The 69,524-nt window shown below is 44.5% G+C and overlaps 3 protein-coding genes across 4 annotated transcripts; all 3 read right to left on the reverse strand.

Annotated features, from left to right (window-relative positions):
• Window positions 1-30,962: 30,962 nt before the first annotated feature.
• Window positions 30,963-33,768, reverse strand: LOC124680760 (chitin-inducible gibberellin-responsive protein 2-like). 2 transcript variants are annotated; one of them, XM_047215810.1, is made up of 3 exons: window positions 33,440-33,768; window positions 32,677-32,761; window positions 30,963-32,572 (listed from the first exon to the last, which is right to left on the reverse strand). In XM_047215810.1, exon 3 carries the CDS (start codon window positions 32,424-32,426, stop codon window positions 31,200-31,202), a length of 1,227 nt encoding a protein of 408 aa, XP_047071766.1. In that variant the 5' UTR covers window positions 32,427-32,572; window positions 32,677-32,761; window positions 33,440-33,768; the 3' UTR covers window positions 30,963-31,199. The 2 variants fall into 2 exon arrangements, with proteins under 2 accessions (XP_047071766.1, XP_047071767.1); XM_047215811.1 differs by lacking the exon at window positions 33,440-33,768 and having other exon boundaries at window positions 32,687-33,429.
• Window positions 33,769-38,395: 4,627 nt separating this feature from the next.
• LOC124680759 (disease resistance protein RGA5-like) lies at window positions 38,396-43,142 on the reverse strand. Its single transcript, XM_047215809.1, has 4 exons — window positions 42,962-43,142; window positions 41,653-42,657; window positions 38,939-40,913; window positions 38,396-38,749 (listed from the first exon to the last, which is right to left on the reverse strand). The coding sequence occupies exons 2-3, from the start codon at window positions 42,489-42,491 to the stop codon at window positions 38,954-38,956; spliced, it is 2,799 nt and encodes a 932-aa protein (XP_047071765.1). The 5' UTR covers window positions 42,492-42,657; window positions 42,962-43,142; the 3' UTR covers window positions 38,396-38,749; window positions 38,939-38,953.
• Window positions 43,143-54,940: 11,798 nt separating this feature from the next.
• LOC124680758 (pirin-like protein) lies at window positions 54,941-56,815 on the reverse strand. The gene is made up of 5 exons (XM_047215808.1): window positions 56,364-56,815; window positions 56,220-56,269; window positions 56,018-56,085; window positions 55,722-55,888; window positions 54,941-55,609 (listed from the first exon to the last, which is right to left on the reverse strand). Exons 1-5 carry the CDS (start codon window positions 56,696-56,698, stop codon window positions 55,123-55,125), a joined length of 1,107 nt encoding a protein of 368 aa, XP_047071764.1. The 5' UTR covers window positions 56,699-56,815; the 3' UTR covers window positions 54,941-55,122.
• Between the last annotated feature and the right edge of the window lie 12,709 nt (window positions 56,816-69,524).

Consider the following 69,524-nt stretch of genomic DNA (forward strand, 5'->3'; position numbering starts at 1 on the left):
TCTTGTCACCATATTTTTGTTCCAGCTACAGTATCCTCGAGATAACATCAGTGGCGCTCTAGAATAGTACTGAAAAGACATATATAGATGCATATAACGAGGTCATCAGCAGAATTGGATCCAAAAGTGTGAGCACATCAAAATGAGTAGGAACATACCGTGGATAAGTGGAGTCCACGCGTGGAGGGTCGGCGCCGTTGGGGCGGAGATGATGCGGACCGTCGCCGTGGAGTGGTGCCGATGAGGACCGGAGGGCGCCGCCGCTGGGCAGTAAGACTGGGAGGAAAGAAGAACAATTAATATGCAGTATTATGAATACACGCGCGCCCCTGCCAGCGCGCGTCGATCTTGAACGATGATTACAATCAATTTCCCACGTACGCTTGCTCGAAATCAGGGAAGCTAGATGATCGTTTGGAATCAAGCAGACTAGCTTGCTCGAAATCAAAGGAAGGGGAACATTGAAGTTAACTTGGCTCGAAATAAAGGGATATATATATATATATATATATATATATATATATAAATACACGTATAGGGTACAAAGCAACAAACGCACGAGAGCATAAATTATTCAAGTACAAGGTTTTTTTTCTGACAATTTTACCGGAGGGCACCAGGATTAATGGTTACGAAAATATAGCAGTTGACCGCTTCGCATCGCTCCTGCGCGTCGCTCCCGCGGGCTACGCCAGGGGCGAACCCTAGCTCGCGCGAGTCCCCGCCCTTCCTCCTCCCTCGTCCTCCGCCGCCGCCGGCGAGGGCCGCCGGGCAAAGCCCGCGCGGTGCCGGCGGCGGTGGGACCTTCTTTACCCGCTCGCAGGGGCCCTGCGTGAGGCAGGTGCGGTCGGCGGCGGCGCTCCTAGGGCCTTGTGGAGCTCGGTCCGGCGGCGACGACGAGGCTTGGTGGCGGCGGTTCTCGGCGGAGGTGTGGGCTGGCGCAGCATATGGCCGCGGGCGGCGGCGAAGGGTGGCAACAGAGGAGGCTGCTGGCGGCGCGGCCCGGGTTAGGGCCAGGCGGGCACCGATCTGGGCTAGGCGGGACGCGTCCAGGGCTAGGAGGGCCGTGGAGGTGGCCAGCGCCGGCGGGGCTCCTCCCAGGCTGCACCGCCGCTGGTGCCAGACCTGGGCCAGGTGGGCCCAGATTCGACGGCCCTCGGCAGTACGGCTGTGCGGTTCATCTTCTGTCCGGGAGGGCCAAGGTGAGGCTCTTGCTCGAGTTTGGTGGCGAGTTCTTCGATGCCGACAAAGTGTCCGGCTTGACCGGCGGCGGGGCGGCGGCGGCAACGGCGCGGCTTTGTCCCCGGGCGTAGCGGTGGGGGTGCTTCTTGGCGGCGGTGCGCGGTCTCGGCCAAGGCCGTTTTGCGAGGAGTGAGGTTGCGGCGATGCCGCTCATGGTGTCTGGCTAGCACATGGCAGTTCGATGGTGGCAAGGTTTGGTCTGGCACGATGCTGTAGGTGGATGGCGACGGTGACCTAGAAGTAGCAGTGTGGAGGCACGGCTAATGGGGCGTGATCGAGGCCTGGCAGGCGGCCGTGCCTGATTTAGGCCACATTGACCATGCTACTTCGTCCGGACGGCGGGCACCTCGGGTGTCGGAGGGCGGATCCCCTCCCTTGGGCTGCAGTGTGCTTTGATGGCTGCTGTCAATGGTGCCTTCCTACTGTAACACCCCAAATTTTAAAACAAAGAGAAAATGAATTTCCTTTTTCCAAAAATGAGAACCAACAAAAACTTTTCTTACATAGAGTGCTCATACCTAATACTTGTGTTTTGCCATGATGAGTGTTACTATGTTTGTGTGATAAACCCTAAAACCCTAAAGTAATCAAGTGAAGATCACATACCAAATAAAAGAGAAAGAAATCAAATAAGAAAAATCCTAAACCCTAACCTTCAGTTGTTCAAGTAGACCTATTTTGAGAAACCAAAATAAAGAAAAAGACATATGTGGGCATATAGCCCTAATAGGTAAAATCTTGAACCCTACCTTTCTTATTTTTGTTAAATAGTGGAGAACCCTGGTGAACCCCCACTAAACCCTAAACCTCATCTCTCTAGACACAAATCTTTGAAAAACAAAATAAAAAGAGGTGATCTTAAATAAGAAAAAAAAAGCATATGCAAGCCTATGGCTACTTTTTGCAAATGCTCCAACTTTGAGTGTTGACCTTGGTAGATGTTTTGAAATACATCAACACACTCAACAAAGTACTTACCAACCAATTCAAGTGAGAACTAAAATAAAATCAAACATATGCATAGAGGTATATGTGGCACTTAGCCAAAATCTCATATCTTGACATAGGCACCCCCATTGTCCTAAAAAGGTTTGAACCTTTTACCCAACTTATTCTAACACCAAATAAACCTCACCCTTGCCAAAATGAAGCAAAGAAAAATAAAAGAATAAAAGTTGGAAAATCACAAACCCTCACATATGGTTTATGCCATTTTTCCAAATCTTCGACCTAGACCAATTTGGCCTTCACCATTAGTTGTAATATGTTACTATATATTAATTACAACTTTTGGAATCAAAGAAACCCTTTTTAAATGGTTTTCAAATCCAAATTTGTGAACACATAGAATAATGGTCAAATCTGTCTTTTATAATCTGGTCACTACTTTGAGCCCCTGCAATTCAATATTTTCAAACTAAACTTTCTCAACTCTTTGCATGTCATCCAAGAGGACATCAAGATGAACAACTTTTGTAAAGACAACCATGCCAAATTCACTTGGGATAAAAATCTATGCTCATGCAAATTTAGGACTTTTTAATTTTTGGAACAATCTCACACTTAGCTTTTTTTGCCAATCTTTGAATTTGAAAGTTCCACCACCACCTCTCATTCTCTCTGATCTTTTGCAACTCAACTAAACACCCCATTTTCAAAATTGGTAGCCATTTGAACTCAATCAAATTTGGGCAAAAATTGATGAAATACAAAAAGGGGACAAACAACACTATTCGAAATAGTGTCCTACACCCAACCCTAATGCCCTAAACCACTCTACCATGTCCCCTTGTCCCCTCTCCTCTCTCCACCAGCAAAGCAACCCTAGGAGGGGAAGCTAGCAAGCAAGGACATGGCCATGTCGGCCATGTCGCCACCATGCCGTGCTCCCCCTCTCCTCATTCTTCCCCAACCATGGCCAAGGCACCACAGAGCGCCACCACACCTCCCTAGACCTCCATAGCCACGCCACTGTCGAGGAGGAGGCCGACAGCCGCCGGAACGCGCGCGCCCAAGGACGGCCACGCCATGCCGATGACGTCGCCGCAATACACGTACGGGCACCACTGGCCACGCGCCGCACGGCCACCTCGTACAGCCCCTGGTCCCTCCCTCGATGCCTTGAACATCACCGTGCCACCGCGGATGCGCCAGACACGCTCTCGACCGCGACCCGTGACCGCCACCGCCGGAGACGACGACACGATCCCGCCGCAACCGCACCAGTACGTGCCCTTGCCCAACCGTCGTACACCTCGCCGTACCGCGCCATTAAGGCTCAAAGTACTGCCATGACGTCACCTACCTCCTGCGTCCCTTCCTCGCTCCTTCGCCGCTGTGGACCGACGACCTCGCCGTTGACCTCGCCCGCGCCTCACAGCACCCCTGGCATCTATAAAAGGAGGCCCCCTCCCACTGATTTCTTCACACCATCATCGTTGCCTCACTTCCCTCGCCCTCCTCGACCACTGATACGCCTCCGACGTATCGATAATTTCTTATGTTCCATGCTACATTATTGATGATATCTACATGTTTTATACACATTATATGTCGTATTTATGCATTTCCCGGCACTAACCTATTAACGAGATGCCGAAGAGCCAGTTGCTGTTTTCTGCTGTTTTTTGGTTTCAGAAATCCTAGTAAAGAAATATTCTCGGAATTGGACGAAATCAACGCCCAGGGTCCTATTTTTCCACGAAGCTTCCAGAAGACCGAGGGAGAGTCGAAGTGGGGCCACGAGGTGGCGACACACCAGGGCGGCGCGGCCCGGGCCCCGGCCGCGCCGGCCTGTGGTGTGGGCCCCTCGTGCCGCCTCTTTACCTGCCCTTCCGCCTACTTAAAGCCTCCGTCGCGAAACCCCCGGTCATCGGGAGCCACGATACGGAAAACCTTCCAGAGACGCCGCCGCCGCCAATCCCATCTCGGGGGATTCCGGAGATCTCCTCCGGCACCCTGCCGGAGAGGGGAATCATCTCCCGGAGGACTCTTCACCGCCATGGTCGCCTCCGGAGTGATGAGTGAGTAGTTCACCCCTGGACTATGGGTCCATAGCAGTAGCTAGATGGTTGTATTCTCCTCATTGTGCTTCATTGTCGGATCTTGTGAGCTGCCTAACATGATCAAGATCATCTATCTGTAATACTATATGTTGTGTTTGTCGGGATCCGATGGATAGAGAATACTATGTTATGTTAATTATCAAGTTATTACCTATGTGTTGTTTATGATCTTGCATGCTCTCCGTTATTAGTAGAGGCTCGGCCAAGTTTTTGCTCTTAACTCCAAGAGGGAGTATTTATGCTCGATAGTGGGTTCATGCCTCCATTAAATCTGGGACAGTGACAGAAATTTCTAAGGTTGTGGATGTGCTGTTGCCACTAGGGATAAAACATTGATGCTATGTCTAAGGATGTAGTTATTGATTAAATTACGCACCATACTTAATGCAATTGTCTGTTGTTTTGCAACTTAATACTGGAAGGGGTTCGGATGATAACCTGAAGGTGGACTTTTTAGGCATAGATGCATGCTTGGATAGCGGTCTATGTACTTTGTCGTAATGCCCAATTAAATCTCACTATATTTATCATATCATGTATGTGCATTGTTATGCCCTCTCTATTTGTCAATTGCCCGACTGTAATTTGTTCACCCAACATGCTTTTATCTTATGGGAGAGACACCTCTAGTGAACTGTGGACCCCGGTCCTATTCTTTACATCTGAAATACAATATACTTGCAATACTTGTTCTTTACTCGTTCTCTCGCAAACAATCATCTTCCACACAATACGGTTAATCCTTTGTTACGAGCAAGCCGGTGAGATTGACAACCTCACTGTTTCGTTGGGGCAAAGTACTTTGGTTGTGTTGTGCAGGTTCCACGTTGGCGCCGGAATCCCTGGTGTTGCGCCGCATTACATTCCGCCACCATCAACCTTCAACGTGCTTCTTGGCTCCTCCTGGTTCGATAAACCTTGGTTTCTTTCTGAGGGAAAACTTGTTACTGTCTGCATCACACCTTCCTCTTGGAGTTCCCAACGGACGTGTGTCAACTGCACGCATCAAGACTGTTTTCTGGCGCCGTTGCCGGGGAGATCAGGACACGCTGCAAGGGGAGTCTCCACTTCCCAATCTCTTTACTTTGTTTTTGTCTTGCTTTATTTTATTTACTACTTTGTTTGCTGCATTATATCAAAACACAAAAAAATTAGTTGCTAGCTTTACTTTATTTACTGTCTTGCTTTCTATATCAAACACACAAAAAAATTAGTTACTTGCATTTACTTTATCTAGTTTGCTTTATTTACTACTGCTAAAAATTGCCCAACCCATGGACTGACTACTTGGATGATCATCCAAACCTTTTATGCAGGACTAAATTTTTCTTCGCGGAATTTATTGGATTCAGCTGCTGGAGGTACCTTTATGTCCATCACTTTGGGGGCGGCTACAAAGCTTCTTGATGATATGATGATAAATTACTCCGAATGGCACACGGAAAGAGCTCCACAAGGTAAGAAGGTAAATTCTGTTGAAGAATCCTCTTCCTTGAATGATAAGATTGATGCTATTATGTCTATGCTTGTGAATGATAGGACTAATGTTGATCCTAATAATGTTCCGTTACCTTCATTGGTTGCCCAAGAAGAACATGTTGATGTAAACTTCATTAAACATAATAATTTCAACAACAATGCTTATCGGAACAATTCTAGTAATAACTATAGGCCATATCCTTATAATAATGGTAACGGTATGCTAATTCTTATGGGAATTCTTACAATAATAATAGGAACACACCCCCTGGACTTGAAGCCATGCTTAAAGAATTTGTTAGTACACAAACTGCCTTTAACAAATCTGTTGAGGAAAAACTCAATAAAATTGATATTCTCGCTTCTAAGGTTGATAGTCTTGCCTCTGATGTTGATCTTTTGAAATCGAAAGTTATGCCTAATAGGGATATTGAAAATAAAATTGTTACTACAGCAAATGCCATCCAAGTTAGAATTAATGAGAATATAAGATTAATGGCTGAATTGCGTGCTAGGTGGGATAGAGAAGAAAATGAAAAACTAGCTGAAGAGAATAATGTAGCTAAAGTTTGGACTATTACCACCACTAGTAATGCTAATGCTCCACATGTTGCTGCACCTCCTACTATCAATGGTAAAATAATTGGTGTTGGCAATGTTTCTGCTCCTAGTGCAAAGCGTACAAAACTGCTCGAAATTGCTAAAACTGCTGAAATTGCTTGTGATAAAACTGCTGAAATTTTTTCCAACCTTGGGGACAATGATCCCATTGCTGTAGCTCATAATGATTTAGATTTTGATGATTGCCACATCTCTGAAGTTATAAAGTTCTTACAAAAACTTGCTAAGAGTCCCAATGCTAGCGCTGTAAACTTGGCTTTCACAAAACATATTACAAATGCTCTCATAAAAGCTAGAGAAGAGAAACTAAAACTTGAAACTTCTATTCCTAGAAAGCTACAAGATGGTTGGGAGCCCATCATTAAAATGAGGGTCAGTGATTTTGATTGTAATGCTTTATGTGATCTTGGTGCAAGTATTTCTGTTATGCCTAAGAAAGTCTATGATATGCTTGACTTGCCACCATTGAAAAATTGTTATTTGGATATTAATCTCGCTGATAATGCTAAAAAGAAACCTTTGGGGAGAGTTGATAATGTTCATATTATGGTTAACAATAACCTTGTCCCCGTTGATTATGTTGTCTTGGAGATTGAATGCAATGCATCTTGCCCCATTATATTGGGAAGACCTTTTCTTCGAACCGTTGGTGCTACTATTGATATGAAGGAAGGTAATATCAAATATCAATTTCCTCTCAAGAAAGGTATGGAACACTTCCCTAGAAAAAGAATGAAGTTACCTTTTGATTCTATTATTAGAACAAATTATGATGTTGATGCTTCGTCTCTTGATGTTACTTGATATACACTTTCTCCGCCTAGCTGAAAGGCGTTAAAGAAAAGCGCTTATGGGAGACAACCCATGTTTTTACTACAATATCCCGATGTCTACGGGTGCTTCTATTCTTGTAGACAGTGTTGGGCCTCCAAGAGCAGAGGTTTGTAGAACAGCAGCAAGTTTCCCTTAAGTAGATCACCCAAGGTTTATCGAACTCAGGGAGGAAGAGGTCAAAGATATCCCTCTCATGCAACCCTGCAACCACAAAGCAAGAAGTCTCTTGTGTCCCCAACACACCTAATAGGTGCACTAGTTCGGCGAAGAGATAGTGAAATACAGGTGGTATGAATAAGTATGAGCGAGTAGTAACGCAGCGAGTAGTAACGCGAGTAAAACAAGTAAACAAGCAAGCTGACAGCGAGTATTTAGGAACAAGGCCTAGGGATTACACTTTCACTAGTGGACACTCTCAACATTGATCGCATAATAAATAACTCTTTCTCATATGTGCTACATACACTCTTTTGTTGGAAGATGAACACATTGCGTAGGATTACACGAACCCTCAATGCCGGAGTTAACAAGCTCCACAATTCAATGTTCATATTTAAATAACCTTAGAGCATAATAGATCATTGCAAAATAAACCAAGAACTAACATAGTGCACACACTGTCCACATTACACTATGAAGGAGGAATAGATCACATCAATACTATCATAATGATAATTAACTCCACAATCTACAAGAGATCATGATCATAGCCTACGACAAGAACCACACGGTGCACACACTAGTCACCTTTACACCATGCAGGAGGAATAGACTACTTTAATAACATCACATGAGTAGCACACAACTAGTAGCGATACAAAGCTCATCATATGGATCACAATCATGTAAAGCAGCTCATGAGATCATTGTATTGAAGTACATAGGAGAGAGATTAACCACATAGCTACCGGTACAGCCCCGAGCCTCGATGGAGAACTACTCCCTCCTCATGGGAGACAGCAGCGTTGATGAAGATGGCGGTGGTGTCGATGGAGAAGCCTTCCGGGGGCACTTCCCCGTCCCGGCGGCGTGCCGGAACAGAGACTCCTGTCCCCCAGATCTTGGCTTCGCGATGGCGGCGGCTCTGGAAGGTTTCTCGTACCGTGGCTCTTCCGTATCGAGGTTTTAGGTCGAGGGGCTTCTTATAGGCGAAGAGGCGGCGACACCATAGGGTGGCGCGGGCCACCCCCAGGCCGCGCCGGCCTATGGTCACGTGGGCCTGTGCCCCCTCTCTGGTCCTTCCCGGGTGTTCTGGAAGCTTCGTGGAAAAATAGGATGCTGGTCCGATTCCGAGAATATTTCCTTACTAGGATTTCTGGAACCAAAAACAGCAGAAAACAGGAACTGGCCCTTCGGCATCTCATTAATAGGCTAGTTCCGGAAAACGCATAAATATGACATATAATGTGTATAAAACATGTAGATATCATCAATAATGTGGCATGGAACATAAGAAATTATCGATACGTCGGAGACGTATCAGCATCCCCAAGCTTAGTTCCTGCTCGTCCCGAGCAGGTAAACGATAAACACAGATAATTTCTGGAGTGACATGCCATCATAAACTTGATCATATTGTAAACATATGTAATGAATGCAGCGATCAAAACAATGGTAATGACATGAGTAAACAAATGAATCATAAAGCAATGACTTTTCATGAATAGCACTTTCAAGACAGGCATCAATAAGTCTTGCATAAGAGTTAACTCATAAAGCAATAATTTAAAGTAAAGACATTGAAGCAACACAATGGAAGATTAAGTTTCAGCGGTTGCTTTCAACTTGTAACATGTATATCTCATGGATAGTTGTCAACATAGAGTAATATAACAAGTGCAATATGCAAGTATGTAGGAATCAATGCACAGTTCACACAAGTGTTTGCTTCTTGAGATGGAGAGAAATAGGTGAACTGACTCAACATAAAAGTAAAAGAATGGTCCTTCAAAGAGGAAAGCATCGATTGCTATATTTGTGCTAGAGCTTTGGTTTTGAAAACATGAAACAATTTTGTCAACGGTAGTAATAAAGCATGTGTATCATGTAAATTATATCTTACAAGTTGCAAGCCTCATGCATAGTATACTAATAGTGCCCGCACCTTGTCCTAATTAGCTTGGACTACCGGATCATTGCAATACACATGTTTTAACCAAGTGTCACAATGGGGTACCTCCATGCCACCTGTACAAAGGTCTAAGGAGAAAGCTCGCATTTTGGATTTCTCGCTTTTGATTATTCTCAACTTAGACATCCATACCGGGACAACATGGACAACGAGATAATGGACTCCTCTTTAATGCATAAGCATGTGGCAACAATTAGTGTTCTCATATGAGATTGAGGATATATGTCCAAAACTGAAACTTCCACCATGATTCATGGCTTTAGTTAGCGGCCCAATGTTCTTCTCTAACAATATGCATGCTCTAACCATTAAAGTGGTAGATCTCCCTTACTTCGGACAAGACGGACATGCATAGCAACTCACATGATATTCAACAAAGAGTAGTTGATGGCGTCCCCGAAACATGGTTATCGCACAACAAGCAACTTAATAAGAGATAAAGTGCATAAGTACATATTCAATACCACAATAGTTTTTAAGCTATTTGTCCCATGAGCTATATATTGCAAAGGCGAATGATGGAAATTTTAAAGGTAGCACTCAAGCAATTTACTTTGGAATGGCGGAGAAATACCATGTAGTAGGTAGATATGGTGGACACAAATGGCATAGTGGTTGGCTCAAGGATTTTGGATGCATGAGAAGTATTCCCTCTCGATACAAGGTTTAGGCTAGCAAGGTTATTTGAAACAAACACAAGGATGAACCGGTGCAGCAAACCTCACATAAAATACATATTGTAAACATTATAAGACTCTACACCGTCTTCCTTGTTGTTCAAAACTCAATACTAGAAATTATCTAGACTTTAGAGAGACCAAATATGCAAACCAAATTTTAGCAAGCTCTATGTATTTCTTCATTAATAGGTGCAAAGTATATGATGCAAGAGCTTAAACATGAGCACAATAATTGCCAAGTATCAAATTATCCAAGACATTTTATCAATTACTACATGTAGCATTTCCCGTTTCCAACCATATAACAATTAACGAAGCAGTTTCAACCTTCGCCATGAACATTAAAAGCTAGCGGAGCGTGTCTCTCTCCCACACAAGCATGTATTTATTCAGAGAATGAAAATAACAAAACAAAAACAAAAATAAAAGCACAAAGACGCTCCAAGTAAAGTACATAAGATGTGACCGAATAAAAATATAGTTTCAATAGAAGAAACCTGATAAGTTGATGAAGAAGGGGATGCCTTGGGCATCCCCAAGCTTAGATGCTTGAGTCTTCTTGAAATATGCAGGGGTGAACCACCGGGGCATCCCCAAGCTTAGAGCTTTCACTCTTCTTGATCATAGTATATCATCCTCCTCTCTTGACTCTTGAAAACTTCCTCCACACCAAACTCGAAACAAACTCATTAGAGGGTTAGTGCATAATCAAAATTCACATGTTCAGAGGTGACACAATCATTCTTAACACTTCTGGACATTGCCCAAAGCTACTGGAAGTCAATGGAACAAAGAAATCCATCCAACATAGGAAAAGAAGCAATGCGAAATAAAAGGCAGAATCTGTCAAAACAGAACAGTCCGTAAAGACGAATTTTAAAATGGCACCAGACTTGCTCAGATGAAAATTCCCAAATTGAATGAAAGTTGCGTAAATATCTGAGGATCACTCACGTAATTGGCATAATTTTCTGAGTTACCTACAGAGAATTAGGCCCAGATTCGTGACAGCAAGAAATCTGTTTCACGCAGTAATCCAAATCTAGTATGAACCTTACTATCAAAGACTTTACTTGGCACAACAATGCAATAAAAATAAGATAAGGAGAGGTTGCTACAGTAGTAACAACTTGCAAGACTCAAATACAAAATAAAAGTACTGTAGCAAAATAAACACATGGGTTATCTCCCAAGAAGTTCTTTCTTTATAGCCATTAAGATGGGCTCAGCAGTTTTAATGATGCACTCGCAAGAAATAGTATTTGAAGCAAAAGAGAGCATCAAGAGGCAAATTCAAAACACATTTAAGTCTAACATGCTTCCTATGCATAGGAATCTTGTAAATAAACAAGTTCATGAAGAGCAAAGTAACAAGCATAGGAAGATAGAACAAGTGTAGCTTCAAAAATTTCAGCACATAGAGAGGTGTTTTAGTAACATGAAAATTTCTACAACCATATTTTCCTCTCTCATAATAACTTTCAGTAGCAACATGAGCAAACTCAACAATATAACTATCACATAAAGCATTCTTATCATGAGTCTCATGCATAAAATTATTACTCTCCACATAGGCATAATCAATTTTATTAGTTGTAGTGGGAGCAAATTCAACAAAGTAGCTATCATTATTATTCTCATCATCAAGTATAGGAGGCATATTGTAATCATAATCAAATTTATCCTCCATAACAGGCGGTACTAAGAGACTACTATCATTATAATCATCATAAATAGGAGGCAAAGTATCATCAAAGAAAATTTTCTCCTCAATGCTTGGGGGACTAAAAATATCATGCTCATTAAAGCCAGCTTCCCCAAGCTTAGAATTTTCCATATCATTAGCAACAATGGTGTTCAAAGCGTTCATACTAATATGTTCCATAGGTTTTTTAATTTTCGCATCAAACCATCCATGTCTTAAATCAGGAAATAGAATAAGAAGCTCATTATTGTCCATTATGTCAAAGTAGTGTAAACAAGAAACAACAAGATGCAATTGCAGGATCTAAAGGAAATAGCTTCGAGTACTTACAACGGCGAAAATAGCTTAGTAGCCGAGATCCGGAGTGTGAGTACCTTTTACCTTTCCTCCCCGGCAACGGCGCCAGAAAATAGCTTGCTGTCCACAACTGGCGCGTGGTTGACGAGGGAGGAAATGGTGTAGCTTTCCTTCGTTCCCCGGCAACGGCGCCAGAAAGTAGCTTGATGTCTACGGGTGCTTCTATTCTTGTAGACAGTGTTGGGCCTCCAAGAGCAGAGGTTTGTAGAACAGCAGCAAGTTTCCCTTAAGTAGATCACCCAAGGTTTATCGAACTCAGGGAGGAAGAGGTCAAAGATATCCCTCTCATGCAACCCTGCAACCACAAAGCAAGAAGTCTCTTGTGTCCCCAACACACCTATAGGTGCACTAGTTCGGCGAAGAGATAGTGAAATACAGGTGGTATGAATAAGTATGAGCAGTAGTAACGCAGCAGTAGTAACGCAGTAAAACAGTAAACAAGCAGACGACAGCGATATTTAGGAACAAGGCCTAGGGATTACACTTTCACTAGTGGACACTCTCAACATTGATCGCATAATAAATAACTCTTTCTCATATGTGCTACATACACTCTTTTGTTGGATGATGAACACATTGCGTAGGATTACACGAACCCTCAATGCCGGAGTTAACAAGCTCCACAATTCAATGTTCATATTTAAATAACCTTAGAGCATAATAGATCATTGCAAAATAAACCAAGAACTAACATAGTGCACACACTTGTCCACATTACACTATGAAGGAGGAATAGATCACATCAATACTATCATAATGATAATTAACTCCACAATCTACAAGAGATCATGATCATAGCCTACGACAAGAACCACACGGTGCACACACTAGTCACCTTTACACCATGCGGGAGGAATAGACTACTTTAATAACATCACATGAGTAGCACACAACTAGTAGCGATACAAAGCTCATCATATGGATCACAATCATGTAAAGCAGCTCATGAGATCATTGTATTGAAGTACATAGGAGAGAGATTAACCACATAGCTACCGGTACAGCCCCGAGCCTCGATGGAGAACTACTCCCTCCTCATGGGAGACAGCAGCGTTGATGAAGATGGCGGTGGTGTCGATGGAGAAGCCTTCCGGGGGCACTTCCCCGTCCCGGCGGCGTGCCGGAACAGAGACTCCTGTCCCCCAGATCTTAGCTTCGCGATGGCGGCGGCTCTGGAAGGTTTCTCGTACCGTGGGTCTTCCGTATCGAGGTTTTAGGTCGAGGGGCTTCTTATAGGCGAAGAGGCGGCGTCAGAGGGTCGAAGAGGCGGCGACACCATAGGGTGGCGCGGGCCACCCCCAGGCCGCGCCGGCCTATGGTCCCGTGGGCCTGTGCCCCCTCTCTGGTCCTTCCCGGGTGTTTTGGAAGCTTCGTGGAAAAATAGGATGCTGGGTCTTGATTTCGTCCGATTCCGAGAATATTTCCTTACTAGGATTTCTGGAACCAAAAACAGCAGAAAACAGGAACTTGCCCTTCGGCATCTCGTTAATAGGTTAGTTCCGGAAAACGCATAAATATGACATATAATGTGTATAAAACATGTAGATATCATCAATAATGTGGCATGGAACATAAGAAATTATCGATACGTCGGAGACGTATCACATCCCCTTCTTCATCGGCAACATTATCAGGTTCCTCCCCTGAAACTATATTTTTATTTAGTCACATCTTATGTACTTTGCTTGGAGCGTCTGTTTGTTTTTGTTTTTGTTTTTGTTTGAATAAAATGGATCCTAGCATTCACTGTATGGGAGAGAGACACGCTCCGTTGTTGCATATGGACAAATATGTCCTTAGGCTTTACTCATAGTATTCATGGCGAAGGTTGAATCTTCTTCGTTAAATTGTTATATGGTTGGAATCGGGAAATGCTACATGTAGTAGTTCTAAAATGTCTTGAATAATTTGATACTTGGCAATTGTTGTGCTCATGTTTAAGCTCTTGCATCATATACTTTGCACCCATTAATGAAGAAACACATAGAGCTTGCTAATTTGGTTTGCATATTTGGTCTCTCTAAAGTCTAGATAATATCTAGTATTGCGTTTTGAACAACAAGGAAGACGGTGTAGAGTCTTATAATGTTTACAATATGTCTTTTATGTGAGTTTTGCTGCACCGTTCATCCTTGTGTTTGTTTCAAATAAACCTTGCTAGCCTAAACCTTGTATCGAGAGGGAATACTTCTCATGCATCCAAAATCCTTGAGCCAACCACTATGCCATTTGTGTCCACCATACCTACCTACTACATGGTATTTCTCCGCCATTCCAAAGTAAATTGCTTGAGTGCTACCTTTAAAATTCCATCATTCGCCTTTACAATATATAGCTCAGGGGACAAATAGCTTAAAAACTATTGTGGTATTGAATATGTACTTATGCACTTTATCTCTTATTAAGTTGCTTGTTGTGCGATAACCATGTTTACGGGGACGCCATCAACTATTCTTTGTTGAATATCATGTGAGTTGCTATGCATGTCCGTCTTGTCCGAAGTAAGAGAGATCTACCACCTTAATGGTTGGAGCATACATATTGTTAGAGAAGAACATTGGGCCGCTAACTAAAGCCATGAATCATGGTGGAAGTTTCAGTTTTGGACATATATCCTCAATCTCATCTGAGAACACTAATTGTTGCCACATGCTTATGCATTAAAGAGGAGTCCATTATCTATTGTCCATGTTGTCCCGGTATGGATGTCTAAGTTGAGAATAATCAAAAGCGAGAAATCCAAAATGCGAGCTTTCTCCTTAGACCTTTGTACGAGCGGCATGGAGGTACCCCATTGTGACACTTGGTTAAAACATGTGTATTGTGATGATCCGGTAGTCCAAGCTAATTAGGACAAGGTGCGGGCACTATTAGTATACTATGCATGAGGCTTGCAACTTGTAAGATATAATTTACATAACTCATATGCTTTATTACTACCGTTGACAAAATTGTTTCATGTTTTCAAAATAAAAGCTCTAGCACAAATATAGCAATCGATGCTTTCCTCTTTGAAGGACCATTCTTTTTTACTTTTATGTTGAGTCAGTTCACCTATTTCTCTCCACCTCAAGAAGCAAACACTTGTGTGAACTGTGCATTGATTCCTACATACTTGCATATTGCACTTGTTATATTACTTTACATTGACAATATCCATGAGATATACATGTTACAAGTTGAAAGCAACCGCTGAAACTTAATCTTCTTTTGTGTTGCTTCAATACCTTTACTTTAATTTATTGCTTTATGAGTTAACTCTTATGCAAGACTTATTGATGCTTGTCTTTAAGTGCTATTCATGAAAAGTCTTTGCTTTATGATTCAGTTGTTTACTCATGTCATTACCATTGTTTTGATCGCTGCATTCATTACATATGCTTACAATAGTATGATCAAGGTTATGATGGCATGTCACTTCAGAAATTATCTTTGTTATCGTTTACCTGCTCGGGACGAGCAGAACTAAGCTTGGGGATGCTGATACGCCTCCGACGTATCGATAATTTCTTATGTTCCATGCTACATTATTGATGATATCTACATGTATTATACACATTATATGTCGTATTTATGCATTTTCCGGCACTAACCTATTAAGGAGATGCCGAAGAGTCAGTTGCTGTTTTCTGCTGTTTTTGGTTTCAGAAATCCTAGTAAAGAAATATTCTCGGAATTGGACGAAATCAACGCCCAGGGTCCTATTTTGCCACGAAGCTTCCAGAAGACCGAGGGAGAGTCGAAGTGGGGCCACGAGGTGGCGACACACCAGGGCGGCGCGGCCCAGGCCCTGGCCGCGCCGGCCTGTGGTGTGGGCCCCTCGTGCCGCCTCTTTACCTGCCCTTCCGCCTACTTAAAGCCTCCGTCGCGAAACCCCCAGTACCGGGAGCCACGATACGGAAAACCTTCCAGAGACGCCGCCGCCGCCAATCCCATCTCGGGGGATTCTGGAGATCTCCTCCGGCACCCTGCCGGAGAGGGGAATCATTTCCCGGAGGACTCTTCACCGCCATGGTCGCCTCCGGAGTGATGAGTGAGTAGTTCACCCCTGGACTATGGGTCCATAGCAGTAGCTAGATGGTTGTCTTCTCCTCATTGTGCTTCATTGTCGGATCTTGTGAGCTGCCTAACATGATCAAGATCATCTATCTGTAATACTATATGTTGTGTTTGTCGGGATCCGATGGATAGAGAATACTATGTTATGTTAATTATCAAGTTATTACCTATGTGTTGTTTATGATCTTGCATGCTCTCCGTTATTAGTAGAGGCTCTGGACAAGTTTTTGCTCTTAACTCCAAGAGGGAGTATTTATGCTCGATAGTGGGTTCATGCCTCCATTAAATCTGGGACAGTGACAGAAAGTTCTAAGGTTGTGGATGTGCTGTTGCCACTAGGGATTAAACATTGATGCTATGTCTAAGGATGTAGTTATTGATTAAATTACGCACCATACTTAATGCAATTGTCTGTTGTTTTGCAACTTAATACTGGAAGGGGTTCGGATGATAACCTGAAGGTGGACTTTTTAGGCATAGATGCATGCTGGATAGCGGTCTATGTACTTTGTCGTAATGCCCAATTAAATCTCACTATATTTATCATATCATGTATGTGCATTGTTATGCCCTCTCTATTTGTCAATTGCCCGACTGTAATTTGTTCACCCAACATGCTTTTATCTTATGGGAGAGACACCTCTAGTGAACTGTGGACCCCGGTCCTATTCTTTACATCCGAAATACAATCTACTGCAATACTTGTTCTTTACTCGTTCTCTGCAAACAATCATCTTCCACACAATACGGTTAATCCTTTGTTACAGCAAGCCGGTGAGATTGACAACCTCACTGTTTCGTTGGGGCAAAGTACTTTGGTTGTGTTGTGCAGGTTCCACGTTGGCGCCGGAATCCCTGGTGTTGCGCCGCATTACATTCCGCCACCATCAACCTTCAACGTGCTTCTTGGCTCCTCCTGGTTCGATAAACCTTGGTTTCTTTCTGAGGGAAAACTTGCTACTGTCTGCATCACATCTTCCTCTTGGGGTTCCCAACGGACGTGTGTCAACTGCACGCATCAACCACTTCCCCTTCTCGATTCATCACCGGAGCTCCCCAATTTAACCGCCGGAGCCCGCCAGTACCTCATCTCGCCGGCGTCGATTCAGCCCACCTCCAGCCTCGCCACCGGTAACAGGCGACTCCCCTTCGTCAACAACGTCGCCTCGCACCATCGCCACCCCTCGCCGGAGTCCCTGCTCGCCGTCGACCCCCGTGCCTCGCCGCGCCAGTAAGCCTTCTCGTCGGAGGAGACGACGATCGTGCACCGCACGATCACGTTGTAATCCAACGGCCGTCCCTCCCCGTACCGATTCGGGGTTAGTGAGCCGCCGACGGGCGGGTCCCGCGCTGTCAGGCAGCCCACGCGTCTGTGGACCGTGGTGGGCTGGGCAGGCTGTTAGTTTTTGAATCTGGCCCGTTAGATTTTTCCCGCTCAGCCCATTTATTCAAATTCGAATTTCCAGATTTTGTTTAAACTCAATACTGGCCCTGTGTTTGAAATTCAATAGAATCTGTTTGGCTTGGCCAAATTTAGCAAACTTTATATGGTTGGAAAGCTACTGAAAAGATCTACCAAACCCCACTGGTCCCACTTCAAAACCTTGTGTAGAATTAATGTGACATAAATAACAAGGCAGGGACTCTTGTGACTTCAAATAAATCTTAAAAATCAACCTATTTGAATTTTGAAGTAAATCCAATTGCTATAATTCACATTTCACTTACACTAATTGTTTATGCAAAAAGATGGTATGGTTACTTTGAATGATCATGGCCTAGCTTAATTAAAGGACTATGTGGCTATTTCTAGTCAAAGATATTGTCCAAAACTATTAATAAATCACATGGGAGTTTTTCTCTTATTTAAATCTTGTCATGAACAATTCAAAATGAGGTAAAGACTCTGGTCACTTAGGTCTCATCTGAATTGTAAAATGATATTAAATCTTTACCATATTAGGATTAAATTGTATGAGGTGCTTCACCTCATTTAAATCATTTTCTTAAATGATGAGTATGAAGAGGTTGACTTAGTCAACCTAGGTCATATATTATCCATAAGAGAAATTAAATCTTAATAAGATAATGAGAGGAAATTATTTCTCTAAATACTTAAAAGTAACACCTTAATTAGTATGAGAGGAAATTATTTTTTTCGTAAATAAGAAAACAACACATCTACCCACTTAATAGTAAGGTGTGATGCTAGTTTAATTTGTGTAAAGTATATGAGGTGTTTCACTTCATTTAAATCTTGTCCCAGGTACTTTCATATGAAGTTTGGACCCCTGGTCAAATGCTCTCATATGAAATACTTGGAAATTTTAAATCATTTGTAGAAGTGTTAAATAGTATGAGGTATCTCTGCCTCATTTAAATCATTTTCTCAAATGATGATGATGAATGGTTGACTTAGGACAACCTGAATTCATGAGTGATTGTTTGGGAAATTAAATCTTAAAGAAGATTCAATGAGAGGAAATTATTCCTCAAGAACTATATGGAAACTATCATTTACATATGAAATAAGAGGAAATTATTTTTCCTCAAGCAAGACCACCAATGCACCAAATTGTATTAATTGTGTGAATAGAATAGTTTGTGTGAATACATGTGATGTTCAGAATAGTCAATGAATTGCTTGGTGATTGTATCCTCGTATTCGTGTATAGACGCTAGTACCGGTGAATACCAGGAAGAGGAAGGATTCCACCTAGAAGAAGAAGAGCACTTTGATCACCTCAACCATCAAGGCAAGCTAACACCAATGCAAGCTTTATTGTTGCAAGATAATACTCTTGCAAAGTGCAAAGCTCACCATGAGCAAGGCATTACCCATTTACTTTATGTTCATGATCCTATTGCCCAGTTTTACTTTACAAGCTTTACTTACTTTTGTTTTATCAAAGTACTTTTTGATTCATGATTCACTAGGTAGTATTGGATTAGTACAAGAGTATCAAGGTTAGTCTAGAAGCAAAACAACTTACTTAGCACCCCTCATACTTAGATGCTAGTGCTAAGTTAAAATTGGCTACTCTAGATGGGAACTTGGGAAATGAAAAGACTTTGAAAAACCCTGGAATGATGAGTCATTCTATTGAAAGATTTTGAAGATGATGGTGACTGGTGAATGACATGGTGAACTTTACAAAAACTGATGGTTGGGTTCAGATGCGATACCATTCCAATTTTTCAAGTACCCCCACAATACCTGATATGGGTAGGGCTTAACTAGAAGTTTATGTATCTTAGTATGGGTTCCCTCTACACAAGCGTCATCGGGGTTATGCCAAGGGCTGCCTCCAAAGAACTACGAAATGATGTGATATGACGTGAATATGAGGTGAATGTCCAGCCCAAGCCCTGTGCAGTTCCCAGGCTGACGGTTTGTCTTCACTCGGGAGGCCAAGCTCATGGGGAGAGATGCCTATACTAGGGTATGTAAGTGAAAGGTTATGGTTGGTAGTCCGCACACGGAGTGTGATAAATCAGGGCCGAGTAACCTCGACGGATTATTGCAAATGTTGTGGCACAAGTGTACGACCTCTGCAGAGTGTAGAACTATTCGAATAGCCGTGTCCACGGTTATGGACGGTTGGAAAGGCCATACTGTTCCGTCATCAGACCATTTTCAAAAATGTGACATGGGAAGGGTGACTTGTGATTAGAACTTGAAATGGTGATTTTGACTTGAAACACAACGGAGTTGTGGGAATGACACTGATGTTCCCACTTGAGTTAGTTAGCACGGGAAGAGTCTTTATTTCAAATACTTGAGAACTAAAATTGGCTTTATGCAAAAGAAACTAGAGCTTACTACCCCAATACTAGAACTGTTAGTACTTACATTAGTATTAGTTTGCGAGTACTTTAAAGTACTCACGGCTTTGTCCCTGGCTATTCAAATGGCCAGACTATGAAGAGGAACAGCAGTACGAAGAGGATGGACAGCAGAACGTCTACGACAACTAGGACTACTCCTGACGTCAAGCGTTGGCCTGTGGACTAGAGAGCCCCTTCTATCTTACGCTTCCGCTATGAACTTGTGTATGTCCGTTGATCAGTAGATCAACTATTTGTGTAATATTGGATCATGTGATCTGTTTGTAAGACGACTATGGTATGTAATGAATGATGACTTATGATATTCAACTGTTATGTCTCGCAACAACAATATTCCTGGGATTGCGATGTATGGCATAACGAGCATCCGGACTTAAAAATCCGGGTGTTGACAAGTTGGTATCAGAGCCATTGTTTGACCTTAGGAGACCCTAGTTAGAATGGACGTCTGAAAAACTTAGTTTCAAAACCAATAAAGTGAATATTTATGAAAATTTATTCTCACTCTTATCCTTGATAACTTTTTTTCAAAAAAAAAAGAAATTTATGCTCTACCTTTTCTCTGAAATCATATATAAAATTTTGCACACTAGATCACTTCACTAACTTACTTACCCTAATTGCTCACAGATGGAGTACCAATGGGAGTTCTATCAGCCTGGTCACGGAGGAGACCTGATGTTCGAAAAGGATTTGAAGCAACTAGTGGAATATCTAGGACACCCGTATCCCGAGTTCTTCGGAATACCCGTCAAAAATCAGTTAGGAGAACCACCTCGGTGGGAAGTTTCTACAGATCTACGAAGAAAGCATGGAGCCCCGGTATGGGAAACCATATGGTTTTCTGTAACGGGAAGCACCTGGAAGGAAGGACTAGTCAGAGCTATGCAAGAAGCCATTGCCCGTCTATTTGGACAAAATGAGAACAAGATCCGGAACACTCGCTTCATCTACTACCCAAGACATGACTCTATGGGAAGACCGATGACCATGCCACCACACACAGAGATGAACCACTATGTAGCACACCAGGACTTCAAGCTGTACAAAACCCGCAGGGATTTGGACAACGCCCTCGCCTCTCGCCAAGCGCATCACCCGTGAAGACAAAGAATCCACCCTGAAGAGTAGTATCACCCCAGCACTTAAGTAGGTGTGAGTTGCATCAGAATTCCCCTTGTATCGTAGAGCGAATGAATGGTTCTTCAAACCAACGGTGTGTTAGATTTGTAATGTGTGATGTTGGTATGAATGAAAAAGTGTTGCTGGTTTTTACCCCCTCAACACTACTCAAGTTTTCAAGTTTTGAACTTTTTGAACAAACAAAACATAGAAATTTCCCTCTTATCTTATCATCTACTCCGATGTTCAGATGGCCCCACCAACCCGCAGCGCCACCCAAGACGCAATGATGCAGATGCTAGAGATGATGATGGCAGACCGCGAAGCCGAGAGAACTGAACGCCAAGCCAACATTGCCGCACTGCAGCAGATTGCTTAGAACAACAACGGCCATGGAAACCACGACCACCCTGGGTCAAAACTGAAGAACTTTCAAAACACCAACCCACCTATTTTCAGCAAGACCGAAGAGCCCCTCGATGCTGATGACTGGCTCCAGACAATGGAGAACAACCTCGAGGTTGCACAAGTTGAAGCCACCGAGAAAGTACTGTTTGCCACCCACTACCTGTCAGGACATGCACGAGCCTGGTGGACCAGCGCCCGCGCAATGAATGCTGGACAGATGATGACCTGGGAAGACTTCAAGCTGAAGTTTAGGAAGTATCACGTGCCTCAAGGACTGATCAAGAAGATGAGAGACGAGTTCCGTGAACTCAAGCAAGGTAGGATGTCGGTGGTAGAATACCGCGACAGGTTCCTCACCCTGTCAAGGTACGCCCCCGATGAGACCGACACCAATGAGAAGAGGAAGGAGAGATTTCTGAACGGACTACACGACGAGATGCAAACTGTGTTGGTGAACATTCCCTTTGCTGACCTAGAAGCCCTGGTGGACTCCGCCATCCAGATGGAAGGGAAGCTGCACCAAGCCAATGAGAACCGCAAACGCCGGATGATGAACCAACATGGGTCCAGCAATACCCAGAAGTACCGCAACAACTCATCTGGGGGATTTGCCCCAAGATACAACAAGCCCCATGCTCAGAGTTATCGCCCCAACAACAACAACAACAACAACAACAACAACGGAGGACCCTCGAAGCCCGGAGGCAACAAAAACAACAGCCACCACAATAGCAACAACCACAACAGCAACATCAACAATGGGAACAACAACAACACTAATACTGGCCCGAGGACTGGAAGCAATGCCATCCCCGTCACCCCGAAGGACAAGTCAACTGTGAACTGCTATGAATGTGGAGTTGTGGGCCACTACTCCAATGAGTGCCCCAAGAAGCTTGCCAAGATTGCCACCAACACCGCTGCACCTGCTCAGAACCAGCGCCGCTTTGCCGCAAGAAGGAACCAGAACAACCGCAACGGCCGCCTCTACCACATGATTGCAGCACAAGCACAGGAAGCACCTCAGGCCCTGCCAAGTATGTTATCCTGTTAAAATCATATCGCCCAATCTCTTTTAGGAACCTAACTTTTCTTAAAATCTCGGGACGAGATTTGTTTAAGGGGGAAGGGTTTGTAACACCCCAAATTTTAAAACAAAGAGAAAATGAATTTCCTTTTTCCAAAAATGAGAACCAACAAAAACTTTTCTTACATAGAGTGCTCATACCTAATACTTGTGTTTTGCCATGATGAGTGTTACTATGTTTGTGTGATAAACCCTAAAACCCTAAAGTAATCAAGTGAAGATCACATACCAAATAAAAGAGAAAGAAATCAAATAAGAAAAATCCTAAACCCTAACCTTCAGTTTTTCAAGTAGACCTATTTTGAGAAACCAAAATAAAGAAAAAGACATATGTGGGCATATAGCCCTAATAGGTAAAATCTTGAACCCTACCTTTCTTATTTTTGTTAAATAGTGGAGAACCCTGGTGAACCCCCACTAAACCCTAAACCTCATCTCTCTAGACACAAATCTTTGAAAAACAAAATAAAAAGAGGTGATCTTAAATAAGAAAAAAAAGCATATGCAAGCCTATGGCTACTTTTTGCAAATGCTCCAACTTTGAGTGTTGACCTTGGTAGATGTTTTGAAATACATCAACACACTCAACAAAGTACTTACCAACCAATTCAAGTGAGAACTAAAATAAAATCAAACATATGCATAGAGGTATATGTGGCACTTAGCCAAAATCTCATATCTTGACATAGGCACCCCCATTGTCCTAAAATGGTTTGAACCTTTTACCCAACTTATTCTAACACCAAATAAACCTCACCCTTGCCAAAATGAAGCAAAGAAAAATAAAAGAATAAAAGTTGGAAAATCACAAACCCTCACATATGGTTTATGCCATTTTTCCAAATCTTCGACCTAGACCAATTTGGCCTTCACCATTAGTTGTAATATGTTACTATACATTTATTACAACTTTTGGAATCAAAGAAACCCTTTTTAAATGGTTTTCAAATCCAAATTTGTGAACACATAGAATAATGGTTAAATCTGTCTTTTATAATCTGGTCACTACTTTGAGCCCCTGCAATTCAATATTTTCAAACTAAACTTTCTCAACTCTTTGCATGTCATCCAAGAGGACATCAAGATGAACAACTTTTGTGAAGACAACCATGCCAAATTCACTTTGGATAAAAATCTATGCTCATGCAAAGTTAGGACTTTTTAATTTTTGGAACAATCTCACACTTAGCTTTTTTTTTGCCAATCTTTGAATTTGAAAGTTCCACCACCACCTCTCATTCTCTCTGATCTTTTGCAACTCAACTAAACACCCCATTTTCAAAATTGGTAGCCATTTGAACTCAATCAAATTTGGGCAAAAATTGATGAAATACAAGAAGGGGACAAACAACACTATTTGAAATAGTGTCCTACACCCAACCCTAATGCCCTAAACCACTCTACCCTGTCCCCTTGTCCCCTCTCCTCTCTCCACCAGCAAAGCAACCCTAGGAGGGGAAGCTAGCAAGCAAGGACATGGCCATGCCGGCCATGTCGCCACCATGACGTGCTCCCCCTCTCCTCATTCTTCCCCAACCATGGCCAGGGCACCACAGAGCGCCACCACACCTCCCTAGACCTCCATAGCCACGCCACTGTCGAGGAGGAGGCCGACAGCCGCCGGAACGCGCGCGCCCAAGGACGGCCACGCCATGCCGATGACGTCGCCGCAGTACACGTACGGGCACCACTGGCCACGTGCCGCACGGCCACCTCGTACAGCCCCTGGTCCCTCCCTCGACGCCTTGAGCATCACCGTGCCACCGCGGATGCGCCAGACACGCTCTCGACCGCGACCCGTGACCGCCGCCGCCGGAGACGACGACACGATCCCGCCGCAACCGCACCAGTACGCGCCCTTGCCCAACCGTCGTACACCTCGCCGTACCGCGCCATTAAGGCTCAAAGTACCGCCATGACGTCGCCTACCTCCTGCGTCCCTTCCTCGCTCCTTCGCCGCTGTGGACCGACGACCTCGCCGTTGACCTCGCCCGCGCCTCACAGCACCCCTGGCATCTATAAAAGGAGGCCCCCTCCGACTGATTTCTTCACACCATCATCGTTGCCTCACTTCCCTCGCCCTCCTCGACCACTTCCCCTTCTCGATTCATCACCGGAGCTCCCCAATTTAACCGCCGGAGCCCGCCAGTACCTCATCTCGCCGGCGTCGATTCAGGCCACCTCCAGCCTCGCCACCGGTAACAGGCGACTCCCCTTCGTCAACAACGTCGCCTCGCACCATCGCCACCCCTCGCCGGAGTCCCTGCTCGCCGTCGACCCCCGTGCCTCGCCGCGCCAGTAAGCCTTCTCGTCGGAGGAGACGACGATCGTGCGCCGCACGATCACGTTGTAATCCAACGGCCGGCCCTCCCCTGTACCGATTCGGGGTTAGTGAGCCGCTGACAGGCGGGTCCCGCGCTGTCAGGCAGCCCACGCGTCTGTGGACCGTGGTGGGCTGGGCAGGCTGTTAGTTTTTGAATCTGGCCCGTTAGATTTTTCCCGCTTAGCCCATTTATTCAAATTCGAATTTCCAGATTTTGTTTAAACTCAATACTGGCCCTGTGTTTGAAATTCAATAGAATCTGTTTGGCTTGGCCAAATTTAGCAAACTTTATATGATTGGAAAGCTACTGAAAAGATCTACCAAACCCCACTAGTCCCACTTCAAAATCTTGTGTAGAATTAATGTGACATAAATAACAAGGCAGGGACTCTTGTGACTTCAAATAAATCTTAAAAATCAACCAATTTGAATTTTGAAGTAAATCCAATTGCTATAATTCACATTTCACTTACTCTAATTGTTTATGCAAAAAGATGGTATGGTTACTTTGAATGATCATGGCCTAGCTTAATTAAAGGACTATGTGGCTATTTCTAGTCAAAGATATTGTCCAAAACTATTAATAAATCACATGGGAGTTTTTCTCTCATTTAAATCTTGTCATGAACAATTAAAAATGAGGTAAAGACTCTGGTCACTTAGGTCTCATCTGAATTGTTTAATGATATTAAATCTTTACCATATTAGGATTAAATTGTATGAGGTGCTTCACCTCATTTAAATCATTTTCTTAAATGATGAGTATGAAGAGGTTGACTTAGTCAACCTAGGTCATATATTATCCATAAGGGAAATTAAATCTTAATAAGATAATGAGAGGAAATTATTTCTCTAAATACTTAAAAGTAACACCTTAATTAGTATGAGAGGAAATTATTTTTTTCGTAAATAAGAAAACAACACATCTACCCACTTAATAGTAAGGTGTGATGCTAGTTTAATTTGTGTAAAGTATATGAGGTGTTTCACTTCATTTAAATCTTGTCCCAGGTAGTTTCATATGAAGTTTGGATCCCTGGTCAAATGCTCTCATATGAAATACTTGGAGATTTAAATCATTTGTAGAAGTGTTAAATAGTATGAGGTATCTCTGCCTCATTTAAATCATTTTCTCAAATGATGATGATGAATGGTTGACTTAGGACAACCTGAATTCATGAGTGATTGTTTGGGAAATTAAATCTTAAAGAAGATTCAATGAGAGGAAATTATTCCTCAAGAACTATATGGAAACTATCATTTACATATGAAATAAGAGGAAATTATTTTTCCTCAAGCAAGACCACCAATGCACCAAATTGTATTAATTGTGTGAATAGAATAGTTTGTGTGAATACATGTGATGTTTAGAATAGCCAATGAATTGCTTGGTGATTGTATCCTCGTATTCGTGTATAGACGCTAGTACCGGAGAATACCAGGAAGTGGAAGGATTCCACCCAGAAGAAGAAGAGCACTTTGATCACCTCAACCATCAAGGCAAGCTAACACCAATGCAAGCTTTATTGTTGCAAGATAATACTCTTGCAAAGTGCAAAGCTCACCATGAGCAAGGCATTACCCATTTACTTTATGTTCATGATCCTATTGCCCAGTTTTACTTTACAAGCTTTACTTACTTTTGTTTTATCAAAGTACTTTTTGATTCATGATTCACTAGGTAGTATTGGATTAGTACAAGAGTATCAAGGTTAGTCTAGAAGCAAAACAACTTACTTAGCACCCCTCATACTTAGATGCTAGTGCTAAGTTAAAATTGGCTATTCTAGATGGGAACTTGGGAAATGAAAAGATTTTGAAAAACCCTGGAATGATGAGTCATTCTATTGAAAGATTTTGAAGGTGATGGTGACTGGTGAATGACATGGTGAACTTTACAAAAACTGATGGTTGGGTTCAGATGCGATACCATTCCAATTTTTCAAGTACCCCCACAATACCTGATATGGGTAGGGCTTACCTAGAAGTTTATGTATCTTAGTATGGGTTCCCTGTACACAAGCGTCATCGGGGTTATGCCAAGGGCTGCCTCCAAAGAACTACGAAATGATGTGATATGACGTGAATATGAGGTGAATGTCCGGCCCAAGCCCTGTGCAGTTCCCAGGCTGACGGTTTGTCTTCACTGGGAGGCCAAACTCATGGGGAGAGATGCCTATACTAGGGTATGTAAGTGAAAGGTTATGGTTGGTAGTCCGCACACGGAGTGTGATAAATCAGGGCCAGTTGACCCTGATGGATTATTGCAAATGTTGTGGCACAAGTGTACGACCTCTGCAGAGTGTAGAACTATTCGAATAGCCGTGTCCACGGTTATGGACGATTGGAAAGGCCATACTGTTCCGTCATCAGACCATTTTCAAAAATGTGACATGGGAAGGGTGACTTGTGATTTGAACTTGAAATGGTGATTTTGACTTGAAACACAACGGAGTTGTGGGAATGACACTAATGTTCCCGCTTGAGTTAGTTAGCATAGGAAGAGTCTTTATTTCAAATACTTGAGAACTAAAATTGGCTTTATGCAAAAGAAACTAGAGCTTACTACCCCAATACTAGAACTGTTAGTACTTACATTAGTATTAGTTTGCGAGTACTTTAAAGTACTCACGGCTTTGTCCCTGGCTATTCAAATGGCCAGACTATGAAGAGGAACAGCAGTACGAAGAGGATGGACAGCAGAACGTCTACGACAACTAGGACTACTCCTGACGTCAAGCGTTGGCCTGTGGACTAGAGAGTCCCTTCTATCTTACGCTTCCGCTATGAACTTGTGTATGTCCGTTGATCAGTAGATCAACTATTTGTGTAATATTGGATCATGTGATCTGTTTGTAAGACGACTATGGTATGTAATGAATGATGACTTATGATATTCAACTGTTATGTCTCGCAACAACAATATTCCTAGGATTGCGATGTATGGCATAACAGGCATCTGGACTTAAAAATCCGGATGTTGACACCTACCCTGCCCAATTCGAGTTGCGATGTGCTGGTTAATCCATGGGCTCGAGTTCGTGGGGATGCCGGGGCGTCGGCCCTGGAAGGTGGACTGGGCGGTTGGCTCTTCGGCGGGCAACGCGACGGTGGTGGTGGTCTCTCTCTTCGGTCATGAGGATGGCGTGGAGCGGACGGTGGGGGATCCTGGTGTTGGCGGCGCTTCGGCCTCGGCAACCCCCAGATTCGTGTTTGGGATGCTCAACTTGGGAACAGCGGGCGGCTGAGTTGTCGGGCGTGGTGTGTCGGGCGCCTGCGGTTGTCGTAACCCTCTTGGGGGCGTCGTTGTGGGTATCCGCCCCACGGCACGGCTCCGGGTGAAAGCCGTAGACCTCGTGGTCTCGACGGCGACGGCGCAATGCGTCTTTTTCCCTCTTGGGGGCATCGTTGTGGAGCCCCGTTTTGACTCGGTCTCGTGTCAATGTCCTCGTGGCAACTTTGGGATCTCTGTGTTCTTTTTTCTTTCTTTGTTTGATCTGCTTTGTAAGAGGTTCTCCTCTCCACCTTGTATCGGTTCGTCCGTTGCGGCTTTATTTATAAAGCGGGTGAAAGCCTATTTCGAGGAGGATTACTGGTACCGCGAAATCTCGAAAATCTCAACAATTTACCAAATGAAATAATTTAAAAAATATTGAATTCAATTTTTTGGACCTTAAAACAAAGTAGTTAACTATAGTAAATAAACTGTAGTGTTTCTCGGACGGTAACGAGATTTCCGCCTTTCGGCTAGATTTCGGAAATCTCGGCCGAGAAAAAAAAACCTGACTAGTACACAGTTTTTGTACAATGAAAAATTAATTATTTTTCTGATTACATTATCACATTTCTTCAAACCCATGAATATGTTTTACAAATAATATTTTTTTCGAATCCATGAACGTATTTTTTCAACCAATGAATATTTTTTTTATCTCGTGAACATTTCTTTTCAAACTACTTGAACAATTTGTTTTTGATCCGTGAACATTTTTTTTAACCCTCGAATGTTCTTTTTGAACATCTGGACATTTTTCAAACCATGAATCTTTTTAAAACCTGTGAACATACCTTGTTATTTGAACGAATTTCTAGTATGAACATTTATTATGTTATTTTGATGAGGTGAGGATTGGACTATGTGACTTGTTGGGGCTCTATAAATATGTGTTGGCCGACTTGGGCTCACTATGTTGGTCATTTTCATTGACAATACAACCTTGTGAGTCTAGCCACCACGATGGCAGAAAGCAGATCCCCGCTATCATCGTAGGTCCCCACCATTACCCTTGCCTCCACCGCTTCTCACGCTTGTCCTCTCCGCTCTGGTCTTGGTGACTTGGGGCTATGGACTGGATGATTTGGGGAGTAGGATCAGGGTTTAGTGGATCACGCGACTTGGGGCGGAGGAGAGCAAGCGACCTGGACGATCGGGGGATCAAGGAACTGGCTAGGCGTAGGAGTGCTGGGTTGCGGTGGAGATGGAAGGCCATGAGGCTCAGTCGAGGCGGATATGGAAGACGACGATGGTAATCACGATTCTAATTTAGAAGGGTACATACGTGACTTTGCTCATTTTTACATGGTTGGAACAATTCTCAAACATCTTCTATTTTGACACGGAGGGGGTAGTACATTTCAATGTGTGCATCGAAAAGAGAAGCTATCTAAAAACTAAAAAAAGGGAACCCAAAAGAGGAACAAAACGAAACCAACCATGTGTTATTGTTGAAGAAGTTTCGTAGTACTTTTGCTCGAAATTCTCTCTTGCAAAATAAACAAGACATCCATAACATTACGTACACAAGAGAGGCACAAAATCCAGCTATTTCTGGCGCATTTCTCAAGGACAGGCATGTGCACGCGGAAATCGATTCTCGCTCATAAACTACCAGGATATATAAGCCATTACCTTCAGATGAATCCTAGCCGTTGGAGGATGAATGCCAGGATCAGCATCATCACTGTGGCGATGATGAAGCCTTTCCTACCTATGAGCCGGTTGTTTCTCCTGTTTGCGACTTCAACTCCACTCTGTGCTTTGTCCATCCAATTGGTCATTCTGTCTAAATTGGTTGTCGGGGTCTCTGATGCTAGCTTGACGAGATGAGGATTGGACACGACGAGCTGCTGCATCCTGGCGACATTGCAGCGTATGCGCTCCTGCAGCAGCTGGATCATGGCGTGGTCGAGGATTTGGGGAATCGTAAGCTCTCTACTGTGCCGTCGGGTGTGCGGAGTTGGAGTCAAGGTCCGTCGTGTCGGAACCGGAACGAAACCGAGTCGAATCAGTCCAATCTAGTTTCCGAGTTTGATTGGAACCTTCGAAGGGCGGCGACTGCTGGGTTGCTGACTGAACGTGCTGTTGAAGTAACAATCAACTGGCAACAGGTTTCAGTAAATGGTCCAATGCAACTTTTCAAAAGAAAAAGTTGAGCGATGAAGAGTGACATGAATTCATTTCCCCATTTACTCTAAAATAATACAACCTCCGTTCCTTTCTATAGTGTCTATAGATTTTTGGCATTTGTTTCACAATATAAGACAATAGCTTGGCTTTTTTCAATTACCCCCTCCACCAGTCAACTTCCACACGACATGCATAAAAAAAGATCCATACAAAACAAGAAACAATTAATTGAGATTCCTAATGCATGGCCCCAAGGATTGCTTAGATTTAGAAAGCAATGTTTTTCTTTCCTTAATTAAATCTGGCTGCACATATATGGAGAGACAACCAGATAGATTTGTGGGATTTGTTATGGTAAGTTAGGAAGTTATCGATTTCCCTAATTTTAGTCTGATCTCAATCTTTCAGCTAGGGGTCTTGTGTAAAAAATACTCCTACGCTAATTTCCGTGCTAAAAATCTATAGGCACTATAGAAAGGAACGGTGGGAGTACTAACACAAGCAAGAGAGCAAAGCAAAAGTTACAGTTGACACTGTCACTAGGATAAACAAGCTTGCAACCAAAAACGTGCATCTATCAAGTTATCTGCCTGGAATCAGAGTTAAAGTTGCACCCACAAATGTACAATCAGACAACAGGACATCATATATAATGATAATACTCCCTCCGTCCAAAGATTAGTGACTCAACTTTTGCTAGATATAATTGTATCTAGACGTGCTTTTAGTGCGTAGATATATATATATATATATCTGTATCTACAAAAAGTTTAAGTCACTTATTTTTTGAAAGAAAGTAATAATGTTAATCCACTTGATTATCAGAAAGACTAATGCCAGGCGGACGTAACCACCAGTGGTCTGCCCTTCCAACCGAGGTAGAACACCCCGTCCCTCTCGTCGCACAGGTAGTTGCTGTTGTGGCTCTGCAGCCTCTTCCGGATGCGGTCATTCAAATCCGAGTTGAGTTGAGACGGTGTGAATCCGGCCATCGTAAGTCGCACCTTCCACTTGTGGAAGGGCTCGTGCCTTTCCACTCTCTCTGCTCCCTCACATGCAACGATGCTCACGACCTCCCTCCCAAGGCAGTGTTGCTCAATGCCGATCCGTGTGCTGTCATCGCTCGGGGGAGCCTGGTTGATGTACTCGAAGAAGTCACCGTAGTAGTAGCGCCGTTCTCTCTTCTGACCCCTTGATATAAGTGTCAGGTCCATGGACTCGAAGACGGCGGCATAGTAGTCCAGCGTCTCCATGAACCTCTGCTTGAAAGGGCCCGTGTTGGTGTCCAGCTCCTGCTCCACAAGGGTGACCACCTTCGGCGACAAGCTCTTCACCAGCCTTAGTATCCGGTCACGGTGATTCGCGGTGCTCACCGTGTCATCTGGAATGCGGTGCAATCCCAGGTTGAAGTTTACCACCACTGCTTCCCCAGGGATGACTGCAAGATGTGCCCCTTCAAGTTCCTCTACAGAGATAGCAGTCGCATGGAATTCCAAGGCCACGCCGTATTTGCAAGCGACCATCCGCAGCCTCATCCCAGCCTCCTCTAGCAAGCTGCCCGCAGCATAAGTTGGTACTGAATCATCAATTCCTGTGATCCTTACGGTTGGTGGTCCACCTTCCCTTCTAGAAAGTTCTCGGATGAGACCAACCAACTGACTTCCTCCAGTGATATGGAAGTCGATTATATGGATCTTGTCTTCTCCCATCACAGCCTCTTCTATTGCACCATTTGCTGACAGGTATCCAGACCTGAAGTACCGGCAAACCTCGTGCAGTGTCTCCATGTGGGAGATCCGTTCCTCTATGCTAGTCTTTTTCATTTTCGGTTTCTTGCACCCTGAAACTCTGTCTGTTGTGCAGTAGGAGGCAAGCCTGGCAGCAAGCCCTTCCACCATGTAGGCACCCAACCTCTGGAGCGGCTCGCCAGATACTGAAACCAATTTTCTCAACTCCTGAACCATCACATCGGTCGCGATGGAGCTGCCTTCCTCGTCAATGGCTCTCGCACAAGCAATCAATAGCTCCTTCAAATCTCCTTTGGGGAAGCCCATCATCCTCACCCGCTTGATCTTCCAGCTCCACTGGAGAGCTGCTTAATTTTTTGTTTTTGAAACAAGGGAGAGCTGCTTAATTATTTTTCTGCCAGTCTCTCTTCGTGACCAAGTATTTTAAGTATATATGTCCATGGATCCCAGTAGTCCTGAAAATTTACATAAACACATATATTAAGTTGTGAAGATCGATGGAAGAAGAAGAAATCTAACTCCAACGATAGTAATTGTTTTGAATGTTTTTGTTCCTCACATTTTCTTACCCCTCCCATCTGTCACACTGGTTATCAGAATTCAACCACGGCTGGCCACCGGAAATGCCTCGTATTTGCATCTTTCTGGCAAGTACACAACTCTAAGATTGACTCTATATATAATACAGTTAATAACACCAAGAAAAAAAAGAGGACTAGCTCAGCTGCTCAGGGCTACCAATCCATCCATGAGAAAGTAAATGGTTCAGTTCTATTGATGGTCCATGAATGGAAGAGTTAAAATACATCTTTCCTTGGTATAGCAAAATCCATCCAACCACCACATTGCCAAGTCCATTGTTGAATAAGCTTTTTTCCATCCGGTAAAACTCAAATAAAAAGATCAGAGGAACATGATACGATTTCATATCGCATTGCTCCGTAACTAACAAATCTCACCATACGTCTCTAAGCAGTTCAACTACACAGTTCGTAGAGATTGACTTATAGTTCCAATTCATGGTTGAAAACAATTCAATCTGGCATCCAATCGTTGGTAAGAGGTAGCTAGTAAAACCAAGCTCTTCCACTAGATCTCATGCCCGTAGAATAAATACAGTACCACAGTCCCCTGTGTTTGCAGAATTAATACATTCAGGGAGCTGAGCACAGAATAGATGATTGCGATTCAATAGATTTAGCCCAGTACTGACATTTCTATGAATTAGAAACTGGTACCACAGACCAACAGCAGGATTTTGCGCTCGACGAATTCAGAGATTAAGTAACTGAGCTGACGACAGAATTGCGTACACTACTTACCCATCTTTGGGCGGCGCGGCAATGCGTGCCAGATGGATGGAGCTACCAGCTGACCAAGAACTACAAGCACCAGGATTTGGGGTCGGTAGCCCCCTTGGGGAAAGGACCCGACGGCGTGGTGGTGGTGCTGGATTCGCAGTATAAGCAGACGGCGGTGGAGGTGGGGTTCGAAGTTACGAGGAGCAGACGATGTCGGCCAGGGGCAGAGGATGCGATGGAGCACAGGGGGTGGCGAGCTGGGGTGTAGGAGCGCCGGCGGGGGGTCGGGGGAGAGGCGGTTTGCGGCGGACCTCTGCACGACTGCACCGGAGCAACTTTTCTTTTCTACACGCGATGGGCAGCCAACTCGATCTGTACCGATCTTGGACATTTCAGGTTTATAATCATCCAACCAAGGTCGTTCAGATCCCATACTTTTTGGGTACGAATGGTAATGTAGGAGCCACGCGTGCATTCGAGGAAAGGATGACGAATAAATTCCTCTTCTATCCTTACACCTTAGTGGCAATAGCTTTATACCAAATCATCCATAGCCACACCTTAATCTTTATTGGAAACCTAGATTTTCAAAGGTATGGAAAAGATCTAACGGACCCATTCGTCAATAAATGGTTGTACAATAGTTGGACTGAAAAAATTTGCTCAACATTTTTTTTTTTGCTAATAAACAGTTGGACTGAAAATTTGTTAAGAAGTAAGTATATGTCACTTGGTTGGGAGAGTGAATGTATAATCTAAACACCTCGAATATCAAAAACAGCCTTAGCAAGCAAATATTTGCGGGTTTGGCTGAAAAACGTCTTGAATAGAAACTGCATATGAGCCGTCCCGTAAAATATTATGCGGGGAACCCTAATTCCTCCTTCTCGACCGGTATATATGTTGTTCCGGAGGGGGGACTTGGGAAAATCGCCACCAGAATCGAGCAAGTTTCCTCCGGCTCTACCTCTCTACGCAAAGGTGTCACCCAACTGCGCGCATCGATGACGTATTTTTGCACCGCGCAGATGTGGATCGTCGTCGCGAGGTGTGCGCTAGAGACCTCGCCCAAGCGGTGGGAGCGCATATCCGACCAAGCGAAACGCCCCGGAGCGCTATCCCAATGCAACCCTAACTCGCCCGCATGGGCCGGCATTACCCCTCGCGCCAATGACCGCAAGGCGGGGTTGTCGCGGGTATGGCAACCGGCGGCCGTACTCCTCCTCGGCTGCCTCCAATCACACTCCCCGTGCCCGAGGAGACAGACAACAACGAGGACGAGGACGGCGTGGTGCGGGAGCGCCACCACCTAGAAATCCTCCACTGGAACTCGCTCACCATCATCGTCACCCACGGGTGGGACCGTGGGAAATACCACCGCGACGCCGTTGAGGAGGAGTGGAATATGGCGGAGGTGCGGAAGTCCTCCATCGCGCCGAAAATAGCGAGGTGGAGCTTTATCATCGTGGACTACTCTTCCCCCGACTCTGAGGACACCGTGTGAAGCTCCATCGCCACCACCATCACCCCCAAGTCACGTTGAAGTATCTAGGCTAGCTAACTTAGGTGTAGGGAACGAGGTGTTTATGCACCTGAGTGATCCTGGTTTTTGAAATGACTTTTAAAGGCGTTTTAAAATTTTAAAACAATTCAAACAAAAAAAGTGAAGGGAATATGTCAGAGGCAATAATAAAGTGGTTATTATCTTATTTCATGATTTTAATAGATGTTTATTTTTCGTGCTAGAATTGTATTAACAGGAAACGTTAATACATATGTGTTTAATAAACAATCAAGGTGTCTAGTAAAGCCTCTCTTTTAATTAGCTCGTTGATTAACCGAAGATCAAGGTTTCCTGATCATGAACATTTGATGTTGTTAATATTCATTAGAAGAATTATGTGATGAGCACACACCCAAATAGGTCATCAAACGTCATGTGATGAGCAATACGAAGTAGCTCTAATCTTTAGATCATGAGATCATCTCAATCACTGATACCGAAAGGGTGCTTTGATTCCATCAAACGTCACACCGTAACAGGGTGACTATAAAGGTGTTGTTGGGTACTTGGAAAGTATTAGTTGAGGTTTATGGACCAAGAGTGGGATTTTTCCATCCAGATGACAGATAGATATGCTTTTGCCCTCTCGGTAATATTACATCAACATCGCTTGCAAGCACATGACTGACTCACGAGGATGTCATAACAGAGAACATGTAAAGAGTACTTATCCGTAACGAGATTGAACTAGGTATGGTTGAGATCGATGATCCGATCTCGGACGAGTAAAATATCGCGAGACAAAAGGAAATTGGTTACGACGTTTATGGTTCACGCGATCATTATATTCATCATTGAATACGTGAGAGTCATTATGGATCTCCAGATCTCGCTGATGATTATTGATTGGAGAGTGCCCCGAGCATGTCCAAATTATTCACGGACTGTAGGTTGCACACTTAAGGTTAGTCGACGCGTTTTGAGAGGATACGAAACGCCAGAAAAAATATTGGACAACACCGAAATTGTTTCGAGATATTTGAATAGTTCAGGGGGTTAAATCTTAATGTTTGTTGATTAAAATAATTAAAAAATATCAAATATCAAATAAAAAGAATTAAAATGGTTTATTCATTTCTAGGAGAAAACTCTTGAGATTTATGAGTGGAAGTTTCTACCAAATTAAGAGGAAGTTTTAAGTGAGTTAAAAAGGGAGTTGCCACTCACTTAAAGAGAGGAGATGAGGGATCACCATACCACCCCTAGGGGTTGCTGCCCCATCTCTTATGTATTATGGTGTGTAGCTCCTCTCTAAATGGTTGATTCACTTGTCCCTTCCCTCTTCCTGCTACTCCACCGAAAAAGACATGCCTTAGGCGATGCCCTGTAGAAATATTCTCTCCACCACCACCACCAACTAGTTGTGTTATTGGAGTTTCCGGTAGATCCTCTACTTCCGTTGTCCCGCTGGAACGAGGGATCGGAGGTCATCATGGAAACGTATGCGTGATCAAGTACGGAAGCGCTGCCCCTTGTAGCCTTGCCTTCTTCACAATCTTGAGAATTGTTCTCGTTAACGCTTTGTGTCTTCAAGGGTGAGTTTATCTCAACCACGGCCTATCCGTTACAAGTATCTACTAGATATGATCTTTGTGAGTTTGTGGTTGTTGTAAGAATTTTTTATTTTCCATGCAACGAAGCCATTAAAATTGACGGGTACGTCTCGGCATACTATGTCGTTATAAAATTGTTTCGCGAAAAAACGAGATTTTGTATGTCGTGAGCAAAGAACACAAAATTTGGTGCTTTAAAAAAGATTTTCATGAGATATTTTTTATCTTTTTTACACCAGACACAAAAAGTATCAATTTTCCATGAAATTTGGAGTGCTAACATATACGTGCCAATTTTTTTGTTCATATGAGGCAAATACTTAGTTATTCAATTTATTAGCACTGAATACAACTCGAACAAGCTACGTGTACAAATCATGCTATACCTGCTCTTTAAACAATTTCTTGTTCTCGTATTGAAATTAAATAAACACTGCCGATTTTAATTTATAGAGTTGAGGTAAATTTGATATAGTGGTATTGTATATTCTTATAATAGGGTTAAGATTTATCTATGTACATGTGCTCGTTGCGATAGCTTTATTTTCTTAGTCTTTAAATCCAAAACATTTTAAATAATCAAAACCATTAGGTGTAGGTTTTTTTGTTGAACCGTTAGTCCAATCCGATTTTTGAACTGTGTATTTCTCTTAAAACAATTTTAAGGGTATCTTACCACGAGTTTAAAATCTATGAGCGCTGAAAGTAGTTCTTCAGTTTGAGTGTCCATCTAAAACATATGTATATTATAATTGTTCATTAGTTATATTGCTCTAGTGAGATAGGGCTTATTTAGGGTGTGTTTGGTCGGTTGGTCGGCTCACCTCAGATATACCCACGTCATCTCACTATTCATTATTTGTTAGGTCGGATCGGCTCACCTTAGCTACGCCCATCTCATACTAAAACAGACCCTCAGCCATTCCCACCTGAGAAGCTTAAATCGGTCTTCGCAACTCAGCCAAGCTGAGTCCATCCAAAAAACGTTTCGTGCGCATGGTTTTTTTTTCCATTAGGGGGTCACCGCCCTACCCTCCACCATATCCCCCTAGCCCCCATCCCTTCATTTGTCTCCCCCTATTAAGTGCATAGCAACCACCCCGTCCAACCCTCCCCAAGCTCAGGGCCGTCGAACGTGCAGGAAGCCAGCTGGCCGCCTCTCCTGGCCTCGTCCGGCAACCGAGCGGCAGGAGGAAGAGCCCTCGACCGGCCTCACTCTGCTCCTCACTGTGCATGACCGGCAAACTGAGCGGCAGGCAGAGCCCTAGAGCGGCTAGAGGAGTGCGGCCTCATTGCGCGTGGTGCATGAGGGGCTCGGCCAGTCGGCCTTCTAGCGGTGGCTCCTCTTGACGGCGGTGGCTTAACTCGTCGGTGGTAGCTCCTCTTGCGGGCGACGGTGCCGAAGCCCGAGCCCGATGCTCATAGGGACCCGATTGCTTTTATGTTTTCTGTTTAGGGACCTGATTGCTTTTCTATTTTGTATTCAGGAAGCCTATTAATTTTTAATTTTTATGGCATGGCTCAAGTCATACATGACAACCAAACATGATCTCAGCTGAGTTGGGCTCAACTCATACAACCTACTAAACATAACAATACACACTTATATATGGTGGACATAGCTAGACTCAACTTGTATGAGCTCAGATAGCCGAACCGGGTTACCAAACACACCCTTAGAGTTTCGCACATGCCCCAGATTTTACCGACCCGGCCCTGACAATACGTCAATACATATCTAGATCATAGATGATACGTCATCGTAAATGTATCTAACTGACGAGCAAAGACATACCTAAGCAGTTACCGCTCCACCAGTTAATACAGATACACATTAAGTACTACCTTATTATAAGAACTACCATTCTACTACCTTCGTCTCAGTTCATAAGGCTTGCACATAAATCTAGGTTTACAATTTAGCCAATATAATATTAGTTGTACAACATAAAATTATATCATTAGACAGTAGAACATCTAGGCTTTCTAATGATATATATATTTTGTAGTATATATCTTGTATCATCATTATCAAATTTACGATCTAGAGATACACGTAAGTCCTATGAATCGGAACAGAGGGAGCATAAGTGTGGCGAAGAGGATGAGCCTGGAAGCGTGGCCAACGAAGCAGCAAAGACAGGGTAGATACAAACAGGGGATACAAATGGAAGTGCCCACAAAATCATCTCCAGTGGTAGGATAGATGCAAGCCTGCAATGCCATACAGGTAGAATTATATACATGTGCGTTCATTCAGCTATAGCTAATTAATGGTACGTATTTGAACAAGCACGTGCAGTGGCTCATCAAGAAAATTAATGCTGGAATATTTTAGTTCGTGCAGTACTACCAATCAATCGGATTGAGTGCAAGCTAAGAACAGGATTACTGGATTAGTACCTGCCTCTTGCTTCTCTAGCGTCTCCTGATAAAGAGTCTGGGGCGGCAGGAATGTTCGCCCACAGCAAATCTGAGCACAGCCTCGGCTTCCTTCACCTCCTTGGTGCTGGCTTTCTTACACCAGAGGTCAACACGGACCTGCTCTAGGGAAGCCAAGTGACACATGCCCAAATCCAAATTAGCACATGTAATGTCGCATGCTCGGAAGCAGAATTGGACCAACTGAACCATGGGCATTGCTCCTCGTGGAAGCGATGGCGCCGTGATAAAATTGAAGAATATGCACTCTCTAACACATGGGAATGAATCAGCCGTAAACGAAAAACATTCCGCCGCGGGGTCTTCTATGCGCCGCCACGCCGCAAGGAGGAGAAAACGAAGACATGGCAGCATAGCAATGATCTGGACATCCTTGGCCTGAACTTGATCCAGATATATATTCAGGTATGATAGGAGTGGTAGAGATGAAGGATTAATCCATGCTGGAAGTGTCAAGAACCTGTTCTCCTTTCCATTCAGTACCACTAATCTACGGAGTTGTTGAGGCGCCCAGCATTCTCGCAGGAGATCCACGCATCCATCATTACCATCAATATGTAGGCTTTGCAATTTGTGCAGATTGCCAAGGGCCTCCACAAAAGCTTTATCCAGGCTTTCATCCGATTCTTCAAAATTAATGCGGAGCACCCTCAGCTCAGTGAGATGGCCCAACTCTTTCACAATGCCTGAAGAATAACGGTCCACATGGAGTTCACTCAGCTCTTGTAGGGATGTGAGGTTCCCCATCCCAGGTGGCAATTTGGTATACTTATCGAAATGCAGGCACATCAAATTTTGTAGCTGAACAATACCTGGCATCAGCTCTTTTACACCAGTCTCTACTAAGTCCAGTGTCTGCAAAAACCGTAGATTTCCTATTTTGGTCGGAAGCTCGCCAACATAGGTACTTCTTAGCCCTAGATATCTCAGATGTAACAAATTTTCTACACACCTCATGTTAATCTTATGGACACTGTCTCTGAGATTACAGTACTCCAAATCTAATACACGAAGAACTTGGAAGCATGAAAGGGACGGCATCTGATAAATAGCAGACGAAAAGAGAGTAACAGATCTCACTTGTTCCATGCTCCTAGTATCAAGCCAAGGGGTGGTAGGCTCTACCATTACATTTTGAATGGATAGCCTGCGAATCTTGCTTTGTGAATTAGGCTTGTTCTGCTCAATACCATCCAATATGGTAAGAAAGTTGTCTTTGCTTGAGAGTGAACAAATGAGATCAAGCACCATGTCATGAACACGACAAGATTTTGCCCTTCCTTCAATATCAATATCTACAGGCTGGATCATGCCTCGATTTATAAGCTCATTAAAATAACTCTCCCCAAGATCATATAAGCTAGTCTTCTTATTTCCTGTTTGGACGAAACCTTCGGCTATCCATCTCCATATTAACCGATCTCTCCCAACCACATAATCTTCAGGGAATACACTTAAATATAATAAACAAGTCTTCAAGTGAGAAGGTAGATCGTAATAGCTGAATGACAATATCCTCTGCATGTCCTCCACACAAGCACCTCCCGTAAGTCCCCGACCAATCGAGTTAAGCAAAACATACCATTGATCCTTTGGTTTTATCTGTTGATTAACAACAAGAAGACTTGCTACAGTAATGATGGCCAATGGTACCCCTCCACATTTCTTCAGGATGTCTATAGATATTTGAGCCAATTCATTTGGGCACATTTTCCCATCAGGAAAAATTCGTCTATGAAAGAGCCTTCTGGAGTCATCATCACTAAGAGGATCCATTCTATAAACTATATCATCAGTAGAAGAGCGACATGCTTCAGCAACACTGACTATCCGGGTTGTCGTGATTAGTCGACAACCGCGATTGTTTTCAGAGAAAACACACTTGATAAATTTCCAGGCTTTGTCATCCCATATGTCATCAATCACGATGAGATACCTGGATGAATTTTCGAGTGCATTAATTGGAAGTTCAGTGAATAAATAACTATGAGTTTCTAATAGGGGAGCCATCTGCAAATGGCGATGCGTATAGACAAAACTAGAGTAAGAGGAAAATTCGCTAGAAAATGGTTTCAACTCTGGAAATCTATAATAATTAAGTTACTAATGATAGAAATGGAAACTCATTGCTAATTATTCCTGTATTTCCATGTGAAAAAAACTCTTTGTGACTTGGCAGTGTCCAAAACTACTATCTCTTATAGATTTTAGAAAAAAATTCTAACATGTGCACTTACAAAAAAAAAGATGCAATCACAAATATGAGCCCATTAGCACATGATGATGTGCTCTAAGTAAAATAATCTATTGCACGTATGAGCAACATATGGTCTTTTAGCTCCTATGTTTGACAAATGAACACCTTTGACGCAATTTTATTGATGTACATGAGCTCTGAAATTGTACAATAGTGGTTCACATGCTGTCTACGTGGTGTAAAGGTGCAGCCAGTTGAAACATATACATGTATACTATTCTTTAATTAGATGCTTGCACAAATTCTCTCAACAAAAATATGCGTGCATAAATGAATAACACACAGTGGTGTAGGGATTTTCTTAACAAAATTTGAAAATCCTTAACAGAAAGGGTAGACACCAGGCATACAGTGAGTATGGTGACACCTGTTGACATGTGATTCTGTCCAAAAAAAAAGACAGTAGGAAAATGCGCACCTTTTATCCTTAAGGAATTCACGTAGTTTGTCAATAAGTTGTTTTTCATCCATTGTTGTGCTATGGATGTGGCTAAACTGGACCTTGTCGAGTTCATAGATCATATCCTTGAAAACTTTCTTCACATCAGGATTCCGGGACACTGAAACAAAAGCCGCGCAATTAAATTGCACTTTGATCCTATCATACACGGCTTTGGCGAGAGTAGTCTTGCCTAACCCGCCAAATCCAACAATGGAGACAACCTTTAAACGTTTATCCGGCCCCTTATCGCCGTCTGTCAACATCTTGATCATCTTGTCACATGAGTGAGCGATACCAACAAGCTCTGTCACATCTTTGTACATAGCTGTCAGGCGAGGGTCAATGGTGGCAACACCACTGGTGCCATGCATTTGAAGCCCATATCTCTGGCGCAGCTCGGCCAGCTGTTTAGCGAGATCTTGCGCTTCGTCGATGGCACTGGAGATCTGATGCAGACCCTTTCCCTTCCGGAGCAAATTGGTGGCTCGCTTGAGGAACTTCTTGACTCTGTTCTTGGTGTTGTTGGGACCAGCACGGTGGCAGCCCTCCTCGTTGACACGCACGATGAAAGCGTCGACGGCGTCTTCGATTTCATAGGACAGCTCCCTCACCTTGCCTGCCCATAGGCAGACCTGTTCGTCGAGCTGATCTGGCGGCACCTCGCCCACCTTGAGGAGTGCGGAGTGCATGAACATCAGCTCTGTCTCAAGTGACTTTATGCCTTTTTTCACTCTGTTTTCCAGGTTGTATTCATCAACCAGCAGGTCGCCGAGCTTGCGGAGGAGGGGACTCATCGCCCCCGCCACGACCTCCATTGCTCGTCCTCGCTCCTCTGTGAACCAAGTTAGATCAAACTCCTCCAGGTTAGCTTATTCCTCTTTTCGTGCCCCCGGCACACCTATCTGGTCTGTTGGTCTTTTTTTTTGGAGAATTGGTCTGTTGGTCACTTGTTCTTCATCGACGGCACACCTCAATTGGACTCTGGGAAAGAGAAACGAAAATATTAACTATATTGTTTGAAGGCTTATTTTATCTAGATTACAGTGACTATAGTAAATATATGTATGGGGCTTCCTGTTAACATTCAGACAATTTCAACAATCTTCGAGAGGCTTAAAACTAAATAGAGTAGACTGCCAGCTAAAATCCGAAAATTTGTATAAAATAAAAGAGAGGCTTCTGAAATTTTTTAGGCCAGGAAGCTTCCTAGTAAACTGGACTTTGAACAACAAAATCGCCTAACTGCCTAAGTGAAACTGAATCGGCAGAATTTGAGTTCCCATACCTTCTCTGGTGAGCGTTGGCTGCTGCGAGCAGGAACATCTGGCGGCGGCCACCGGAACTGGACGGCCAACGCCACTCACGACGGCATCCCAAGCAAGGATGCGGCACGTCCAGAGAGAGAAAGAAAGTGGGCGAGGAATGAGAGATAGGAGAGCACCTGATTCCTTTTACCGGTGCGCGCACTGCATATTATCCAGGATCATTGCTTTGATTTAGTAGAAAGTGTAGAAGATGGACCATCTCATCTCAATGACCTTTTCCTTTATCACACGGCAAACACAGCGTGGAAAATACCCTGCTTTCACAAAAGAAAGCTCACTCTTCCAGTTGGGCGTAAGATTGTGTACTCCACATTAACTTTTCCAGGAACTGACTATGCTCCATGCATGTTTACATACACAGGATAATCATTGGGTGCGAGCGTGGGAGTCAGCTTAGCTGCAAGCACATGTCTGCCTGGGGCGGGCGTGGAGCAAGGGTGAGTGCGGGAGTACGCCTAGGGCCGCAAGCGGGCGCCGCAGGGGTGGGGGCAGCGCATGGATACACCGATGCGAGTGGAAAAGAAGAGGGTTTAAGAGGGAAAAAAATATTCAGCTTATATTTCACATTTACGGGATCTGTTGGGTGGGAAGCAACGTGGCTCCTTACACACGTTTTTAAGGACGATATTTACCAGATCTATTAGAGTTGCATTGAGCTGGGATTGATAAATCAACTATTCTGGATCTGTCTTCACCACGCCGTATCAGCTCTACGAATGTATAAGCAATAACCATTCTTCCAGACGGGCGTTGCAGTTCGTAGGACAAGGTTTAGCCCAAAACAGCAAAATTGCGGCCAGTTATTAACGGTTCAGTGTATTTTGCCGTATATGCTAGAAACGCCCCAAAAATAGGTGTTAAGGCGATGGTGTGAGATCTACCTTCGAAAATCTATCCATAATTACTTTTTCCCGAGGATGACGGGGGGGGGGGGGACCCCACCGCTTGTTATTTCATATCTCGAAGAGGCTACGAAGCCAGTCTATATGTACATGAAGGTGAAAACATGGGGGGGGGGGAGAGTACAACAGCCACTATACATCTCGAATACACGACCGTAGCTGGTCAAAGGGGGCCCTATCATCTAGCCTGTACCGCCATCTCCAGAGGATGAGGTCGTCGCATACCCTCCTAAGCACCACGGCCGATGTAGCAGTGCAAGCATTGAAGACAAGATCGTTCCGGGCCTTCCACAGCCCCCAGAGGGCGGCAGCCACACCGGCGTGCCAAAACGACGCAGGGATGGGGAGAGGGGACGGAAGTTCCCACACAGAGAAGGTCCCCGTGGGGATCCGGACACCAAGGCAGCGCTAGGTCTCCCTCGCAAGGCAGCAGTCGAAGAAGAGGTGTCGACGGGTCTCAACCTGCGGGCAAGCCGCGCACGTATCCGAAGGTGCACAGCTTTTGTAGAACAGGTTAGCCCTAGTACTCAGCCGGTCGACGTCGGCAAGGTAGGCGAAGATCCTCAGCTTCGTGGGGAGGCGCAGAGCCCACGAACGGCAAGCAGAGACATCACGCGGGTGAACGGGCGAGAGAAGCCGGTATGCCATCCGGGTGCTGAAGAGTGGCGCGGCCGGAGAGGCCATGCACCTAAGGTCCGGTCCCTCCCGGAGCGGAGTGGCGTGGAGATGCTGCAGGACCAGGCGAAGTTCCCCCTCCACCACAGAAGAGAGCCGTGGCTGTAAGTCGAGGCCGTGGGCGGTAACTGTGGCAACCGTAGCCTGGGGACGAGTGTAGTGGGAGAAGAGCGCAGCGAACCTCTTCGCCAGCGGGTCGCCTGGGAGCCATCTGTCGTGCCAGGAGGAGGTAGCGGTCCCAGACACCACCGTCACCCTAGTGATAGCCCGGTAGAGCGGAAGGCACTCCTCAACGATCCACTCCTCAACGATCCATAATTACTTTCATTTGCAACCAATGAATTTTCGCATATTTTGTAATATGTTTGCATGGTGCCGATTGATGACAGAATGTGTAGTTTTAATGCTGATTATAATAACTGTTAAATATGCGCCCGAAGGAAGGAGCGCATGTGCCATGTTTATAATTTGGACAAGTTTAAATTTGAAATTAAAATTACGGCACATTATTGGTTTTGCAGATCGTGCCTGGTTTGCTTAAATTGGGTAATTCCTCCTTATGTACGGAGTACGTATTAGTACGTTTGTACCTTCCTCTAGCACGAACTCGGAGTAGAATACGGCATCGGATTCAACCTGTTTACAGAATTTGTTATTGCGTGTCCGGGACGAACACACTACAACATATTCGAATCGGATTGCTAGTGAGTGGAGCTCCGCCCTTATATACGACCGCACGTACGTGATCGACACTCACGTTCTGTGTCCTGTTTTGGCTTGCGCTCTCATTGATCGATCGAGATTGGAGCGGAAGGTATGGCGATCGCCGGCGCCAACATGTGGGCTCTCCTTCTCGACAAAGACCCCGGCCACAGCGCGGCCGCCAGTGACCTCGCCGTGGACGTTGTCTACTGGAAGCTCAAGAAAGCCGCCATCGCCGCGGTCGCCGCCGCCGTCAAGGTAGAGGATACACCGCCTGCTCGCAACATCACCAAATCGGTGAATAGAGTCGACAAGTCCAAGAAGATGAAGAAAATCGCCACCGGGTGCAGCAAGCAGGCGGCGGCGTCGACTGCCATCGTGCACGGCGGTGGCAAGGTGAACATCAACGGCGCCGCTGGGGGCAGCAAGCAGACAGCGGCGGCTGACGGCGAGGAGCTGACCGATATGTGGATACGCAGATATTTGTCTCACGAAGAAACCAGTAAAAAAGAAGAGGAAGAGTTTACCGTGGTCGCTGCAGGTAGAGGCTGCCGCCGAACGGTGGCCCCGCGAACACGCAAGGCTGCCGTCGTGGAAGGCGTCACTGTTCCTGCCGGCGCCAACATGTGGGATCTCCTCCTCGACAAAGACCCCGGCCACAGCGCGGCAACCTGTGACCTTGCTGTCGACGTTGTTGACCGGAAGCTCAAAAAAGCCGCCGTCGTCACCTCCGTCAAGGTAGAGGAGACACCACCTGCTCGTAACATCGCCAAGACGACGAAACGTGGTGAGAAGTCCAAGAAGAATAACGAAGGTGCCGCCGGGTGCAGCAAGAACTGTCCCGCGTCGGCTGCCATCGTCCGTGATGGCAAGGAGCCGATGAACGGTGACATTGGGGACAACAGCCAGACCGCGGCGACGGATGACGAGGAGCTGACCAACATCTTGATACGCAGATATCTGTCACAGGAAGAGGCTAGTAAAAAGGAAGAGAAAGAAGCGATGTTCACCGTGGTTGCAGGCGGCCGCCGCCGGAAGGTAGTCCCGCGGACACGCCAGCCAGCAGCTGCGGAAGGCGTGACCGTCACCAGCGCCAACATGTGGGCTCTCCTCAGCGACGAAGACCCCGGCCACGACTCCACCGCCGTCGTCGTCAACCGAGAGCACAAAACAGCTGCAATCGTCGTCCCTGCCGACATCGCCGAGGTAGAGGAGGCCCCGGTTGATAAGGTATGTTTAGCACCAGGTGGTGGGGCCAAGCCGGCGAAACGTGTCAAGAAGAACAAAACAAAGAAGAAGAAGAAAGACGCCGCCGGGGACAGCAAGCAGGCTGTCACCGTGGTCGCGCCGCCGAGTGAAGAAAAGGAGGAGATAAGTGACGCCGAGGAAGAAGAAGAGATGCCCGGCGAGGTCGCCACAGGCGGCAACCGCTTTCGGACGGTAGCCTGGCGCGTATGCAGGGCGGCCATCTCGGTGGCGCTCTTGGCTCTGTATTTCCAGGTGGCGTCGCCGCCAGCCACCGCCGTTTGATGCTTTACCTGATCATACATCATTGCGAGCACAAGCAAAAGCAAGCACTAGTAATTAGTATACTACAGTAATAGAGTTATGATTAATGCAATTAGAACATCGATTTCTTGTCATGCAATTAGGATATGATATGAAACTTAAATTTATGTACGCAGAAGGACCTATTTTTTCATACAGTACAAAACAAGACACGCTGTCACGGTTAGGTCCTATCTAGAGCGCAAGCAACTCACATGTGCAACGAACAGACCAAACAGCCCGCAAGCGTTTTATGCATGGAATCAGGAAAAATTAACAATAATATAAAATATGAGAAAATTGACGTCCATGAAGTTAAGCTAGCACGGTCTTTTCAAGTCAGGTGACAGCAACTACGCAGGACAAGTCCGGCCATTTAAGTTTTAACCATCGATTAGACCTTTCGTTGGGTTGTGGATCAAGTGGTTACAGGCATTTTTTGTGTGTACTGCAGTCCCAGTGGTGTCACGCCATGGACGTTCATCCACATTCCTAGTAACCAGGCATCAACATTTTCTGAAGATGTCATTGGATGGAGCACTATGTGGCCGTCCTAGTGCGGCTCCGCATTGTCTATCGCCAACTGGCTCTGGCGGTGTGGCTTGCCTCCAATCCGTCGTGATCCAGCGATTCTGGCTCTGGCAGTTGCTTGCCGTGGCCTATGTAATACTGTTCCAGTTCTTGTAATCCTCAATGCACGAATTGTCTTGTACAAATCAGAAGGCTTTATTCTCAACTTGTACTTGCCGTATTTAGTTCAATCATCATATAGTTTAAGAGCTGTGTGTTATGCATTCGGTAGTTCATTGTTTGCTGGGAAATGTCACATGAGTTGTGTTGTGTATATTGCTCATTATGTCTAGTTCATGATCTGATTGTCCAAAGAACAAGAAAGGTCATGTCAATTTGTTTGTGTGCTAATTACCCAATTGATTAGCTACCTTTTCTTTCCCTCAAATAGTCTTGCAGATCGTTTAGTGAGCTGACCATGAACTGGCCATTCTAAGTTGCACATGCACTTTTGGGTCACGGTGAGCAGTGGCTAGCGTGTATAGGTCGAGTTGGCGGTGTACCTAGTTGATTGAATTAAGCAAAGTGTTTCTCTCTTTAATTTAAACGCTGCAAGCTGATTGCGTTTTGCGCAGTATTCTTTTTTGACCGTCCATTATTTGGCAGGGTGATGAAAGTGTTCAAAATAATAGTACTCTCTGTTCCATAAAAGATGTCTTAACTTTTATATAAAGTAAAATTTATCTATATGCTAAATCATGTCTAGATACATCTAAATTTAGACAACGTTAAGAATCTTTGTGTAATAGAGGAAGTAGCAAAGTTCATGGCCAAAATTCTAACAAAGCTTTTGCCCTACGTGTATGTAAAGAAGGAGCACCTAATTGATTGATTTTAGGAAGATATATGGCTGGTACATGGGTTGGGTTTTTATCGTTGCTAATAGCTGCACTTTGGGGAGTCGACACGACGAATGGTGTAATTGAAAGAATGTTTTGCTATAATGCCCATTGGAAGCAAAAGCTAAGGAAAACAAAATCCATATGTTTAGCTTCCCCATGTGCTACCCTCGGTCCACTGTTTTAATGGAAGTGATTGGTTCCAAAGCACGCATGTATGGGCTGCACGTTCTTTGACATCAAGCAATTAAGATGGACTTGCTGCGTTTAATCAAAGGATGTTCTGTCCCTCCCACCTAGCTAGCTCTCTCTATAAGAAGAAGACCACCGTCACCCACCGCGTGCGGGTTGCGTGTGTGACTTAGAATTTGACTTTTACTTGTCGAGGAGAGGGGAGGAGAGGAGAGATGCCATACTCCGCCATCAACTCAATCTCCTTGGCTTCATCGATCTGACCGTCGTGCTGCCAGCCGCAGAGAGGATGAACCAGCCGCACTCTCCTGGCTATTGATGGTTTATTTCCTTTTACTCTGCTCAATCAATGAATCAATGGATCGACTCACCTCGTGTGATTTGCTTCTGGTTTGTTACTCCACAATTGCAACCACCTTATTTGTGTTGAATTTGAAAACTGGTCGACCAGTTAGGTCATTTATGATCACTAGAGCTACTGGGCATGATACGTTAGATGATATCCTTCACTAGTTCTAGAGATGAATTTCAAAATTTCAGGTAACTGCATGTTTCGAATATTCCATTGTTCATCTGATGAGGCTTCCTGCCTAAGACATGTAAGTTGCTATGCATCACATTTATCTTCATGTACTACCTAAACCCAAACGCGTAGCAGGCGCATCGACGCGATATGAAATGGTCTGATACCCCTAAACCCTTGCTAAAATCCTAAACCCTGAATTCTCTGCCACGACAGAGATTTCTGCATTTTCTCTACCGCGGCAGACAACCTTTGGTACCGGTTCGTATTACAAACCGGTATCAAAGCTCCCTCGCCCTGCGCTCTCCTGGGTGCCCACGTGGAGGCCCTTTAATACCGGTTCGTAAGGAACCGGTAGGAAAGGGGGGGCTTTTGTACTGGTTGCTTAGCCGGTACAAAAGCCCCGCTGGAACCGGTATTGATGCGCCATTTTATACTAGTGTGTGTGGACCCTACCGTGAGAATTTTTGCATCGCACCACGCTATAGAGGGTTGGGATATTTAACTGCGGTTCCTGATATTGCCTACATTGCACATTTTTGCTTTTGACACCATGTGAGAGTTAGAGCATCTCCAGTTTACGTCCCCCAAACCATCCCCAAACGGCGCCGGATCGAGCGTTTGGGGGATGAATTTTTTTCGTGCCGCGTTTGGGGGACATCGCTCCCCAGTCGCGTCCCCCAAACGCTCATTTGTTTCTTGTTCTTTGATTTGTAGTTGCATATGAATCAAGCCGTTGATGCAAGGAATACCCTATTATGATCTTTAAGAAGATCAAGCAATTGATCATTGCTTAAATTGTTGTTGTGTTGATTTTAGTTCCATTTGATCTAACCCATAGATCAATTCATCTCTACCCAAAACAAGGTTTTTGCAAAGGTCACATTGAGGTTTATAGCACTTGACTTGATGAGCTACTTCAATTCCATCAGGTCAAGTAAAACTTCAGTTACTGTGACATGTTTTATTTGAAAGCGCGAAAATTTCCCGGATTTCTATGCATGATCAATGCACACATCTTTTTCCTCTCTTTTTGTAACCCCAAATCCTGGGATATTACAAAAATGATCAAATGTTGAATGCAGATCGAAACGCTTTAAATTAATAATTGCGTCCTGCATAAATATTAATGTTACTTAACCATAAATGAGGTTAGCCAATTTTTATATTTTCAAATTTCAGGTTTTAGGTTTGGCAAAAAATTATTAAAAAATAAAAAATAAAAAATATAATACAAATTAAAATGTTTATGTTTATTTATTTATTCAAGATTATTATTACATCATTATTTTTTATTAAAAGAATTATTTGGAATTCAAACAATAAAGAAGTGTGACATCGAATACATACACGCGAAGCACTTGGAAGTGGGATGGATAGGAACTCGAAAGTTAAGCGTGCTAGTGCTGGAGTAGTGGGAGGATGAGTGACTGAGCGGAAAGTTTGACTAATTGAATTGAGATTTAGTTAAGTTAGAGACTAAACTTGTCAAATAACGAAATACTAAAAATTCTAAAAAAAATAGAGAAAAAGAGGGATTGAAAAATAATTTGAAAAAAGAAATGGATAACAAAATTTGACGAAATAGCCTTTAATCCCGGTTTGTATTATAAACCGGGACTAAAGGTCATTCGCCCCGGCTCGCGCCATCAGCCCACGTGACGGGGCCTTTAGTCCCGGTTTGTTTTACAACAGGGACTAAAAGAGAGGACCTTTAGTCCCGAATGATTAGTTCCGGTTGCAAAACCGGGACTAAAGGTTCTTATCAACCGAGACTGAAGCCCCTTTTTCTAAAGTGGTAGGGGCGAAGCTGGAGGAGAAAATCATTGGGTTCATCTCCACTAGTTATGTTGAATCTTCCACAAATAAACCAAGTGACATGCTAAATTAGCGAAGGGTTAGGTGAAATTCGTTTGGTTCATCTGAACCCAACCCATGTACATCAGCTCCGCCAGTGTGTGTTAGGAGCTATGCTGCTTTCCGCCGAATAGATCCCGCAAATGGGAAATGTAAACCGAATGTATTTTTCCTTTCCACCTTCTTCTTCTTTTACATTCTCATCGGTGCATCAATAAACTGCTCACACCCCTGCGGCGCCCGCTTGCAGCTTCCTGCACTCCCTCATACACTGCGCCACCCTAGGCAGACTACCACACTCAACCCTGCTCCATGCCGCCCTAGGCAGACTAATGTGCTTGCAGCTAGGCTGACTCACGCTCTCTCACCCAGGCCACACATAGAGAAAAACCTCAATATGTTTGCCCTTCTATCAAAACATTTAAATTTACGGCCATTTACATATGCAAGAATCCAATATGAAAAACAATCTACCCCCATAAGACCTAAAACCACAAGACCTGATATAAGAGTGTTAGAAACCTGTAGCAAGTCACTTCTCATTTTTAATTAGAGAATGTACACTTTTGATGGGTTTCCCAATTTGATCTTCACACAACATTTTTTTAGTGTGTGCTTATACTGAACTTTTTTACTTTACAATAACTTAATATACCATTGGATGCATCCTATTTTTGTTGGTACATTTGACAGCTGTAACAAAAAAAATTAAGAACATAAATATACTCATACATAGTATGGTTTAGATCTTTCATATTGTTCTAATATTTGGGATTACAAATATTTCTGCTACTATTGTAATGGACTTGGTTTTTTGTGAGGCTGGTATGTTTAAGAATAAAAATTCTTCGAATGGATTTCACTACGGATACAAGAAAACTGATACTCTCACATTCCTCTAGAAATTTATTTACATGTCTTAATGAAGTATATTAATTTTGCATGTATTCTTTTTCATAGTATCGCTAAATATTGTTAGAACTTGATAGAGTGTTTTGGAGTGTATTAGTATAGCAAGTGAATTTGAAAATAAATTTTTTGGAGTACAATGCTCTCGAAATTATGTGTAATTACTTAGATAATTCTAGATTGTACGAAGTGTCACGTGTAATATATATTCTCCTTCCGCTCTGGCTTTTTGCGGTGCTTATTTATTGGTCAACTATATTCCTTTTATTATCACGGGATAAGTATTTATCCATGGGACATGAATTCTTGGTAGTTATTTTATATGAATTATACATTACATTGCATGTGGGAGTATTTATACATTAAAGTTCCATAAGCTATAAGATTTTGTATTTATTAATTTTATGTTCATTCCCCTTAAAAGTTTCCAAATACTGTGTATCCATTCGAGTGAAACTAGTAACTTGGCCACTCTATATTTTTCTCAAAATCGGCCCCTATTGACAAGATATGTTTTTATTGGAAGACTAATTTTCATAATCATACATCTATTTAGGAGAGTGCTTCGTAAAAAAAAATAGTGTGCACGTATTAAACCAAGATCGACATGAAGGTGCCAAAAAGAATGTTATGCTTTTATAAGTACACAGAGTTGAGGACCTTATCGATAAAGACTACTGGCCCATGCAGCTAGGTTATGCCTCCTAGGCACGAAAGTTTTACCCTCATGGTCGAGCATCGAAGCAGACAATTTCTCTGAGTTATTCGCACATACCGGCATAATGTTGTCGCATAGTTGTTCGATACAACACAACAACAAAGCCGGGAACCAACTTCATGAAGATCGAAGCCTCTAAACTAGGATGTATGATGGCAACGAATAACATGTACACCTACTCGTTTGGTCTCCAAGCGCAAAGTGTTGTAGTAAGTGATTCTTTTCCTACAGATATGACATTGGGTTTATATCCAATACTATGGGATCAGCTAAAATTTTCCATTCCCCTCTTCAGGAAACTTACAAAACAAAATGAATTGTCTTATGTTCCCAACTCAACCGTGGTGATCATCAAACAACACGGCATATTATGATAAGATGAAAAAAAAGTAAACTATAAAAATAAAAGGAACAACGCAGAAAGAAGTTGTTGATGTGTAATCTAAGATGAAACTTGTAAAGTAAATGCAATACCTGGTATTGTATTTTGGGAATATTGCAGTGCAGAAATGGAAGTATAATAATTAAAATTATTTCTTAAACGTTGACCGGAGTTCATGTGTTCACCACGGTTGAATGTTTGATTCACATCCATACATGCATCACATCTTAATGTATAAATGATGCAACACATATTTAGAGTTTGATTCACATCCATATATGCAGTCACACCGTAATGTAGAAATGACACAACACATATGAAGGATGTGTACTGGATGGTGTTGTTGTTGTGGTGGTGTCGATGGCAGGCCTGGCAAGGTGAATGCGTTGATGATCTCTCTTGGAGATGGGTTCGCGAAAGACGACGATGACGATTCGCCGGCGTATGCAATGGTGTGCGCTGAGGGTCTGCTAGACTGATTGTACTTCTCACCTGCCATCTACCAATGGGTGGTTTGGACAGAGAATTGGTTTTTAGATGATGTGCGTTGGGTACTAGCTTTGTTCTTGGATACCCTCTTCATCGTTCTTTTAGGTTTAGCCAGTTGTCGCTAGGAAGGTGACTTCGAATTGATGTTTGTATTCATCTTTTAAGATTTTGTGAATAATCTAATAAAAAAAGGTGTGTGCATTTTTTGGATGCAGAGGCTGAAGTGATGCTCCTTTTTTGAAGAAAAAAATGCAACAATAATCACTGAATTCCTCCTTAGTAAATTCATCCATATGATACAGAATGAAAAAATGAATTACTATGAACTCCTGTTTATTACACAATTTTTTTTTTGTATCTCACATCCCCATGAATGAACAAGCAAAGAAAAGAAGGGTATCAAGCAGAGCTCCACTGTTTGGTCTTCTCGAAGCCGTTGCGGCTGTGGTAGTAGTCCTCCATGGCCTGCTGGATCTCGGCGCGCGTGTTCATGACGAACGGGCCATGCTGCACTCATCGACAGCTGTTAACCGTCAAGATGTTGATTTTTACTGCCGAAGGGCGGCCACTCCAAGTTGTGTTGATGGCTCTGTGCTGGCATGTACTGTTCTTCTTCCTCCCGGCCGGTGAGCACAAAGGGAGGATCTTTGCGAGCTGCATGGCAGCGTTCATCGCCTGGTCATCTCCAACTGGTGCCATCCCGGAGACGCGTGGGTGGCTGCGACGTCGAGCTCAACATCTCCGGCCGTGGTGAAGGGCCTGATTGCGTTTTTTATTTTAGTTTTACGGTCCTTTCAGTAAAAGTCAAAGGGTCTGTTGCAATTTCTCTTTTTGCCAGGATCCTTGATGTAAAATGTATTCCCACCGCTTACGATTAATTCAGCTTCTGGGCTCTTCCTGTGTTCAAAGGAAAAAAAAATCCAAACATTGTTTTGCAAGGTCCTGCTGTGTTCCCTCAACAAATGATCAATGAAACTGGAAACTGCGGAGGATTTTTTTCAGATGAAACAATCATCACTGAATTCCTCCTTAGTACGCATATTTCTATCTCTCCCCTTGCTCTTTGTGTTCCCAAATTAATTCATATGAAACAGAACGAAACAATGAATTACTATGAACTCCTGTTTATTACACAATATTTTCTGTATCTCACTTCCCCATATCCAGTGATGAATTACTATGGTGCAAATTTTGCCCATTTTCAAACCCATATCCAGACTTACTAGTGACAGCCAGCCTAGGGGCAATGGCGTATGGCCCGGAACTGGAGGCCTTTTTGTAGTAGTGGTCCCCTCCTATTTACGTGATCCCCCATAGACGTGTTTCGCGAGTAACGCCCTCGGGTTTCATGTTGCTGTTTTTTTAACAATGTGCTTTCTTACTCAGATCCATGCTTTTAGTTTTAATCAAAAATAGTACTCTACATTAAAAAGGTCATTTCTCTGGAAAAAAATGCACGAGTACCTGTTGAAGGAAATGATCAAATGTTGAATGACAGATCGAAACGCTTGATTCCTAAGTAAGTGCACGAGATGATTAAAATCAGATTGCTAAAGAAATCAATGTCCACGTGAATTACACCGGTTGAAATCCATGCATTGTTTTTCAACGTTCTGCCGTCTTCCCAAATCAATGAACAATGAAACTGAAAACCGGGGAGGATTTTTTTAATGAAACAATAATCACTGAAATCCTCCTTCATTCATATGAAACAGAACGAAACAATGAATTACTATCAACTCCTGTTTATTACACAATATTTTCTGTATCTCACTTCCCCATGAATGAACAAGCAAAGAAAAAAAAGATACTCTATCAAGCGGAGGTCCACTGTTTGGCCTTCTCGAAGCCGTTGCGGCCGTGGTAGTAGTCCTCCATGGCCTGCTGGATCTCGGCGCGCGTGTTCATGACGAACGGGCCATGCTGCACCACGGGCTCCTTGAGCGGCTGCCCCGCCGCGAGCGCGAACCGCAGCGGCGCGCCGGACCGGTTCCACACGCTGAGCCCATCCCCATCGGCGCCGAGCACGAGGCAGTGGTGCGCGGCCGTGGGCGCGGCGTTCTCCCGGCCGAAGACGCCCTCCCCCTCGATGATGTACACGAAGGCGTTCCACCCGGCGGGGATGGGCTGGTGGAGCTGCGAGCCCGGCTGCATGGTGAAGTCCATGTACATGGTGGGCGTCCGCGTGTACACCGGCGACCGCACCCCGAAGGCCTCCCCCGCGATGATCCGCACCTCGACGCCGTCCTGCGAGGCCCGGGCTATGTCCTTGCTCTGCAGCTCCTGGTACCGCGGCTCGATCCTGGCATCCATTTCCAGAAGCAGAAAACGTTGAGTGACCAGCGATTGTCATACAGTACATGCAAATGCAATGCAGCGAGGGTTGTTCAGGAGGGTTGGTTGTGGTTGCGTACATCTTGTCCTTGGCGGCGAGGTTGATCCAGAGCTGCAGGCCCTTCTGCACGCCGTCGGACGCGGGCATCTCCGAGTGCACGATGCCACGGCCCGCCGTCATCCACTGGACGTCCCCTTTCCTGATGGTGCCCTTGTGTCCGGAGAAGTCCTGGTGGATGAAGGCCCCCTGCGTCAGATAACACGAGCCGGCGTTTCAGCGAACAGCTTGGAGGCATGATGAACACAATGCAGAGCAGAGCAGAGCAGAGCAGAGAAGGGGAGAAAACAGAGGATGGGTGGGTGTTTGGGTGCGTACGTCGAGCATGTAGGTGACGGTCTCGAATCCTCGGTGTGGATGGTCGGGGAACCCGGCGGGCTTGGACACTGAAGCAACGAGTCAAAGAATCAATCGGTCAGTCAGAAAACAAGTTGGCTGCAGGTCCAAGAATTCGCTTGGTGGGTGGGCGGCGCTGATTCCATTCCGATGGAGAGATCTCGATCCAGTCGAGGAGAATTACCTGAGAACTCGTCGAGCATGAGGAAGGGATCCAGGTTCCGCAGCTCGTGCCTGCGATTCAGAAACAGAGGGTCAACGCACGCCGTTAGAAAATTCAGAACTCATCTTACCAAGAGAGGATTGAATGAAAATGAATGGTGGGTACCTGCCGATGCTGCGCCTGACGGTGGCGCCCTGCCCCTCGGACTGGGCCTCGGAGAGCAGCTTCTTGACCACCGGCCTGGGGTTCTCGAACGGCGCTGCGACGGAGGACGAAGTGGCCGATGTGGAGGAAGACATGATCGCTGGGAACAAGAAGACGACCGTCACAACAGCAAGAACAACAAGAATCAGGAGGATTGTGGTGGTCTTGGCTCTACTTGTCTTTCTGGATTGGAGAAGAACGCGGTTGCTTTTGCTGCCGTTTCTGTTGAGCTTGGTGAGGCGAGCGAGTGCCGTATAAATAGGGGAAGAAGAAGAGGAAGCAGAGTGCCTCAGCATCTCGGTGGTCGTCGTCGATGGCGCGTGAGGTGCTCGGACATTGGAGGGGTAAATAAATGGTGGCGAGATGCGTCCCGGTGGTGCTGGATCGATCCATTTGGGGATGCGTTGACCATGGGCGGGCGGCTTTGCGGCCGCGGCTGATGGTGGGTGGCGGAGGGAGGAGCGTCCACCAGCCGAGCGAGAGCCGACGACGTGCTAGCGTGCGGCGCTCGTCACCCGGCAGCCTACGTCCGCGTCGCGTCACGCACCTCGTCATTGTTCCACTCGGTCTATTTCGCGTGCTATTGGCTTTTTTGTTTTTCAAAACACTAGGCAAAAGCTTTATCCACTTTAGTAATATTAAGAAGATAATTGCCCGCTTAATAACGAACAATTCGATGAAAAGCAATACTCCTTCCATCCACAAATAAATGTACATGCGGTTTTCAAGACAAATTATAAAGTAGAGTAAAAAATACATTGAAAACATGTACCTCTCCTCTTTAATTCTTTCACCTCCAATAAGGCAAGTGCATGTAGAAAACAAGAATAATATGTGCTTAATATTACTGGGTTTGATTTCCGTGCGATGAGAGAGAAGCAATTAAAGTGCATTAGGAAGATAGGAATACAATCTTTTGTGGACAAAGTTTAGAGCTAGATGTCCACTTATTTGAGGGCGGAGCGAGTACATCGGAGACACACATGCAGGACCCGAGATCACGTACCCGCCAAGCCGCCAGCTCCACCATTCAAGTGGCCAGAGATGACACCGGCACCCACACCACCCCCAAGGCCACGCACCTGTTGAGCCAACTACTCTATCGCCCAAACAACCACAATAGCCACCCTCAAGCAAAGGACTCCGGAGCCGCTGCTCCGGCTACAACCTGAACAACGTGCACACGCCGACCCCGAGGTTACGAACCGAACAAGTTGACGGGTTTCCACCTACTCTATCGCCCAAGCAACCACAATAGCCACCCTCAAGCAAAGGACTCCGGAGCCGCTGCTCCGGCTACAACCTGAACAATGTGCACACGCCGACCCCGAGGTTACGAACCGAACAAGTTGACGGGTTTCTCGCCCAAGAGACCAAACCTGACACCCAGGAAAAGAGTCGCTGCTCCAGAAACCACGCCGACCCTGAGGCCTCGCCCCTGCATAGCTGACGAAGATCCCTCGCCACCATCCACCGTCAACACCAACTTTCGCTTGTCACTTTGATAAAGGTGCAACTCCAAAGGCGAAGTCGCCAAGAGGAAAACACGACACTAAATTGTTGCTATCGTTCGATCACAAGGATCTAGGGTTTCCCCTGAAGTTGACCAAGGGAGGAACGAGAGCTTCACCTCAACGACACCTCCATGAAGGGAATGACGCCTAAGGGTGTCAACGTCATTGGCTTCACATGCTAACACATCGACCCTAAGGTTTCGCCCCAAAGTGGTAAACGGCTCCGCTCCACCCAAGTGTTTGCCGCCCAATCGACCAATCATGACATCCAACCGACGAAGGAGTAGCCGCTCCGACTTCCACGCCAACCCCAACATTGTGCTCATGCCTTGTCGACTACTGATGCTCGATGACAAGGCCCAACTGCCCAAGTCGAACCCCTCACACCAATGGAGCCCACTGCCACGGTCAACACCATGCTGCTCCTGCGCCATGTGGAGATGCTGCCCAACGCCCGCAAAGGCCGCCGTCCGCTCGGGACATGCTAGGCCCAACAAAGGGCTATGTCGCTGCAACACCCAACGCCCCCTCTTGGACCTGCTCCGGCATTGCGATGCCTAGGGAGCCGTCGTGCGCGCACCCTGCACTGTTGCCTCCTTACGCCATCGCGAGAGCTCCCGCGTATCGCCTCGCTCTCATGTTGGGTTCCACGAAGACGACCCCAAGGTGAAGCACCAAACAAGTCGATAGGCTTGTCGCCCAAGTGCCCCTGCCTAGCCAGCGAAGAGCTCCTCGCGACCATCCACCATCATCACCAACTTTCGGTTGTCACGGTCAAGGTGCAACTCCAAAGACGAAGCTCGGCCCCAAGGCCGCAGCGTGATTGCGGGTCTAATTGGGCCTCATTTGGGCCTGATAGGCTCTATTTCTACGTCCGGACAACGACCGCCTCTGCTGAGGGTGGTTCCCCTACCTTTGGTTGTTGCGTGGCCCGATGGTTGAAGGTTCTAGTGGTATCTAACATCACCCGATCCATCGCCTTGTGGTGTGATGTTGGTCGCGTGATGGGTTCGAGTTTGTGGATGCCAAGGTGGCAGCCTCTCGGAAGGTGTACCTCGCGGGCGTCTATTCGTCGGGCATCGTGGCGGTGGTAATGGACATGTTCTTTGGCCATTTGGGTGGCAAGGAGCAGGCGGCGGGGGAGTCCCACTATATTTAGATCTCCCAGATCGCGCTTTGAAGGCCATGCTAGTCTGTGTGTGAAGGTTATTCCCAACGAAAGCTCCACGTTTCGACTCCAACAGCGGCGATGCCTGTGAGTGCCATTACCCTCTTTAGGTGAAAACCCTTTTCCGCTAGTCTCTTCGATGACAACTTGGTGCGTCGTTACACTCTCTGGGGCATCATCATTGAGCTCTATTCCTTGCGGGCTCGCTTCGGTGTCACCGGTAGCAAATTTTGGTTCTTCTTATACTCCCTTTAATTCATATTAATTGAATTAATTTTATCTAGACATAAATGTATCTAGTCAATAAACATGTCTAGATACATCCAAAGTTGAGTCAATAATTTGAATCAGCTGAAGTTTTTTTTTTTTGTTTATATTTGATCAGCTGAGAAAGAGGGATTCCTCATGCGAGACCCGAGACATCACAACATGTGAACTCAAAGCAAAAAAAAAAATAGATAATTCCAAATTAATCAACTCGAGTTTGTCTAAAACCCGCACAGTCTGTTGGATATTTTCCAGGCTTAATTAGTTGTTGCCATCGAAGAGAACAGAATATCAGATTATACAGTTGTTCGACAATCAGTTTAAACCCGCTACTGGTTCTCAATGGAAATCAGCTCTGAAAGCGACACAATAAGCATCAAAGCTGCAATGATAAAACGTAGTATGCTTATAATACTCAAATACGATACGATATGACGCAGTAGCTTTGTTACAAAACTGCAGAGGAACACCAACGCTAGTGTTTCCCCCCGTTCAAAACAAACAAAATAATAAAAAGAGTGAATTCCACTTTTTTACTCTCTAGTTAAGCATTTGTGACACATATTACCCCATTTAGTAAAACATTTAGTAAAGTATAACATTTAGGAGACCTTGAACACAGTTTAACCTTAGTTTCGCATTTTGCTTGTTATTGTTAGATAGGACATGCATGATAGGTCGATGTGACGGGACAAAACATGTAAATATCGGAGGGCGCGATTGAGGATTATGCCCAGATTTCTTTTATGCATATGTTCCATTCCTCGTCACTATTTTAATATTTTTGGATCCTGGCCATCACCTGACACCTTACCCAATGAATATGTATAAAAATTCAGGGTTCAAAACTTATAAAAACGGTAATCTACGCGATTTTTCATCTGATAGGGTAATTAGTGTCAGAAATGCTAAAATAGAGGGAAAATCCTGGAGTCTCATCATCTCTTCTCTAATCCTCACACCAAAAGATAGGAGATTGTAGCTGTCTCGGCGCTGCTGCCGTTGCCCTGCCACCACCTTGCTGGTAAACAGCAGCACGGCGCTCCTGGTAGCCGCCATTACCCCTGGCGCCATTGTACCCGCCTTCAGGGCGCTGCTGGTACGGTGGTACCCATCCCCCCTTGGCGCCAAGTTGCCATTGGTGGCATCAAAACATTGTGGAAGACAATGGGAGTGTTGGCACGGCCAGGGTTTTCATACCAAGTTTCAGATTTGTGACATGTGGGGACACGCGACTATGACGTGTCGCAGCCGTTTAAAGCAAGTGTATCAAGCCGACAAGTCTCGTTCCGGCAACGCCACCACCTCCAACCACGACCACGACAATCATCCTCAACCTCATTGCTACATGGACACCGGGGCCACCGACCATCTCATCAACAACATGGAGCGGCGCAACGTTCACGAACAATAGCACGGCTAGGACCAAGTACAAATCACCAACTGTGCATGTTTTTCTATTTCACATGTTGCTCACTCTCCTTTAACTCGTCCTATATATTCGCTAGCTCTCATAAATATTCTTCAACCTGCTCTCAGTTCATAGGAGTGATAATGACCTCTTTGTTGAATTTTATCGGTATTTTTTCTATGTTAAGAACAAGAATAGTAAGAAAAGCATTCTTCAAGGTAGAAGCCATGGGGGGCGGTATCTAGTTCCTTTCCATTGGGCACCATCCTCTACACGACATGCATCTTCTAGTGTTAAGCTTTCTTCTAGGCAATGGCATCAACGACTTGGTCATCCTTCAAATAATGTAGTCCAAAGTATTGTCAAGAACAATTCATTTTCATGCCCCCTACATTTTGATTCATCTGTGTGTGCTTGTTTAAGAATACTCGATTGCCTTATAATCTTCTTATCGCATTTCCACTGCACCGTTTGAACTTGTTCATATTGATGTTTGGTAACCTAACTTATCTTCTTCTGAAGAATTTAAATACTCCCTCCATCTCACCAAAAGTCTTAATTTTGTGTCTCAAAATTTAGATGTATCTATATCTAGTATTCTAGGCAATGGCATCAACGACTTGGTCATCCTTCAAATAATGTAGTCCAAAGTATTGTAAGAACAATTCATTTTCATGTCCCCTAAATTTTGATTCATCTGTGTGTGCTTGTCAACGTGTTAAGAATTCTCGACTGCCTTCTTATCGCATTTCCACTGCACCGTTTGAACTTGTTCATATTGATGTTTGGTACTCCCTCCATCCTCACCAAAAGTCTCAATTTTGTGTTTCAAAATTTAGATGTATCTATATCTAGTATGTAGATACAACTAAATTTTGATAAAGTTGAGACACTTTTGGTTGGATGGAGTAATGTAGCTTTGTTAATGACTATAATCACCATTGCTGATCAATTTGATCAAATAGAAATCTGATGGTTGACATTTTTCAGGAGTAGAGGATTTCCAAAGATCTCTCTAGCTCTTAGATGTTGTTATTTCTTTGAAATATCACAACGACCCTACCGCTCTCGAGGGACATCGGACAGCTCTGAAAGCAAAAATCAGTTCAAAAAGCAACAAATCACAAGGAAATCAAAATAGCAAAGCAACTCAATACCATGCTGATAATACTCAGATACGATAAGATATGACGTAGTAGCTCCGTTACAAAACTGCAGAGGAAAACCAACTCCAGTCTTCCCTCTACTCTTGTCTCTTCTCTAAACCTCACACCAAAAGATTGTACTGTAGTAAAAGGGGAAAAGGAAAGAGAAAATCTAGGCCTGGGACTGAGAAGGCGACGGCTCCTTTGCCTTGGAACCGGCTGGCAGTACTGCTCCCAACGCCGGGAACTGGACCGCAGAGTTAACCTCAGGAACAGGAGTGGGCCTCTGGTACCTGCGGCCACCACCCTGCTGGTATCCACCGCCATTGTAGGCCCCTTGCCGGCGCTCCTGGTTCCCACCCTGCTGGTAGGCCCCTTGCCGGCGCTCCTGGTTCCCGCCTTGCTGGTAGGCCCCTTGGCGGCGCTCCTGGTTCCCGCCTTGCTGGTAGGCCCCTTGGCGGCGCTCGCCACTGTAGCCATCTTGGCGCTCCTGGTAGCCACCATTGACCCTGCCACCGCCTTGCTGGAAAGCTCCATTGGCCCTGGCACCATTGTACCCACCCTGCTGGTAGCCGCCTTCAGTCCGCTGCTGGTACCCGTCCCTCCTTGGCGCGCCGCCATTTGTGGCATCCACATTGCGGAAGACAATTGGAGGGTTGCCATTGCCAGAGTTGTAGACCCGTGACTCAGAGCTGCTGTCACAGCTGCGGCCGTTGTAAGCGCCGTCACCACGACCACCCCTGTAGCCGCCATTTTGAGGGCCATCTCGCCTTGGTGGGGGTGGGGGTGGGGCGTACTCAGTACCATCAGCTGGCTTCAGGTACTGCTGGATGGTAATCTGCAAGAAATAGCAATAAAGATTACAGATCACGTATTACAAGGAACTGCAACACAACAATTGAGAGGGCGATGTTGTTTATCCTAGTGAAGTTGCAAGCACATTACAGACAGAATAAGCAATGGATGGTTTATTCTTGAGGTACGTCATTTTCAATACTGATGGCAACGTTTCCACGAATCAGCTAGCATATATTTTCTAAGAGTAAATTGAAACAAAGAGAATAGAAGATTCCACTACCTTGCGAGCCTTGCCTTCCTTGGCAGGAACCTCCTTTGGCTTGCGCTGAGCATTTTCCAGCTTTTCATCCTCCAGCTTCTTCTTCTCCAGGGGTTTTTGACCCTCAAATGCAGGATCGATCTTCCTCTCCACAGGTTCAGAGGGCACCAACGCCTTCTTCTTTCCAAGCATCTTCTCATATTCTTCAAGGGTCATCTCCTGTTTACACATTTGCCAATCAGCAAAGAACTTCAAAAACATAAATCACAAGGGTCTGAATGTAAGAATACTGCAAGAAGTAAGTGAAGTACTTGTTTCTCCTCTTCAATGGCCTCTGGCACACTGTCAGCGGCTTTCTTAGAAGCATCCCCATCGTTAGAGTCTTCCTTCTTGGGGTTCTTCTTCTTGAGCTTCCTCTTGGCAGAGCCACTGAGAAGCTTGACATTGGGGTTCCTCTCCTTCTTCGGTGGGTTTTGGGCACCTTCTCCCTCTACCTTCTTAGAATCATCCTTGGCAGCATCCCTGCATCAGAAAAGACATTAGTAAAGTTCGACAGATACAGAGTTCAACAAAACAATGAAGAACCTGAACTATAACATCAACCAGAAGTTTTAAGTCTTGGCAGAACATACCCTGCAGAATTTTCAGACTCAGAAGCGGGGACTGCGTCGTCATTTTCAGCACTGGCCTCCTTCTGTGGCACCTCCTCAGCAGCAGGCTCAGCCTTGCCTTCAGACTTCTGGTCAGCATCAGAAGCAGCCACAGACGATGGCTTACTTTTAGGCCTGTACTCCATCCTGGGCTTCCCATCGCCTCTGCTGTACCCTTGCCTCCCACCATTGCTGTAGTTGTTCCCATCTTGCTGGTACTGGCCATTGCCCTCATGGTAAACTTGGCTGTCCTCACCATTTCCGTTGCTGTAGCCATTGTTGTTGTAGCCACTGTTGTCATAGCCACGGTTGCCATTATTGTAGCCACCATTGCCGTAGCCACGACCGACACCACCATTGCCGTAGCCACGGCCGCCCCGGCCACCATTGAAGTTGCCCCGGCCACGGCCACCGCTGCCATTGAAGTTGCCACGGTAACCAGTGTTGCCATTGTCACCGCCTCGGCTATAGTCACGGTACTGATTGCCGTCGGCATCGACTAGGATGCGACCGTTTGGCCGTCCCATGCCTCCTGCGTAGACAGGAAATTGTTGGCCACCAGCAGGACCTTGTCCTCCGCCATGGCCTCCTCCCTCCCCGCTATACTCCTGGCCCTCTGAAATAGAACATGGGCAAGGCACAGTCAGATAAGTTTCAAGTTTCATGCAATGAATTTAAAACAAACCTACATCCAAAGCAATTTAACCACAAATCTCCATCCAAAGCATGGGTATACTACTTGCATGATGAGATTAATTTAGTACTTTACAGTTATGAAGCCCACATATAAACCAGTAGTCATGATGAGATGGCAGAGAGTATTTACTGAGAAACATAAATTACGTGCTGAGTTCAATTGATAAAACATGCAAGCACAGGACATGATTGGTTAAGAAGCCAACACATCAACTTGGAAACAATTCATTACATGGACATGATCAGAGAGAAACCGAACTGATTTATTAGGAGTAGATGAATATTAGTCGACTAGATGCTGCAGAAACAAAAGCGCAAGGACAAGAATCTTTATGCAAAACCTAATCACTGGATCTGTCTGCCCCTAGAAACCAGAATACAAGATCGATTTCTAAACAGACGGAATTGAGAGTATATATAATATCACCTAAAAAAAAATCCGCCACCTTTACCAAATCGGGTAGGCAACCACAGGAGATCGGCAGAAGGACGAATCTAGAACGAATCTACGCCGGCGGCGCAGCCGATCTATCGATATGACCCAAGAGGGCCAGACGATCCGACCGAAATTAAGTGCAATCTTCTAACCCAAGACAGATCGAGGAGGGAGGGAGGGGGGAGATCGAGACGCGCGCGTACCATGCTGGTGCTGCTGGGGCTGCTGCGGGTGCTTGCCGTCCTTGTGGTCCTTGATGAGCTGCTGCTCCCTCTTCTTGCGCTCGTAGAGCTGCTTCTTCTCGTCCTTGGAGAGGGATCGCGGCACGACCTCCTTGGCGACCTTGGCTACGGCCTCCTTGCCCGACGCCTCGCCGGCGTGCTCGAGCAGGTCGAAGATCCCCATCGCCGCTGGATGGCGGCGGGCTAGGGTTTCGTCGGCCTATAAACCTCGAGTCGAGTCGAATCTGCTGCGCGCCGCCTGGTCGTGTGGACGAAGGCGGCGGCTTTGGGGTTGGGGCTGCGGGTTGGTTTGGCTCTGTTGTGGATCGACGAGGCGGCTTTATATAGGTGGAGGGCGGGCCGGGCCTGGATCGGTTTCCGCGCCGGATCGGCCGCGACCGACCTTGACTCCAACTCCAGATGCCAGGACGCTCTAGTAGCTTCCAATCCAGCCAGGCCCGGCCAGAAAACGTTACAGGAAGGACTAGTAATTGGTGTAACACCCGGACTGATTGATTGACTCGAGATTTCTTTCTTCCGTGGCAAGGCATCATGACATGGCCTCTCTTTGCTTTCCTTATGAGTGTGTGATCCCACCGTGATACGAAGACCGGTCACATCTCATCTCTGTACCGTGTGCGGCCACGACTCTGGCACATCGATCTGTTCCAAATATTTTGCTCTCACATTTCTAATTCAGGACACAAAAAAGCTGCTCAACGTTGGTGTAATTGGAAGAAACCTACGACAAAAATAAGCATACCACCTCCACAACAAATAAGATAAAGTACGTATTTCGGTCCTAAATGTATTATTATGCCATAAATAGCTGTATTGGTATGTTGCCAACATATCACAAACTCTCATTTAGTACTCGAAGAATACACCAAAGATTAGTACCGACCAAAGGACAACATGCCCAAATACAGAAAAACACAAAAAAAAAAGTAGTAGTACAGACAAAGGCTTATTTGCCTTCTTTTTATTCTCCCTCTAGTGAAAAAGTACTAGTACAGACAAAAACATTCGTAGTTTCTCCCATTTCCGTGGTTCTTCTTACATACGGTTTTATTCCGCCGAGCCACATGGCAGAGTCCACACCCGGTGCCATTTCTGATCATTTTCCTTTTTAGTTCTTTTAACTTCTTACACAACTGTCATTTTGTCAGGTATGTCAACTAAACTTAATGAAATGTCATTATGATGTACACTATTACGCTCCTTCAATTGGTTGTTAAATATTCTAATATTTCTCTTGGAACTCCTCAATGGAATAGCACTTGTCAATAGGATTCTTTGTCCATGTGGTCAACCATGAAGACGGGGCGACACAGCCTCTATTAGTTGATCCAAGACATATTTTGTACTTGGTAGGAAGTCGATATGATTTATACTAGACTTTTATACTTATTTAGGTAATATATTTTTGTTCACATTATTAATGATTACAATTTATATTACTTATTTGGCATAGTTAGCGACATAGTGAAGCCGTTAAATGTTATTCCATGTTCTTTGTTATATAGTTCTAACATGTTGTTAGAGATAGACTCAGGTCGTGCCAAATTTAAATTGAATTTTGCATTACAATTTTGTTCTTGGGATTATCTTTTTTACGCTTGGATAATCCATATAGTGTCTATTCTTTGTTGTGCAGATATAAAAAACTTATAATCTAATAAATATCTTAATAGAGGTTTGAGTATATATTTAGGTACCATACTTTAGAGGCTTCTAGAAAATAAATCTTTACAAGTTGTTTCCACTTGTGTGGATGGTTGTGCAATAATGGATCGACACATGGTGGTAGTCAGGCCAGAACCTGAGGGGGCTGGAGAGGCCCGGACCATAGAAATCAAGAAGTTTCGGCTACGTATAGGGCTATATGTGTATGGAATGTATTGACATCGCCATTACAGAAGGTGTGGAGCCTTTCTACTCGTACAGTTCAGGAAGCCGATGGACAAAAGCGTTGCATACTTCCATCCGACGGTTCCTACTGTGGGTTTTTTTGACACCTTTACCATAGGAAAATACCCTATGGTGTAAATTATATATATATTGTTGCAGAATAATATTCTGAGCACCGAGTTAAACTTTATACACAGGGTTGAGCAGGCCAAGCAGCACTCACCATCAATGCCTTTCGTCCGGTCCACCGACATGCATTCTGGCCGCTTTGCCTGGAGAGTCGAGACTGACCGGGACCCGTCGCTCTGCCTATGAGTTCGGCACCCACACACAGCTGGCATGGCCACCTCGCGCTTTAAAAAGTTAAAAACGCTTCACACTTCATCACACATTCACACCGCTCTACAATGATCAAACGCTGAACTTCTCACATTTCCCTCGTCTTCCATTTTCCATTTCTTAGCTAGTACTACACATGGAGGACATCGCGGAGCTACAGCACGAGGGTGACGGCGCCATGGAGGTGTCAGAGATCGATGATGGCGAGCTGCTCCTACAGCTCCTGAACGCCTCGGTGGCCGTCGAGATGGAGGCGGCAGCAGGGGCAGCATGCATTGAAGTTGCAGCTACTGATTCTACATCAAATTTCTCAACTGTTTGTTGGAATTGTGAAAATTATATACCGTTGGATAGAAAATGAAAAACATCAACTTTTGCATGTTTACACTTTTCGCAGATTCTTCAGGGTTTAAATTTAATTTTGAAAATATGAAAAGTTTCTATGTGGCCACAAAACAAACTTTTAGTCCGATTTTCGAACCCCTTATTCAAATGGTGCAAATGATACACCGTTAGATAGATATTGAAATTTCGCATCTTTTTCATGTTTTGAGTTTTTTCAAATTCTTAACAGTTCTAGTAGTCTTACCTTGAATTACCTTAGTGGAATCTTCGCATAAATATATATCACATGGAGTCTCTTCATTTAGTTCCTTCATGGCCGAAATTTGAGGCTTCATAGATAGTTGTTCATAAGGCTCATGAAATCTTTTAGCACTCTTATTTGCAACATCGGTGAGCAAATTTTCTTTCACCCTATTCGGATATGGATGAGATTCCACATATTCTTCTATAATAACAGATGAAGTTTGGTGAACCTATTTCTCAACTTTAGCAACATATGATGAAGTCTTAAGAGGTTCAGTAAATATCTTAAATCCTTTCTTAGGAACATTCAAATGGTTAGCAAAAGATTTAGAAACTTCTACTAAAATATGAGGATCAAAACCAAACCTATACTTCGGTTCTTCAAACAAAATAGTAGTAGAGAAATTCTCTACACATGCATATTGAAAATCAAAACGAGGCTCATTACATTTATCAAGATCCTCATGCAGTTGAATTATTAGCAATAGTATCCAATAAATTACTTGCTTCTTGTTGATTTATATTAGTAAAACTCCATTCAGATAAATTATCTAGAAAATCCCTACGATGTTGGGGCTGCCTCACAAAGAAGTTTATCAATATAAGACTATCAGAAATACCATGACAATGATTCTTACGGATGAGTTCATTAAGCCTCCCCCAAGATTGAGCAATACTTTCTCCAAGATGAGGCCAAAAGTTATAGATATGGCAACGATCATCATAAGCTTCTTAGGATTATAAAACTTGGTATAGAAAGCCTTCCTCAATAATTCCCAGTCAAGACGGCATTTAATATCCAGAGATCTAAACCATATGCGAGCTGATGACCCACAAGTATAGGGGGTGTATCGTAGTATCTTCGATAAGTAAGAATGTCGATCCCAACGAGGAGCAGAATGTGTTGACAAGCAGTTTCGATGAAGGATTCACTGTAAATGCTCACAGACAAGTATTCAGGGGGTTTTGATGTAACAGATGAATAAAGTACGAGTAAGTAAAGTGCGAGAGTAATAATTGCAGCGAGTTGATGACCCACAAGTATAGGGGATCGCAACAGTCTTCGAGGGAAGTATTACCCAATTTATTGATTCGACACAAGGGGAGACAAAGAATACTTGAAAGCCTTAACAACGGAGTTGTCAATTCAGTTGCACCTGGAAACGGACTTGCTCGCAAGAGTTTATCGAGTAGTAACAGTTTTATAGCAATAGCGATAGTGAAATAACAACGAGCAGAGTAACAAAGACAGCAGTAGTGATTATAGTAAACAGCAGGATTAAAATACCGTAGGCACGGGGACGGATAACGGGCGTTGCATGGATGAGAGAAACTCATGTAACAATCATAGCAGGGCATTTGCAGATAATAATAAAACGGTATCCAAGTACTAATCAATCAATATGCATGTGTTCCAATTATAGTCGTACGTGCTCGCAATGAGAAACTTGCACAACATCTTTTGTCCTACCAGCCGGTGGCAGCTGGGCCTCAAGGGAAACTACTGGATATTAAGGTACTCCTTTTAATAGAGTACCGGAGCAAAGCATTAACACTCCGTGAACACATGTGATCCTCACATCACTGCCATTCCCTCCGGTTGTCCCGATTTCTGTCACTTCGGGGCCATTGGTTCCTGAAGGAGATATGCCCTAGAGGCAATAATAAAGTGGTTATTATTTATATCTTTATGTTTATGATAAATGTTTATATATTATG

Source organism: Lolium rigidum, unplaced genomic scaffold (genome assembly GCF_022539505.1).
Source record: "Lolium rigidum isolate FL_2022 unplaced genomic scaffold, APGP_CSIRO_Lrig_0.1 contig_27846_1, whole genome shotgun sequence".
Lineage (NCBI taxonomy): Eukaryota > Viridiplantae > Streptophyta > Magnoliopsida > Poales > Poaceae > Lolium > Lolium rigidum.

Bases quoted from the DNA above. Each gene is read 5' to 3' on its own strand.
- LOC124680759 (XM_047215809.1), bottom strand. From the start codon at position 42,491: ATGGAGGTCGTGGCGGGGGCGATGAGTCCCCTCCTCCGCAAGCTCGGC. The intron at 40,914-41,652 runs GTGCGCATTTTC...AAATTCATCCAG, and splicing joins GAATTCCTTAAGGATAAAAG to GTATCTCATCGTGATTGATG.
- LOC124680758 (XM_047215808.1), bottom strand. From the start codon at position 56,698: ATGCTGAGGCACTCTGCTTCCTCTTCTTCTTCCCCTATTTATACGGCA. The intron at 56,270-56,363 runs GTACCCACCATT...TCTGAATCGCAG, and splicing joins GTCAGGCGCAGCATCGGCAG to GCACGAGCTGCGGAACCTGG. The intron at 55,889-56,017 runs GTACGCACCCAA...TATCTGACGCAG, and splicing joins CCGTCACCTACATGCTCGAC to GGGGCCTTCATCCACCAGGA.
- LOC124680760 (XM_047215810.1), bottom strand. From the start codon at position 32,426: ATGATGGGCTTCCCCAAAGGAGATTTGAAGGAGCTATTGATTGCTTGT.